Source organism: Diceros bicornis, chromosome 16, assembly GCF_020826845.1.
Source record: "Diceros bicornis minor isolate mBicDic1 chromosome 16, mDicBic1.mat.cur, whole genome shotgun sequence".
Lineage (NCBI taxonomy): Eukaryota > Metazoa > Chordata > Mammalia > Perissodactyla > Rhinocerotidae > Diceros > Diceros bicornis.
In genome coordinates, this window is record NC_080755.1 from 38812244 (window position 1) to 38884332 (window position 72089).

Below are 72089 nucleotides of genomic sequence, written 5' to 3' on the forward strand. Positions count from 1 at the left end.
AATTTTAAAAAGAAGGAGTGAATCGAATCCAAAACATCATCCTCATGTTTTCTTAAGTTTGATGGAAGGTGCTGGCAAGCAAAAACTTGCTTAAATAAAGAGAAGACCGCAAGCAGAGGACCTACCCAAGTGTGGAGCAGGGGGGTCGTGCGAGAGGAAAGGGGTCATCCCTGAGCTGAGTGAAATCTGCAACATAGAACTGGCGACATTTAGCCTCCGCACCCTCTACCATCTCTTTTGGTTTTACTCCCTTCCTTCAACCCTCAGGCTCCTCCCCTTCTCCCACTGTTGTAATCCACCCGGAGTCCCATCCCCAGGAGGGAAGAGGTAATGAGAAGACCATGTGTTTCCCCTTTCAAGGTTGCTGTCAACAGCTCAAGTGGGGCTTAGCCTAGTGAAAGGAAGCCCAGTTGTTGGTTTTTCAGGTACAGCCACTAGGGGAGGACTTTGAGACCGTGCCCTTCTAAGCTCTCCTGGAAGGTGAGGGCAGTGCCCACCGCAGAGAAAGCAGAACTTTATTATTTATCATCCTCACTGTGGGGTTCTGGGTCCTGCCCATTCCCACCCTCAACTCTATGGTAGAAGGGCTAACAGGGAGAGAAGAGAGTGTCTTTGGCCCCTGGCACCTCATATTCCAGTGTCCACTCCCTCCTGCCCCCAACCTCTCCTGTCTTGACTTCTGTTCCCATAATCCCCTCTCTGATGAGTGCCCATAAAATGGAGAGGCCCTTCCCTGGAGATTCCTGGAACCAAAAGGGTCCTTCAAGCATACCTAATCCATGGCCACAGTTTTACAGAGGAGAAAAAGGAGGTTATTTTATGGAGCCATTCTCACTGCCCCAAAAGCTCTTAAGTCACAGAAGACCAAAGCTATAACAAATGCTGGCACGGATTTTTGAGAATCAGGTCCTTCCCAGCTACTCCTAAAGCTGTGACCCCCACCCCAGTGCCCATGAAAGGGAGGAGGAGGAGGGCCCAGTTGTGCCCAATACCTCTAACCTTTCCCCATGGTCCTAGTGCCTCCTCTCACCTTCCACCCCAACTCCACTCTGCGTGACTGAATGACTTAATACAAATTGCATTTATTTGCTCATTTCTAATCATATCCTAAGATCTCATGCCCTCTTGACGGTAAATAAAAGGGAACAGATGATGCCTCCTAATGACCTAGGAAATCAAGTTCATACATTTTCCAAATCAGAATTAATTTGCTCCAAATCTAGTCAAGTCAGCATGGAGCATTAGCAGATGGTCTGCCGGCTTGGCCATTTCCCCCAGTTTCTTAAGGCAATGAGTCACTCTCAGAGGCTGGCTTAGCCCTTAGTGAGTCAGTATCTCCTATTTGTGTACATGGTCATTACTTACTCTTTGGGAAAAAAAAGCCCTTGTCTATCGTGGGCATTGCAACTTGAAAAGCACTGACAAAATTTCCCCTTCTCCAAAAGACATCACCAGCCTTATATAGTGTCTGAAAACTCACCATTTGAGATATTTCTCAGAGCAATGACTCTTTACAGAACATTTGATGAGATCAGAATAGCACATTACTACCAGACAGTCAGTACATCTCGGTGGTTAAGAATGCAATTTCTGAACTGAGTTCACCTTCTAGTGGGATGAGTAAGCTCTTACTATACCAAATTTCCTGAATATAAACTATAAACTATAAACTCTGGACCAAAACAAAACCTACCTGGAGAGTACACAAAAGTTATAGATTCTAGAGGAAAGTTGATACTGAGAAGAAGGGAATAGTATGAAGTGAGTCTCCTGTTTTTATGACTTTTAGCCTGAGGGCAAGCTACAATGTCCTGAGTTAAAACTGTTGGAAAACCCACAGTCTTTCTCGTGGAATCAGGGGACAGAGTTTGGGACAACCATAGTTGCTGGAAAGTGAGGGGGAATCCTGGAAAAGAGAGAGACAGAGAGCGGAGAGTCCCAACTTTCATGTGTAAACTCTGCCCAAATTTCTGCCTGGCCCCTAATCACCCACATACAGGACAAATTTCAAGCAGCACAGCTAGAGATAAGACAAGTGAACTGAGATTTGAAATGTCACCCAAAAAATAGAGTTTACAGTTTGAGCCCAACCAAGTTAATTATTTGCTAAAGCAAAAATTCAAAACTCTTTGAAGGAACACAGTAGATCCAGTCTCTACAGCATAACAATAACAATATCTAGGGTACAATCCAAAATCTCTTGACGTGTGGAGAAACAGGAAAATGTGACCCATTTCCAAGAGAAAAGGCAATCAACAAAAACCAAGCTCAAGATGATGCAGATGTTTAACTTAGCAGAAAATGATTTGAAAGCAGCAATTTTGACTATGCTAAATGATATCAAGGAAAATGGTGAAGTAATGATGAAAATACGGTACATCTCAGCAGATAAATAAAAACTATTTTTTAAAAAAGAATCAAATGGAAATTCTATAGCTGAAAAATAAAATATCTAAAACTAAAAAAATTAATTGGATAGGATAAATCTAAAAAGAAATCAACATACAATATCCAATCTGAAGATCAGAGACAAAAATGATAGAGCTTGTAGGATAATATCAAAAGATATGTATAATATACACCTAGTTGGGGTCCTAGAAGAATAAGAGAGATGAAATGGAGTAGAAAAAAATTATTTGAAGAAATAATGGCCAAAAAGTCCCCAAATTTGGCAAAAGACAAATTTACAGACCCAAGAAGCTCAGCAAGCTTCAAGCAGGTTAAATAAAAGGAAACCACACCTAGGTGCATTAGAGTCAAACTGCTGAAAACCAATAATAAAGAGAAAATCTGAAAGCATGCAAAGAAAAGCAACATATTACAAAGAGGACAATAACGACCCAAATGACTGCTGATTTCTCATGTCAGAAACAATGGAGGCCAAAAGACAGTGGATCAACATCTTACAAGTGCTGATAGGGGGGAAAAAACTGTCAGCCCAGAATTCTATATCCAACAAAAATATCTACCAAGTATGAAGGCAAAATAAAGATTTCTCAGATAAAAGAAAACTAAAAGAATTTGTCACCAGCAGACCTGCACTACAAGAAATGCTAAAGGAAGTTCTTTAGGCCAAAGAGAAATGATACCAGATGAAAATATGGATCTTCAGGAAGATATGAAGAGCATCCAAAATGGTAAATATCTAGTAATATAAAAGACTGTTTTTACATTTTAATTTCTTTCAAACATGACTATTCAAAGAAAAATTATAACATTGTCTTGGATTTATAACATATGTAAATGTCATATGTTATATAAAGAAAATGTCATATATCAGATGTCATATAAAGGAAACATCATGTGTCAGATGTCATATAAAGGAAAGGGGGGATAATTGTACCTATATGGTTGCAAGGTTTCTATATTTTGTGTGAAGTGGGACAATATTAACTCTAATTAGACTGGGAAAAGTTAAAAATGTGTATTATAATTCTTAGAGCAGCCACTGGGAAAAAAATGCAATGATATATAGCAAAAATACCAACATATAAATTAAAATAGAATTCTAAAAAATGTTCAAATAATAATTTTTAAAAGGCACTAAACACAACGTGGTATCTTGAGTTGGCTTCTGGAACATAAAAAGGATATTTGTGCAGAAACTAGTAAAATCCAAATAAAATCTGGCATTTAGTTAATAGTAATGTACCAATGCTGGTTTCTTAGTTTTGACAAATGTTCCAAGATAATGTAAGATGTTAATGTTAGCAGGAACTGAGTGAGGGGTATACAGGAACACTCTGTACTATCTTTGCAAATTTTCTGTAAGTCTGAAATTATTCAAAAATGAAGAGCTTATTTTTTTAAAAAAAAGACAGCAAGGAAGGAACAGAAGAATAAAAATGAGAGGGAAAAAACAAATAATAAAATGATATATCAAAAATATCTATATCAATAATTATGTTAAATGTTTATTGATAAAACACTCCAATGGAAAGGCAGATATTGCCAGAATTGGTTAAAAATAGAAGTAAGACCTAACTATATGCTGTGAATAAGAGACATGCTTTAAATATAAAGGTACAGACTAGTTGAAAGTTAATACATGCTGAAGTGTATACCAAATAAACAAACAAAATATCAGATAATTTAGAAGAAGAGTACTATCACAGATAAAAAGAGGCGTTTCATGATGCTAAAAGGGTCAGTGGGGAAATTCAATCTTAAATGTGTATGCACCTAATAACAGAACTTCAGAATACATGAAGCAAAAATGGATAGAACTAAAAGAAGAACTAGACAATTCTACAACCATAGACTACCGTAGAGTTTTGGAGGTTTTGGCACCCCTCTCTCAGCATTTGATAGAAAAACTAAGACAAAAATTCAAGAGACATAGATGATCTTAACAACATCATCAACAAGCTTTTTCATCTATAAAACAAAAATAATAATAATCCTACTGTTGGGAGTTGCTATAAGAATTAAACAAGTAAATGTTTGGCCCAGTCCAGGCACGTAGTAAATCCTCAACAGTTATTAGCTATTATTAACTACTTATCTGGGAAGGGAAAACTTATTAGTCCAATAGTGTCCCATTAGCATGGATTAATTTGCCAAATTAGCTAGTTTTGGTCTAGCAGACCCTTAAAGAGATGACTATTGAGGAAAATTTTATTTTTATCATAAAATTATTACATCCAAATGGTAGAAAAATGCAAACAGTACAGAAGGATAGAAAAATTAATATTGAAATCTTTCTCTTTCTTTCCTCTACCATCACTTCTACCTCTGTCTTAGTTATCTATTACTACATTACAAATTACACAAAACTTAATGGCTTGAATCAACAAACATTTATTTTACAGATTCTGTGGGTCAGGAATTCAGGGCAGCTTAGCAAAGTGGGTCAGGCTTAGGGTCTTCCATGAGGTTGCAGCAAAGACGTCATCCAGAGCTGCAGTCATCTGAAGGCACAACCAGGGCTGGAGGATCCACTTCCAAGTTGTTTTGCTCACATGGCTGTTGTCAGGAGTCTCAGTTCCTTACTGGCTGTTGGCAACAGGGCTCAATTCTTTGCTACATGAGCCTTTGTGTAGTGAGGCTTGAATGTTCTAAAACCAGGCCACTGGTTTCCCCCAGAGTGAGTCATCCAAAGAGAGAGCAGGGAGGAAGCCACAATAACTTTTATGATATAGTTTCAGAAGTCACACAGTATCACTTTTGCCACATTTTATTGATTAGAGTCAATGAAGTCCAGCCATAGAAGAATTAGGCTGCGTCTTTTGAAGGGAGGAGTATATTTGTGGACACATATTAAAATCATCACTATCCCCAGAAACAATCATCTTTAATTGTTTCTTCTGAGTCTTTCTAGAAATTGTATACACATACTCAAGCTTACAGCCCTTTTTCCTTTTAGCAGAGGTAAGATCTCACTACAAATACTCTCCTACACCTTGCTTTTCCATACAATAATATATCTTGAGAGTCTTCCTAAATCAGAACATACAGATCTCTCCTACTCTATAGATTCAAAGCACCCAATCTTATGAACGTCTAAAATATTTAACTGTCCCCTGCTGTTGGTCATATACATTGTTTACTATAGTAAAACAATGCTGCAAGGAAGATTCTTATATTTTTTTTTTGCCAAGTTATGTAAGAATATCTGGAAAATAAAGTCTTTGGAATAGAACTCCTGGATTAGAGGATATATACATTTGCAATCTTGATTGATTATGTCAAATTGTCTTCCAAAAAGATGACTAGTTGATACATCCACCTGTGTTACTGAAAGCTCACTTCCCCACCCTCAGTAACTTGAAGGTTTAAACTAGCTTTAATAAAACATTTGCCAATCTGAAATGTGAAACATGGTATTTTATTGTTGATTTAATTTGTTATTCTTTTTTTACTATTAAGTTTATCAGCACTTTTTATTTCTTTCTGTGAATTATCCTATATCTTATTAACATGTGAAAGAAAGGAAACTATTCTTTGTCTATCATCTGTGCTGCAAATGTTTTCTCTCCCTTTGTCATTTGCCTTTTGACCTTAATTGTTTTTCCATACAAAATTTTTTAGTAAAGTTTAACGTAAAATTTTTAAGAGATCAAATTATCAAAACTTCATTTTATAGTTTCTGGGTTTTTTCCAAACTTAGGAAGATCTCTACTTCGTGATTTATTTTAAAAGTCACTTATGTTTTCTTCTGGCATTTTTTGATTTCAATTTTTACCTTTAAGTAATTACACCATCTGGACTATAAGTTAAGAATTAAGGAAGATATCTAGTGTTATTTTTTCAAATCCAAATGACTAACTGGTTTTCCCAGCATCAATTATTAAAGAATCTATTTCTCTCCAGTGATTTGAAATGCCATTTTATTATATATGCTCTGTTCCCTCTGCTTTTCCTGTGTGAACTCTCTGCTTTGTTTCATTAATCTGCAGCTTCTCTCTGAGAAGGCAGTTTTAGAAGCATAGAGAGAAGACAGATCTGGAGTTTTTGGAGTTCAAGGCTAGGGAGAAAGCACAGCTGTGATGGGCAGGTGAGCTCTCTGAGCAGCAGGGAAGAGAGAGCAGAAGGAGAGGGGAGAATTCGGGGCGCACAGGTGTGTAGAAAAGAGATAGACGTCTAACTTACATAATGGTATCTTGAAAAACAATTGTATTGCTTCCCAAAACAACCAAAACTAATAATGACCACTTGTCCAGGTCCTCAAAGGAGCTGTTTTAATTAACAGAAGTTGGGTTTGTTAATTAGCTCACCAAATGTTGAAGTGCTTGAAAGCGTTTTGACCTCTCATCTATTTTCCACTGTTATCTTTTGTCTAACACTTGAACTCATGCTGGTTTTTTATCTGATTCTGAATCTATGTGTATTCTACACAAGTAGAATCCAAAAATAAAAAGATTATACTGCACCATTCTGAAGATTGAGTTGTTACTAGGAGCCAGGCAATGGATGTTATCCCTCATAAACCTCACCCTGATGTCCTTGCATCAACAGAATAAGGATGCTCTTATTGTCCACATTTACATAGAAAATAAGTAGTTACCCAAGTCATTAGTGACAAAGCTAGGACTTAACTGTAGCATCATCTGATGCAAAAGCTGAGCCTTGCCAGGTCCCACACTGCCTTTCTTGTGTGATCTGTAGGGTAGAGGAGGGAAAAGACACAGACAGCTGAAAATAACTGGGCTTTCCAGAGAAGAGGAAATGGAAAGACGTGGAAGGAAACTACCAGCCCCCGCTCTTCATTCAAAACTAGCATGAGAGTGACGTAAGCACCATGGCAGAGTGAGTTGATCCTTTTGTCTGTCCTTCTAAATTACAATCAAATGGACATCCATTGACCACCAAAGGACTCCCTACACAGCACAACAGGATACCTAAGAGATCCATGCATCTATACATCTGAAGGTGGGTGGACTGGACCCTTAGGAGGCAGTGGAACTTGGGGAGAAGCCCCCTCCCCCTCCCCGGAGCAGCAGCAATCCAAGGCGCAGATCCTCACACTGGCGCACACCTGAGAACAGACTACAGGGACAGAAACAACAGGTACAGTTTAGTCCTGGCACGTCCACCAGTGGATCCAGCAACTGCCTGCAAACACAAACTGCATGGACAGAAACAGTAGGCACTGCCTAGCCCTTCCTCTCCCCCAGAGGATCCAGCACATGCCTGCAAACAGAGACTGCAGGGGCAGAAGGAGCAGGCACTGCTTAGCTCCTGCCGCCCCACTCAGCACTGGCAGGCAGTGCACACTCCCCGAGAATTCAGAACACAGAGCAGAGCTGGTGGCCAGGACTCTCCCATTCCCACAGCAGTGACCCAATCTTTCCAACAGTGCAGAGAGTATACAAACTCTGATTTTTATGGCTGGGATGGGGTGACCTGACTTGCATTTTCAAAACACATCAGATAGTGCCAGAGGCCAGAGGCTGCTGGAACAAGCAGCAACAACAACCTCTCCCTTCTTAGCCCCTGCTCCCTCCAGCACTAGCAAGTGGAAGCTGTGACCAGAGGCTTCCAGAACCACAGCAGAGCCAGAGACCCAGCCCCCAATGGTGGCACCCCCAACGCCAGCTCTACCAGCAGATCAGGGGCTGCATACAAGTCCCCAGGTCACTGGGCCCTGGGCAGCAACAGTGACACCCATGAACCCAGCACCCCTGGCACCGGTGCAACCAGAATCCCCAGACAACCCAGGAGCAGCAGAGCAGTGGTACACAGAGAAGCAGCATCCAAGCCCATGGAGAGCCTACAGAGAGCCAGTAGAGAAACATGAAACCCACCAACCCCAGAAGCAGCAGAAGAGCTCACAGCCTGGTGACCGTGGTGGCAATACCTGAGACTGCAGCAACATTGTAAGCAGCAACGTCAGAGGCACAAGGAAGGCACTGACAATGCCTCTAGCAGAGGCAGTGGAGGGTAGAAAGTGCACGCTCACAAATACAACCAGAAGCAGCTCAGAACCAAAGTAACCAAAGCTATACCCAATAAGCAGTGTGGTTACTACCACAAAGGAGCCATCAGAGGATCACTTCATCAAGTACCAGGAAGAACTACAGTAACATGGCAGAAAAGAAAGAAAACAACAATGCTCCAGAAACCAAACTTGAAATCACAGAAGACATCAACCTAACTAACAGAGAATTTAAATTAACTGTCATAAAGAAACTCAACAAATCACAAGAAAACTGAGAAAGACAGTTCAATGAGCTCAGGAATAAAATTAATGAACAGAAGGAGTACTTCACCAAAGAGATTGAAACTCTAAAAAAAAAAAAAAAAAAACCAGAAATTTTGGAGGAGAAGAACACAATTAATAAGATGAAAAATAAAGTAGAAAACTTAAAAATAGAGCAGACAATATAGAAGAAAGATTTAGTGAGCTTGAAGATAGAAATCTAGAAATGATTCAAGTAGAGGAGGAGAGAGAATTAAGATTCTTTAAAAATAAAGAAATTCTATGAGAAATATCTGACTCAAATAGGAAAAGTAATATAAGGATTATAGGTATCTCAGAAGAAGAGAGGGCAAAAGGAGCAGAGAGCTTATTCAAAGAAAAAAAAGCTGAGAACTTTCCAAACCTGGGGAAGGAACTGGAAATGTGAGTACTTGAAGTTAATAGAACTCCTAATTATCTCAATGCAAAAAGACTTTCTCCAAGCATATAATATTAAACTGTCAAAAGTCAATGACAAAGAAAGAATATTAAGGGCAGCCAGAGAGAAGAAAATAACCTACAAAGGAACCCCCATTAGGCTTTCACTGGAATTCTCAGCAGAAAACTTGCAGGCTAGGAGACAGTAGAATGATATATTCAAACTACAGGAAGACAAAAACTATCAGCCAAGAATTCTCTATCTAGCAAAATTATCTTTCAGATATGAAGGAGAAATAAAAGCTTTTATAGACAAACAAAAGCTGAGAGAGTTCATCACCACTAGACCAGCCTTACAAGAAATGTTGAAAGGAGACCTCCTACCTGAAACAAAAAGGCAAAGGTTTACAAAGATTTGAGCAAGGTAGAATAGGCAGAATCAGAAAATTGCAACTCTGTATTAGAATAGGTTAGTAAACACTTATAACATAATGGATAAAGGAAAAGAAAGCATCAGAAATAACTATAATGACTTCAATTTGGTCAGAAACTCACATAACAACAAAGCATACTTTGGGGCTGGCTCAGTGGCATAGTGGTTAAGTTCACACGCTCCACTTCAGTGGCCAGGGGCTCACAGGTTCGGATGCCAGGTGAGGACCTACACACTGCTCATCAAGCCATGCTGTGGTGGCATCCCATATATAAAACAGAGGAAGATGGGGACAAATCTTAGCTCAAGACTAATTTTCCTCAGCAAAAAGAAGAGGATTGACAGTGGATGTTAGGTCAGAGCCAGTCTTCCTCACAAAAAAAAAAAAAAGAAAGAAAGAATTCTTTGTGACAACAAAACCATAGAAAGAGAAGAAGAAAAAGAAGGAAGCTGCATTGGCTAATGGAGAAAAGATTATATCAGCAGAAAAAGGACTATCATATCTATGAGATATTTTATACAAACCTCATGGTAACCACAAAACAAAAAATCATAGCAGAGTCCAAAATCAGAAATAAAGATAAAATTGAGAAGAAAATCATAGAAAACCATTAAACTGAAATGGTAGACAGAAATACAAGAAAAAAGAAATAATGGAAATATAGAACAACCAGAAAACAAAAGATAAAATGGCAGTATTAAGCCCTCATATATCAATAATCACTCTAAATGCAAATGGATTGAACTTACCAATCTAAAGACACAGAGTGGATGGATGGATTAAAAAACAAGACCTAACAATATGCTGCCTCCAGGAGACACATCTCAGCTTTAAAGACAAACATAGGGTTAGAGTGAAGGGATGGAAGATGACACTCCAAGCAAATGGCAAACAAAAGAAATGGTGTAGCCATATCTATATCAGAAAAAACAGACTTCAAGACAAAAAGGATAAGAAACAAAATGTACATTATGTAATGATAAAAGGGACACTCCACCAAAAATACATAACACTTATTTACACACATGCACCTAACATGGGAGCACCAAAGTATATAAAGCAACTATTAACAGACTTAAAGGGAGAAACTGATAGCAGCACAATAATAGTAGGGGACTTTAACATCCCATTTACATCAATGGATACATCATCCAGACAGAAAGTCAACAAGGAAACAGTGCCCTTAAATGACACACTAGACCAGATGGACTTAATAGATATACATAGAACATTCCATTCAAAAACAGCACAATACACATCCTTCTCAAGTGCATATGGAACATTCTCAAAGATAGGCCATATGTTGGGAGACAAAGCAAGCCTCAATAAGTTAAGAAGATTGAAATCATATCAAGCATCTTTTCTGACCACAATGGTAGGAAACTAGAAAACAACCACAAGAAAAAAGCTGAAAAAGTCACAAATATTTGGAGAATAAACAACATGCTACTGAACAACTTTTGGATCAATAAAAACATCAAAAAATACCTAGAGACAAATTTAAATGAATACACAACATTTCAAAACTTATGGGATGCAGCAGAAGTGGTACGAAGAGGGAAGTTTATAGCATTACAGGCATACCTCAACAAACAAGAATAATCTCAAATAAACAATCTAACACTATACCTAAAACAACTATAAAAAAGAACAAGCAAATCCACAATCAGCAGAATGAAGGAAATAAAAATCAGAGCAGAAATAAATGAAATAGAGACTAAAGAAACAGCAGAAAAGATCAGTGAAACTAAGAGCTGGTTCTTTGAGAAGATAAACAAAATTGACAAACACTCAGCCAGACTCACTAAGAAAAAAAGAGAGAAGGCTCAAATAAGTAAAATCAGAAATGAAAGATGAGAAATTACAATGAATACCACAGAAATACAAATGATGATGAGAGAATATTATGAAAAGCTGTATGCCAATGATTTGGATAACAACAAAGAAATGGATAAATTCTTAGACTCATACAACCTCCCAAAACTGAAACAGGAAAAAATATAGAATATGAATAGACCAATGACAAAAGACTGAAACAGTATTCAAAAATCCCCCAAAAAACAAAAGTCCAGAACAAGACGCTTTCTCTGGTGAGTTCTACCAAACATTCAAAGAAGATCTAATACCTATCATTCTCAATCTCTTCCAAAAATTTGAAGAGAATGAGATGCTTCTTAACTCATTTATGAAGCCAATATTACCCTGATACCAAAACCAGACAAGGACAACACAAAAATGGAAAATTACAGACCAATATTGCTATGAACACAGAGGTAAAAATCCTCTAGAAAATATTAGCAAATTGAATATAACAATACATTAAAAAGATTATACACCACAATCAAGTGGGATTTATGCCAGGGATGGTTCAACATCCACAAATCAATCAACAACAAAATGGAGAATAAAAATCACACAATCATCTCAATAGATGCAGAGAAGGCATTTGACAAGATCCAAAATCCATATGATAAAAAAACTCTGAATGAAATGAGTATAGAAGGAAAGTACCTCAACATAATAAAGGCCATATGTGACAAACCCATAGCCAACATCATACTCAATGGTGAAAAACAAAGCCATTCCTCTGAGAACAAGAACAAGGCAAGGATGCCCATTCTCAACACTCTTATTCAACATAGTGCTGGAAGTTTTAGCCAGAGCAATTAGGCAAGAAAAAGAAATAAAAGGCATCCAAATTGGAAAGGAAGAAGTACTACTATCACTATTTGTGGATGACATGATTCTATATATAGAAAACCCTAACAAATCCATGAAAAAACTCTCAGAAATAATTAACAAATACAACAAAATTAACATACAAATATCAGTTGCATTTCTTTTTTGGGTGTGTGAGGAAGATCAGCTCTGTGCTAACATCTGTCAATTTTCCTCTTTTTTTATTTATTTATTTATTTTTTTTGCTGAGGAAGACTGGCCCCTGGGCTAACATCTGTACCCATCTTCCTCCACTTTATATGGGATGCCACCACAGCATGGCTTGCCAAGCAGTGCATCGGTGCGTGCCTGGGATCCGAACCAGCGATCCCCGGGCCTCTGCAGCAGAGCGCACACACTTAACTGCTTGCGCCACCAGGCTGGCCCCCAGTTTGCATTTCTAGACACTAATAATGAACTAGCAGAAAGGGAAATCAAGTATACAGTCACATTTAAAATCTCAGGAAAAAGAATACAATATCTTGGAATAAATTTAACCAAGGAGGTGAAAGATCTATACACTGAAAACTATAAGAGATTATTGAAAGAAATTGAAGAAGACATAAAGAAATGAAAAGATATTCCATGTTCATGGATTGGATAAATAAACATAGTTAAAATGTCCATATTACCTAAAACAATTTACAGATTCAATGCAATCCCAATCAGAATCCCAATGACATTCTTCATTTAAATATAACAAAGACTCCTAAACAATAGGATGGAAAACAAAAGATCCCGAATAACCAAAGTAATCCTAAGGAAAAAAACAAAGCTGGAGGCATTACAATCCCTGACTTCAAAATACACTACAAAGCTATAGTAATCAAAACAGCATGCTACTGGCAGAAAAACAGACACACACATCAATAGAACAGAATTAAAGCCCAGAAATAAAACCATACATCTATGGACAACTAATCTTCAACAAAGGGGCCAAGAACATAACAGAGAGGGGAAAGTCTCTTCCATAAATGGTGTTGGGAAAACTGGACAACTACATTCAAAAGAAAGTAGACCATTATCTTAGACCATACACAAAAATTAGCTGAAAATGGATTAAAAACTTGAATGTAAGACCTTAAACCATATAGCTTCTAGAAGAAAACATATGCAGTACACTCTTTGACATTGGTCAGTTGTAGCAGCATCTTTTCGAATGCCATGTCTCCTCAGGCAAGAGAAACAAAAGAAATATAAACAAATGGGACTACATCAGACTAAAAACCTTCTGCACAGCAAAGGAAACCATCACAAAAACAAAAAGACACCCCACCAACTGAAAGAAAATATTTGCAAATCATAGATGAGACAAGGGATTCATTTCCAAAATACATGAAGAACTTGTACAACTTAACAACAACAACAAAAACAAAAAATAACCCAACTAAAAAATGGACAGAGGATATGAACAAACATTTTTTCAAAGAGGATATACAGACAGTCAACAGGCACATGAAAAGATGTTCAACATCACTAATTATTAGGGAAACGCAAATCAAAACTACAATGAGATATCACCTCACACCCATAAAAAAAAGTCTATAATTAACAAGACAAGAAATAATAAGTGTCGGAGAGGATGTGCAGAAAAGAAAACCCTCATACACTATTAGCGGGAATGCAAACTGGTGCAGCCACTATGGAAAACAGTATGTGGAGTTCTCAAAAAATTAAAAATTGAAATACCATATGATCCAGCTATCCCACTACTGAGTATTCATGCAAAGAACAGGAAATCAACAAAGCAAAAAGACTTATGCGTTGCTGACAATAATGTTTCATCACAGCATTATTCACAATAGCCAAGGCGTGGAAGTAACCCAGGTGTCCATCAACAGATGAATGGATTAAAAAGATGTGGTATATATTTATATATATACATTGTGTGTGTGTATATATATATATATATATACATTGTGTGTGTGTGTGTGTATATATATATATATATACACATTGTGTATATATATGGAATAGTACTCAGCCATAAAAAGTGCAATTGTGACAACGTGGATTGACCCTGAGGGTATTATGCTAAGTGAAATAAGCCAGACAGAGAAAGACAAACACCATATGATTTCACTCAGATTTGGAAGATAAACAAACACATGGATAAGGACAACAGATCAGTGGTTACCAGAGGGGAAGGAGTGGAGGGACGGAGAAAGGTGTAAAGTGGCACATATGTGTGGACCAATAAGAACTAGACTATTGGTGATGAACATGATGCAGTCTATACAGAAACCAATGCAAAATAAAGTACACCCAAAATTACACAATGCTATAAGCTAATATGACCTCAATAAAACAATTAAATTTTTAAAAAAGATAGATGGAGGGAAAAAGAAAAAAATACCTAGGAATAAATCTAACCATGGAGGTGAAAGATTTATACACTGAAAACTATGAGAGAGGTTATTGAAAGAAATGGAAGAAGACATAAAGAAATGGAAAGATATTCATTGCTCATGGATTGAAAGAATAAACATAGTTAAAATGTCCACATTACCTAATGCAATCTGCACATTCAGTGCAATCCCAATCAGTACCCCAATGACATTCTTCACAGAAATAGAACAAAGAATCCTCAAATGTATATGAAACAACAAAGGCTCCAAATAGCCAAGCAATCCTAAGAAAAAAGAACAAAGCTGGAGGTATCATACTCCCTGATTTCAAAATATACTACAAAGCTATAGTAATCAAAACAGCATGGTACTGGCACAAAAACAGACATGCAGATCAATGGAACAGAATTGAAAGCCAAGAGATAAAACCACACATCTATGGACAGCTAATCTTCAACAAAGGAGCCAAGAACATATAATAGAGAAGGGAAAGTCTCTTCAATAAATGGTGTTGGGAAAACAGGACAACCACAATCAAATGAATGAAAGTAGACCATTATCTTACACCATACACAAAAATTAACTCAAAATGGATTAAAGACTTGAATGTAAGACCTGAAACCATAAAACTCCTGGAAGAAAATGTAGGCAGCACACTCTTTGACACTAGTCTTAGCAGCATCTTTTTGAATACCATGTCTCCTCAGGCAAAGGAAACAAAAGAAAAAATAAAGAAATGGGACTACATCAGACTAAAAAGCTTTCGCACGGCAAAGGAAATCATCTAAAAAACAAAAAGACAAAATCCATCAACTGAGAGAAAATATTTGCAAATCATAGATCTGACAAGGGATTAATTTAAAATATATAAAGAACTCATACAACTTAACAACAAAAAGAAACAAATAACCCGATCAAAAAATGGGCAGAGGATATGAACAGACATTTTTCCAAAGAGGATGTACAGATGGCCAACATGCACAGAAAAAGATGTTCAACATCACTAATTATTAGGGAAATGCAAATTAAAACTACAGCGAGACATCACCTCACTCCCATCAGAATGGCTGTGATTAACAAGAAATAACAACCATTGGAAAGGATGTGGAGAAAAGGGAACCTTCATTCACTGCTGGTGGGAATGCAAACTGGTGTAGCCACTGTGGAAAACAGTATGGAGAGTTCTCAAAAAATTAAAAATAGAAATACCATATGATCCAGCTATCCCACTACTGGGTATTTATCCAAAGAGCACGAAATCGACAATTCAAAGAGATTTATGCATCCATAATAATAACATTCATTACAGCACTATTCACAATAGCCAAGATGTGAAACAACCCAAGTGCCTATTAACTGATGAATGTATAAAAATGATTTGGTATATATATACAATAGAATACAACTCAGCCATTTAAAAAGGCAAAATTGAGCCACTTGCAACTACATTGTTGGACCTTGAGGGTATTATGCTCAGCAAAATAAGTCAGACAGAAAAAGACAAATGCTGTATGATTTCACTCACATGTGGAAAATAAACAAACAAACACATAGATGAGGAGAACAGATTAGTGGTTACCAGAGGGGAACGGAGAAAGGAGTAAAGGGGCACATACATATGATGACGGGTAAAAACTAGGCTATTGGTGGTGAACACGATGCAGTCTATACAGAAGCTGAAATATAATAATGCATACTTGTATTTGCATAAGCCAATGTGACCCCAGTAAAATAATTTAAAAAGAAAAAGAATTAGCAAGAGGACATGGCCTCATTTAATCTGACTGAATGACTTAGGAAAACTGAGATTTCCATCCCTCTTCCCAGCCTAAAGGGGGCATGAGCTGATGACCCACTGGCCCACAGCCACGCTCAAGCTCCTCATGTCCTGTCGTAGGGAATGACCTCCTCTCTGGAAGCCTCTGGGCAGAGATCTGATTTAACCTCCCTGGCTTCCTGGCCACCCGAGCCTTGCAGCCGGCCCTGTCTCTGGGGACCTCTGAATTGGGGCATCACCTTACCCAGTTGGGGTAGTGATGGAATCAGCAGGTGCTAAGGAATGAGAAATTCATATCAGCCTGTAACCCTGTACCCTACAACTGGAAATTCCCACAGCTTCCTTCTGTCATTCCTCCTCGAGGCTACATTTACACCCTCCGCCACTCCGGAGGTTTATACCATGCTTCCACTGAGGTAGGCCAGCTGAGGGTTCACTTTCACTAGATTAAACCTGATTAAGAGTGTCAGGTGGCAGAGAGGGACCCTAAAGCTCCCCAGAAACAATCCTGGTTTCCTGTTCCAACACTTCCTTACCTTCCCCCCGGGCGTTCAAATGGGGTGACTGCATGCAGTTCTGCAGGTTGTATACTGCACAACCTTACAGAGCATATAAAGCACAATGGTCCCTGATTCATATATCCTCACTGTTTCCTAAACATTGACTAACAGCTCACCCTCAGAGACCTGTGCACACACAGCCCAATCCCCTCAGATGGTGACTCCCTGGAAAACTGAGGCAAAGGAACTCAGAAGGAAAGGGCAAAATTCTATCTTCGATAACTGGGAATACCACGGCCTTCCCCCACCCTCCACTCCCACCCCTCCTCCAGTATTCATATATAGATCCATTGGCATTTGGTATTGTCGTTTTGTTTATTTTAACCATTCTAATAGATGTATAGTGGTATCTCATTGCAAATTTAACTTGTATTTCCCTAGTGACTAATAATGTTGAGCATGTTTTCATGTGCTTATTGGCCATCTGTATATCTTCTTTGCTGAAGGATCTATTCAAATCTCCTGATGTTTTATTATTATTCTTTTCTTATTGCTGATCTTTGACAGTTCTTTGTATATTCTGGATATAGATCCTCTGTCATAGATGTGATTTACACATATTTTCTCCTAGTCTATGGCTTATCTGTTATTCTCTTAACAGTATCTTTTGGAGAGTAAACATTTTTAATTTTAACAAAGTCCAATTTACCAATTTTTTAATGGATCATCCTTTTGGTAACATACCTAAGTACTGTTTGCCTAACCCAAGCCTACAAAGATTTTTTTCCTATGTTTTCTCCTAGAAGTTTTATAGTTTTACGTTTGCATTTAGGTCTCTGATATATTTTGAAATAATTTTATATAAATTGTCAGTTATGAGTTAAGTTTCTTTTTTTACTTTATTTTATTTATTTATATTTGATTGTTTTGGTTTGGTTTTGGTATATGGACAGCCAATTGTTCCAACCCCATTTCTTGAAAAACTATCCTTTCTCCATTGAATTATCTTTGCCCCTTTGTCAAAAATCAGTTAACTGTGTTTGTGTATTTCTGGACTCTATTCCGTTTCATTGATCCTTTTGCCTATCATCTCAGCAACCTCACGTTACCTTAGTTTCCGCAGCTTTATAATAGGTCTTGAAATCAGATAACGATAGCCCTTCCGACTTATTCTTCTTTTTCAAAAAAAAATTTTGGCTATTCCAGTTCCTTTGTCTTTTCATACAAATTTTAGAATCTGCTTGTAGATTCTACTGATATTTTGATTGAGATTGTGTTGAATTTACAGATCAATTTGGGGAGAATTGACACCTTAACAATAATGAATCTTTTGATCCGTGAATACAGTATATTTCTCCACTTATTTAAGTCTTATTTGAAATGCATTCATCAGAGTTTCAGAGTTTTCAGCATGCAGATCTGGCACATGTATGTTTAGACTTGTATATAAGTACCGGTTTGGTTATGTTATTGTAAATGGTTCTGGGATTTCTTAATTTAAAATTCCAATTATTCATTGTTAGTATATAAAAATACAACTGATTTCACTACTTTGACCTTTTTTTCAGTGACCTTTCTAAATTCACTTATTAGTTCTGGTAGCTTTTTGTCAGGTTTTTTGGGGGGATTTTCTATGTAAATAATCATCTCATTTGCTAAAAGAGACAATTTTCTTTCTTCCTTTCCAATTTGTATATCTTGTATTTCTTTTCCTTGTCTTATTGCACTGTCTAGCACTTAATGTTGAGTAGGAATGGTTAGAGTGGAAAAACTTGCCTTCTTCTGAATCTCAGGGGAAAGCATTCACTCTTTTACTACTAAGTGTGATGTTAGCTATAATTTTTTTTTTTTTTGGTAGATACCCTTTATCTGGTTAAGGAAATTCCCTTCCAATTCTGGTTTGCTGAAAGTTGTTATTATAACTCAATGTTGAATTTTGTCAAAATCTTTTTCTGCATTTATTGAGATAATCATAAGATTTTTCTTTAATCTGTGAGTACAGTGAATTACATTGATTGATTTTTCAAGGTTGAATCAGTCTTGCATTCCTAGGATACCACACTTGATTGTGATATATTATCCCTTTTATATATTGCTGGGTTCAATTTGCTAACATTTTGTTGATAATTTTTCAACCTGTTCTTGAGGGATATTGATCTGAATTTTTGGTTTCTTGTAGTTTCTTTGTCTGGTTTTGGCATTAGAGTAATGCTTGCCTCATAAAATGAGTTGGGAAATGTGTCCTTCCCTTCTATTTTTCTGAAAGAGATTATGAAATGGCATTATATCTTCGTTAAATATTTGGTAAAATTCATCAGTCAAAACATCTGTGCCTAGGGGCCGGCCTGGTGGTGCAGCGGTTAAGTGCGTGTGCTCTGCTTTGGTGGCCCAGGGTTCACAGGTTAGGATCCCAGGTGTGCACTGATGCACCACTTGTCAAGCCACGCTGTGGCAGCATCCCATATAAAGTAGAGGGAGGTGGGCATGGATGTTATCCCAGGGCCAATCTTCCTCAGCCAAAAAAGAGGAGGATTGGCATTGGATGTTAGCTCAGGGCTGCTCTTCCTCACCAAAAAAAATCTGTGCCTAGAGGTTTCTTTGTTGGAAAATTTTAAACTATGAAGTCAGTTTGTTTGAAACAGTACTATTAAGATTACATATTTCTTCTAGAATGAGTGTTAGTATTTTGTATATTTCAAAGAATTGGTCCATTTCATCTAAGTTGTTGAATTCAGGGGCATAGAAATGTTCATAATGTTTCCTTATTTTCCTTTTAATGTCTGTGGGGTAGGTAGTATTTCCCCTCTTTAATTCCTGAATTAACCAAACTGTACTTTAAACAGCTCAAATTCAAATAATACTGAACTTGTATCATGTTACAGGTACTATGCTAGACGCTGCACCAGATATATAAAAGAACAGCCTTCAGGAAGGGTTTATGGTCTAATTGTGTGTCCTGAGTATTTACATCTTAGCTCTCAGCCCCAAGCCCACCTATATATACTCTGCTGTAGATGCTGTGGCTGGGACTCTGCAAACCATATTTCTCAGACACACTTGCTGGTCAATGGAAGACACTAGAGAGAGATTGAGGGGGGGCAGAAGGGTTTTTAGTTCATGTGAGCATTGCTCCAGCAGCAGATGAAAGTTCTAGGTCCAACCTCTAGCTTTTCTGGCAATCCCAGCCTGCTGAATTCCCTCAGAGGCACAGCATCAGCCAGTCATGTGTCTCCCCCTCCCCATCCCATCGTCTGAGCATTAGTCACCCAGTACCCGCTTCATAGATCTGACCACCAGCCATGCAGGGGCCATTTCTCTGAGCTTCTAGGCCTCAGTAACCTTACCTCTTCCCTTCTACGCCCCCTAGCCCTAGGAGGGGTAGCTTCTTTCTATAGTTACTAATATCTGGGCTATTTCAGAATCTCCTGCTTTCTTTTTCATCCTTCAATTATCTGTGTAACCAGTTACCTATAGCCAATCCCCTCTGCTTGAAACACTTTATAGGATTTTAATTTTTCTGACTGGATCCTTACATTAAGGAAAGTAGAGGTACACAGGAAGTGACAATAAGCCGTGCAAGAGGAAATGTATTGGGTGCTCAGAAGATAGTTTAGATAATAAGAGAGGGAGGTAGAGGAGAAACCCCCACAAAGAACCTGTTTCCTGCAGGAGCCTCTCATTTCAATCCTTGCTACTATCAACATGCCTTGCCTCTTTTTAAAACCCTGGTGTAAGCATGGACAAGCCTCTTTTCTATGGTTCCTCTTTTTCCCCTCTGAAAAGCCTTTTTCTTATTGAGAATATATTTTTAAAAAAAAACAGCTAAAAAACTATATTTCTTCAATTCTATGACGCACATTTCTTTCACATTTTAACATTTCTGAAATGAAGACACACATTACAGTCAATGACATCTTACAACTATAAAAAGTTAGAAATTCTTTTCTATCCTAGTAGAATATAAAATAAGGGTGCATCTTTTAATGATAACTTGCACTTTATGAAACAGATTATTCTCCAAAGTTTCGTTTTCTGGAGTTACAACAAACATCTGCGGCAAAAACAGGTAACTATCCATCAACATATTATCCCTTCCCCCATGGTAATAAAATTTTAACTTGGCCATATAGTTACCTTGCTAATGACCATGCTTCCAATCCATCTTTGGAGCAAGGTGGTTGTATGACTAAGTTTGAGCCAATGGAACGTGAGTAGACGTGATACATGAAACTTTTGGATCACCAAAAATCAAGAAGACAAGCCAATTTAACAAGAGTTTCTATCTTTTCCCTTCACAGAAGCTAGAACTTGAACAAGTCTGATGCCAGGTTTAAGTCTTGAAAGCATTAGTTAGCAATGTCCTTGGGGCAGTGGAGGTGGCAGAGTAATAGGATGAGGGGACCGGGATCCAAGAATGACCAGGAGAAGCAAGGCCACCTGCCAACATACACACCTCACCTCAGGACCAATATATTATAGAGAAACCACTTTTTATTTTTTTAATCCACTATATTTGGAAGTCACACTCTCTCTCTCTATTTCTTTTTTTGCAACAGATTAACCTGGTCCTAGCTAAAAACCTCTCTCTACCCAAGCATTGGCTCATCCTTTCCAGCCCCTTGCCTGGCTGATTTTCTGTCTAGCTTTCTGACTATGTCCTTGCAATAGATATGCTGAGATTCTACCCCTGTAGCAGATATTTCAATCTTGTATTTTGATATTCCGAGCATTTTGACATGCTGGTCTGCATTGATGTTTTCATAATTTTACTATTTCACATTTATGCTGCTTAGTAATGTAACCATTCTCAATGATGACTACATTTTGGAGACGATTGTACTTCCAGCAATAATAACCACTTGAAACTCTGTATGGCCACAGTAAGATAGCTTCATCAGAATGACTCCATTTAAATAGCTTGCTCCCATATGTGCTTCATGTTGGGTTCCCTGGAAGGAGACACTGAGAAAAGGACTTGAGTACAAGTAGTTTATTTGGGAGGTGATCCCTAGAAACAAGAGTAAAGGAGTGGAAGCAGAACCAGTGACCCAGCCCCAGGTGGCAGCACCCTTGATACCAGCTCCACCAGCAGTGGGGGCTGCATACAAGTCTGTAGGTCTCTGGGCCCCCAGCAGGGACAGTGACACTCATGAACATAGCACCCCTGGCTACAGTGCAGCCAGCACCCACAGACAAGCAGCTGCCAGACAACCTGGGAGCACCACAGGTGGTGCATGGGACAGCAGCATCTGAGCCCATGGAGAACCTGCAGAGAGCTAGTGGGGGAACACGAGACTTAGGTGACCCCAGAAGCAGCAGAAGTGCTTGCAGCCTGGTGGTCCCAGTGGTGACATCTGAGACTGCAGCGACATGATAAGTAGCAAGGCAACAGCAACCTCAGATGCACAAGCAGCACATGGAGGGCACTGACAATGCCTCTAGCAGAGGCACTAGAGAGTGGAAAGTGAAGCCTCTCAAATACAACCAGAAGCAGCTCAGAACCTAAGTAACCAAACATTACCCACACAAGAAAGCTGGTTACTACCACAAATGAGCCAGCAGAGGATCAACTCATCAAGCACCATGATGAAGAACTACAGTTGCATGGCAGAACAGAAAGAAAATGACAGCCTTCCAGAAACCAAACTTGAAGTCAAAGATTACAATCTAACTGACAGAGAATTCAAAATAGCTATCATGAAGTAACTGAACAAGTTACAAGAGCACTCAGAAGGACAGGAATGAGCTCAGGAATAAAATTAATGAACAGAAGGACTACTTCAGCAAAGAGATTGAAACTCTAAAAAGAAACCAAACATAAATTCTGGAGACGAAGAACACAATTAATGAGATGAAAAATAAAGGAGAAAGTATTAAAAATGGAGCAGACCATATAGAAGAGAGAATTGGTGAGCTTGAAGATAGTAATCTAGAAATGATTCAAGTGGAAAAGGAGAGAGAACTAAGATTTTTTTAAAATGAAGAAATTCTATGAGAAATATCCAACTCAATTAGGACAATTAATATAAGGATAATATGTATCCCAGAAAGAAAGAGAGGGAAAAGGAACAGAGAGCTTATTCAAAGAAATAAGAGCTGAGAACTTCCCAAACCTGTGGAAGGAACTGGATATACAAGTACTTGAAGCTAATAGAACTTCTAATTATCTCAATGCAAAAAGACTTTCTCCAAGGCATATAATATTAAACTGTCAAAAGTCAATGACAAAGAAAGAAAATTAAAGGCAGCCAGAGAGAAGAAAATAACCTACAAAGGAACCCCCATCAGGCTTTCAGCGGATGTCTCACCAGAAATCTTACAGGCTAGGAGAGAGTGGAATGATACATTCAAGCTACTGAAAGACAAAAACTATCAGCCAAGAATATTCTATCCAGCAAAATTATCTTTCAGATATGAAGGAGAAAAAAAAGCTTTTATAGACAAGCAAAAGCTGAGGGAATTCACCTCTGCTAGATTTGCCTTAGAAGAAATGTTGAAAGGAGCCCTCCTACCTGAAACAAAAAGGCAAAGGTTTACAAAGCTTTGAGAAAGGGGATAAATAGACAGAATCAGAAAATTTCAGCTCTATATCAGAATAGGATGGTAAACAATTATAACATAAAGTGTAAAGGGAAAGAGAGCATCAAAAATAACCATAACAACTTAAATTTGCTCACAAACTCATAAAAAAAGAATAATTTGTGACCCAAAAAACATAGAAAGGAAAGAGGAAAAGGACAAAATCTGCATTGGCTAATGGCGATAAGATGCTATCAACAGAATAAGGACTATCTCATCTACAAGATCTTTTATACAAACCTCATGGTAACCAAAAACAAAAAATCAGAGCGGAATCAAAAATCATAAATAAAGAGAAAACTGAGAAAAATATCACAGAAAACCACCAAACTGAAATGGCGGAAAGAAATACAAGGAAAAATAAGCAATGAAAATATAGAAGAACCAGAAAACAGAAGATAAAACTGCTGGATTAAGCCTTCATATATCAATAATCACTCTAAATGCAATGGACTGAAGTCACATGTCAAAAGACACAGTGGCTGGATGGATTAAACAACAAGACCCAACAATATGCTGCCTCCAGGAGACACATCTCAGCTCTAAAGACAAATGTAGGCTCAGAGTGAAGAGATGGAAGATGATACTCCAAGAAAATGGCAAGCAAAAGAAAGTGGTGTGGCCATACTTACATCAGAGAAAACAGACTTCAAGAGAAAACAGATAAGAAACAAAATAGGCAGTACATAATGATAAAAGAGACATTCCACCAAAAAGACATGTTAATATATATGCACCTAACACAGGAGCACCGAAATATATAAAGCAACTATTAACATACCTAAAGGGGGACATTGACAGCAAAACAATAATAGAAGGGGACTTTAACACCCTACTTACACCCCAGTGTCTCTCTGGATAGATCATCCAGACAGAAATTCAACAAGGAAAGAGTGGCCTTAAAGGAAATACTAGATCAGATGGACTTAATAAATATATATAGAACATTCCATCCAAACACAGCAGAGTATACATTCTTCTCAAGTGCACATGGGAAATTCCCAAAGATAGACCTTATGTTAGGAAACAAAGCCAAACTTAACAAATATAAGAAGACTGAAATCAAGTCTAGCATCTTTTCCAACTACAACGGTATGAAACTAGAAATCAACTACAAGACAAAACCTGAAAAAGTCACAAATATGTAGAAACTAAACAACATGCCTCTGAACAACCATTGGATAAATGGAAAAATAAAAAAATGCCTGGAGACAAATGAAAATGAAAACACAACATATCAAAACTTATGGGATGCAACAAAAGTGGTACAAAGAGGGAAGTTTATAGCATTACAGGCCTACCTCAACAAACAAAAATAATCTCAACTAAACAATCATATGCTATACATAAAAGAACCAGAAAAACAAGAACAAACAAAGCCCCAATTCAGTAGAAGGAAGTAAATAATAAAAATCAGAGCAGAAATAAGTGAAATACAGACTAAAGAAACAGTAGAAAGGATCAATGAAACTAAGAGCTGGTTCTCTGACAAGATAAACAAAATTTACAAATGCTTAGTCAGACTTACTAGGAAAAAAAAGAAAGAAGGCTCAAATAAATAAAATCAGAAATTAAGGAGGAGAAATTGCAATGGATACCACTGAAATAGAAAGGACTATAAGAGAATACTATGAAAAGCTATACACGAACAAATTGGATAACCTAGAAGAAATGGATAAATTCTTAGAATCATACAACCTCCCAAAACTGAATCAAGAAGAAATAGAGAACAAACACATTGGGACAGAGATTGGATTGGTGGTTACCAGAGGGGAAGGGGGGAGGCAGGAGGGTGAAAGGGATAATTCGGTACATGTGTGTGGTGATGGGTTGTAATTAGTATTTTGGTGGTGAACATGATGTAATCTATGCAGAAATAGAAGTACAATGATGTACACCTGAAATTTTTACAATGCCATAAACCAATGTTACTGCAATAAACAAAAAATTAAAAAAAAAGAAGAAATAGAGAATCTGAATAGACCAAACACAAGTAAAGATATTGAAACAGTAATCAAAAACCTCCAAAAAACAAAAATTCAGGACCAGATAGTTTCTTTACTGAATTCTACCAAACATTCAAAGAAGGCTTAATGCCTAACCATCTCAAAACCTTCCAACACATTGAGAAAGACAGGATGCTTCCTAACTCATTTTACAAGGCCAACATTACCCTGATACCAAAACCAGACAAGGACAACACAAAAAAGGAAAATTATAGGCCAATATTGCTGATGAACACAGATGCAAAAATCCTCAACAAAACATTAGCAAATTGAATACAACAATACATTAAAAGGATCATACACCACAATCAAGTGAGATTTATTCCAGGGATGCAGGAATGGTTCAACATCCACAAATCAATCAGTGTGATACACCACATTAACAAAATGGAGAATAAATATCACGTGATCATCTCAATAGATACAGAGAAAGTATTTGATGAGATCCAACATCTATTTATGATAAAAACTGTCAATAAAATGGGTATTGAAGGAAAGTACCTCAACATAATAAGGGTCATATATGACAAACCCATAGCCAACATTATACCTAATGGTGAAAAACTGAAAACCATCCATCTGAGAACAGTAGTAAGACAAGGTTGCCCACTCTTGCCACTCCTATTCAACATAGTACTGGTGATTTTGGCAAGACCAACTAGGCAAGAAAAACAAATAAAAAGTATCCAAATAAGAAAGGAAGAAATAAAACTATTGCCATTTGTGGACAACGTGATTCTATATATAGAGAACCCTAAAGAATCCACCAGAAAACTATTAGAAATAATCAAAAACTACAGCAAAGTTGCAGGGTAAATAATCAACCTACAAAAATCAGTTGCATTTCTATACACTAATAACTAACTAGCTGAAGAGAAGTCAAGAATACAATCCCATTTACAATGGCAATAAAAGAACAAACCATCTAGGAATAAACTTAACCCAGGAGGTGAAAGATCTAAACACTAAAACAATGAGATATTATGGAAATAAATCAAAGAAGACATAAAGAAATGGAAAGATATTCCATGCTCATGGATTGGAAGAATTAACATAGTTAAAATGTCCATACTGCCTAAAGTAATCTACAGATTCAATGCAATCCCAGTCAAAATCCCAGTGACTTTCTTCACAGAAATAGAGCAAAGAATCCTAAAATTTATATGGAACAACAAAAGACTCCAAATAGCCAAAGCAATCCTTAGAAAAAAGAACAAAGCTGGAGGCATCACACTCCCTGAATTCAAAATACACCACAAAGCTATGGTAATCAAAAGAGCATGGTACTGGCACAAAAACAGACACACAGATCAATGAATCAGAATTGAAAGCCCAGAAATAAAACCACACATGTATGGAGAGCTAATATTCGACAAAGGAGCAAAGAACATACAATGGACAAAGGAAAGTCTCTTCAATAAAAGGTGTTGGCAAAACTGTACAACCACATCCAAAAGAATAAATGTGACCATTATCTTACACCATACACAAAAATTAACTTGAAATGGATTAAAGACTTGAATGTAAAACCTGAAACCATAAAACTCCTAGAAGAAAACATAGGCAGTATGTTCTCTGACATCAGCTGTAGCAGTATCTTTTTGAATACAATGTTTCCTCAGGAAAGAAAATCAAATCAGACTACATCAGACTGAAAAGGTTCTGCAAGGCAAAGGAAACCATTGACAAAACAAAAAGACAATCCGTTAACTGGAAGAAAATATTTGCAAATCATACATCTGACAAGAGATTAATTTCCAAAATATATAAAGAACTCATACAACTTAACAACAACAACAACAAAAATAACCAGAACAAAAAATGGACAGAGGATATGAACAGACATCTCTCTAAAGAAGACGTACAGATGGCCAACAGACACATGAAAAGATGTTCCACTTCACTAATTATTAAGGAAAGGCAAATTAAAACTACAATGAGATCACTGCACACTCATCAGAATGGCTGTAATCAACAAGACAAGAAATAACAAGTGTTTGAGAGGATGTGAAGAAAAAGGAACCCTCGTACACTGCTAGTGGGAATGCAAATGGGAGCAGCCACTATGGAAAACAGTATGGAGAGTTCTCAAAATATTAAAAATAGAAACACCATATGATCAAGCTATCCCACTACTGAGTTTTTATTCAAAGAACATGAAATCAACAATTCAAAGAGATTTGTGCATTCCTAATAATAATGTTCATCACAGCATTATTCACAATAGCCACAACTTGGAAGCAACCCAAAGGCCCAACAACAGATAAATGGATAAAAAAGATATGGTAGGGGCTGGCCTGGTGGTGCAAGCGGTTAAGTGCGTGTGCTCCACTGCAGTGGCCCGGGGTTCACCGGTTTGGATCCCAGGCACGCACTGATGCACTGCTTGTCAAGCCATGCTGTGGCAGCATCCCATATAAAGTAGAGGAACATGGGCACAGATGTTAGCTCAGGGCCAATCTTCCTCAGCAAAAAGAGGAGGATTGGCATCAGATGTTAGCTCAGTGCTGATCTTTCTCACAAAAAAAAAAAAAATGTAGTATATATACACAATGGAATCCTACTCAGCCATAAAAAGTGCCAGTTGTGACAACGTGAATGGACCTTAAGGGTATTATGCAAAGCGAAATAAACCAGACAGAGAAAGACAAACACCGTATGATTTCACTCACATTTGTAAGATAAACAAACACAAGAAAGGAGAACAGATTAATGGTTACTAGAGAGGAAGGGGTGTAGGGGAAGGTGAAAGTGGTAAATGGTCATATGTATAAGTTGACTGATAAGAACTAGACAACTGGTGGTGAACATGATGCAGTCTATACCGAAACCAATACACAATGGAGTACACCTGAAATTACACAATAAGATAAGCCAATATGACCACAATAAAACAATTAAATTTAAAAAAGATAGATGGAAGAAAAAAGAATAAAATACCTAGGAATAAATGTAACCAAGCGTGTGCAAGACCTATACACTGAAAACTATAAGAGACTATTGAAAGAAATAAGAAGACATAAAGAAATGGAGTTATTCCAGGCTCAAGATTTGGAAGAATAAACATAGTTAAAATGGCCATATTACCTAAAGCAATCTACAGATTCAATGCAATCTCAATCAGAATCCCAATGAATTTCTTCACAGAAATAGAGCGAAGAATCCTAAAATTTATATGGAACAACAAAAGACTCCAAATAGCCAAGTAATCCTGAGAAAAAAGAACAAAGCTGGAGGTATGACACTCCCTGAATTCAAAATATACTACAAAGCTATAGTAATCAAAAGAGCATGGTACTGGCACAAAAACAGACACACAGATCAACAGAATACAATGGAGAACTCAGACATAAAACCACACATCTATGGACAGCTAATCTTCGACAAAGGAGCCAAGAAAATACAATGGAGAAAGGAAAGTCTCTTCAATAAATGGGATTGGGAGAACTGGACAGCCACATCCAAAAGAATGAAAGTAGACCATTACATTACACCATACACAAAAATTAACTCAAAATGGATCATAGACTTGAATGTAACACCTGAAAACATAAAACTCCTAGAAGAAAACATAGGCAGTATGCTCTTTGACATCAGTCATAGCAGTATCTTTTTGAATACGCTGTCTCCTCAGGCAAGGGAAACAAAAGAAAAAATAAACAAATCAGACTACATCAGACTGAAAAGCTTCTGCAAGACAAAGGAAACCATTGACAAAACAAAAAGATAATCCCTCAACTGGAAGAAAATATTTGCAAATCATAGATCTGACAAGAGGTTAATTTCCAAAATACATAAAGAACTCATAAAACTTAACAACAACAACAAAAAAAAAATAACCTGATTAAAAAATGGGCAGAGGATACGAAGAGACGTTTTTCAAAAGATATACAGATGGCCAACAGGCACATGAAAGATGTTCAACATCACTAATTATTAGAGAAACGCAAATCAAAACTATAATGAGAAATCACCTCACACCCATCAAAATGGTTGTAATTAACAAGACAAGAAATAAAAAGTATTGGAGAGGATATGGAGAAAAGGGACCCTCATATACTGCCGGTGGGAAAGCAAACAGGCACAGCCACTATGGAAAACAGTATGGAGAGTTCTCGAAAAGTTAAAAATAGAAATACCATATGATCCATTTATCCCACGACTGGGAATTTATCCAAAGAGCATGAAATTGACAATTCAAAGAGATGTTACATCCCTAATAATGATGTTCATTACAGCATTATTGACAATAGCCAAGATGTGGAAGCAACCCAAGTGCCCATCAAGTGATGAATGGATAAAGAAGATGTGGTGTATATATACAATGGAATGTTACTCAGTCATTAAAAAGACAAAATTGTGCCATTTTCAATCACATCGATGGACCTTAAGGGTATTATGGTAAGCGAAATATATCAGACAGAGAAAGACAAATACTGTATGATTTCACTCATATGTGGAAGATAAACAAACACATGGATAAGGAGAACAGATTGGTGGTTACCAGAGAGGAAGAGGGTGGGGTGAGGGCGTAATGGGTAAAGGGGCACATATGTATGGTGGTGGATTAAAACTAGACTGTTGAGGGTGAACACAACACAATCTCTACGGAAACTGAAATATAATAATGTACACCTGAAATTTACACAATGTTATACGCCAATGTGACCCCAATAAAATAATTAAAAAAAAAAAAAAGAACTAGCAGGAGGACATGGCCTCATTTAACCTGACAGAATGACTTAGGAAAACCAGGCTTTCTGTCCCTCTTCCCAGCCTAAAAGTGAGGTGAGCTGATGTCCCACCGGCCCACACCCAGGCTCAAGCTTCTCATGTCCTGTCCCAAGGAATGCCCTCCTCTCTGGAAGCGTACATATTTATAGATGCATATATGTATATGTTATTTTTATATATATGTATGCATATGAATAACATATATATGTGTGTGTGTGTATCCACACACATATATAGCTACCATTTGTTGAGTATTACACTCTTCACCCTGCCAGCCTCTGCACTAAGAGTTCCAGGCTCTGTATCTACCTGTGTATATATTTTAAAACCATGATTTCATGTGAGACTTTTGATTCCAACCCAATGAATGAATCCAATCACATGGTTCATTCTACCCTTTCCCCTTTTTTTAATTCTAACTTTTTTCTCCAGCAGAGAGAAATCTGGCTCTGATTATCTGCGTCATATCTATTTATTTGTTCAATCCTCGTGTTCATATAAGTAGTTTCAGAATCTCTAACTCATATCCTTATGAGAAACAAATTTACTAACTAGAGTACAGTACTGAGGTACAGTTGTTGTCTGTAGCCTGCGTATACAGTCAAAATGCTGTTTTCCAACTTAACTTAGGCTAGTTCTGTATTCTTTCCAGTGGGTGAGCTTATTCACTTCTAATACATTTAGATGTTTTGTTACCATCTGTATTCCATTTGGGGTTCCCCTCACATCCTGGTTGATTTTTTTTAATTACATACAGTAAAATTCATTCTTTGCAGTATATAATTCTATGCATTTTGACAAATGTATAGACTCACATGTTCACCACCACAGTCATGATACAAAACAGTTCCATCATCCCCAAATTCCCTCAGGCTGCTGCATTGTAGTCAACCCTTTCCCAAACCCCTACCCTTGGCAACACTGATTTGTTTTCGATACCTATAGTTTTGCCTATTGAGAGTGTCATATAAATGGAATCATACATGTCCCCTTTTGTGTCTGTCTTCTTTCATTTAACAAATTGCCTTGAATTCACCCGTGCTGCTGTGTGAATCAGGAGTTTGTTCCTTGTCATCACTCAGTGGCACTCTGTTGCATGTCTGTACAATAGTTTATCATCCACTGGTTGAAGGACATCTGTTGTTTCTAGTTTAAGGTGAGTATGAATACACATGTTATGAACATTCTCACTCAGACTTTTTATGTCCCTTGGGTAAATACCTAGGAGTGGGATTCCTAGGGTGTATGGTGAGAACTTTTTAACTTCTCTAACTTTTTAAGAAACTGACAGACTGTTTGCCAAAGTGCAAAGTACCATTTTGCATTCCCACCTGCAATGTATGAGAGCTTCAGTTGTTCTGCTGCTTGTCAACATTTCGTATTGTCAGTTTTGTTTATTTTAACCATTCTAATAGGTGTAGAGTGGTATCTTATTGTAAATTTAATTTGCATTTCCCTAATGACTAATAATGTCAAGCATGTTTTCATGTGCTTATTGGCTATCTGTATATATTCTTTGGTGAAAGGTCTGTTCAAATCTGCTGATTTTTTTATTATTATTATTCTTTGCTCATTGTTGGTCTTTGAGAGTTCTTCGTATATTCTGGATATAGATCCTCTGTCAGAGATGTGATTTACAAATATTTTCTCCCAGTCTGTGGCTTATCTTTTCATTCTCTTAATTCTCTCTCTCTTCAACTCTCTTAAAGAGTAAACGTTTTTAATTTTAACAAAATCCGATCTACCAATTTTTTAATGGATCATTCTTTTGGAGTCCTACCTAAGTACTCTGCCTAACCCAAGCTTACGAAGATTTTTTTCCTATGTTTTCTCCTAGAAGTTTTATAGTTGTACATTTTAATTTAGACCTGTGATATAGTTTCAGTGAATTTTTGTATAAAGAGTAAGTTATGGGTCAAATTTCTTTTTTACTTTATTTATTTTTAATCGTTGTATTTTTGTTTTGTCATATGGACATCTAAATGTCCAACATGATTTGTTGAAAAAACTATCCTCTCTCCATTGAATTACCTTTGCACCTTTGTCAAAAATAAATTGACTGTCCTTGTGTATTTCTGGACTTTATTCTGTTTCATTGGTCCTTGTGCCTGTCATCTCACCAACATCACATTTCCTCAGTCTCTGCAGCTTTATAGTAGGTCTTGAAATCAGATAATGATAGCCCTCCCAATGTATTCTTCTTTTTCAAAAAACAAATTTGGCTATTTTAGCTCCTTTGTCTTTCCATATAAATTTTAGAATCGGCTTGTAGAGCTCTATTTAAGAAAAAGCCTATTGATATTTTGATTGAGATTGTGTTGAATTTGTAGATTAATTTGGGGAGAATTGACACCTTAACAATAATGAATCTTTTGATCCATGAACACAGTGTATCTATCCACTTATTTAAGTCTTATTTGAGACACATCAGAGTTTCACAGTTTTTCACGTGCAAATCTGGGGCATGTTTTTTACATTTATATGTAAGTATTTGCTGGGTTTCTTCTGTTATTGTAAATTGTTCTGAGATTTCTTAATTTAAAATTCCAATTATTCGTTGTTAGTATATAGAAATACAATTGATTTCGGTATATTGACCTTTTATTCTGTGACCTTTGTAAACTCACTTATTAGTTCTGGGAGGTTTTTTGTTTTGGGCATTTTCTATAGTAGTAATCATTTTATTTGCTAAAGGAGAGAATTTTGTTTCTTCCTTTCCAATTAGTATATCTTTTATTTCTTTTCTTTGTCCTATTGCACTGTCTATCACTTAATGTTGAGTAGGGATGGTTAAAGTAGACAAACTTGCCTTCTTCCCAATCTCAGGGGAAAACAGTCACTCTTTCACTATTAAGTATGATGTTAGCTATAGTTTTTTGCTTTTGTTTTTTTTTTTTGTTTTTTTTTTTTTTTTGGTAGATACCCTTTTTCTGGTTAAGCAAGTTTCCTTCCAATCCTGGTTTGCTGAAAGGTGTTATTGTGAATCAATGTTTAATTTTGTCAAAAGATTTTTCTGCATTCATTGAGATAATCAAAAGGTTTTTCTTTAGTCTGTTAGTACAGTGAATTACATTTTTCAAAGTTGAACCAGTCTTGCATTCTTAAGATAAACTACACTTCATCATGATGTGTTACCCCTTTTATATATTGCTGAGTTCAATTTGCAAAAATTTTGTTGAGAATTTTTTAACTTTGTTTGTGAGGAATATTAATCTCTAGTTTTTGTTTCTTGTAGTGTCTTTGTCTGGTTTTGGCATTAGAGTAATGCTGGACTCATAAAGTCAGTTGGGAAATGTGTCCTCCTCTTCTATATTCTGAAAAAGATTATGAATTGGGGTTATGCTTTTGTTAAATTTTTGGTAGAATTACTCAGTCAAAACATCTGTGGCTAGAATTTTCTTTGTTGGAAAATTTTAAACTGTGAATTCAATTTGTTTGACATAGTACTATTCAGATATTCTATTTCATCTAGAATGAGTTTTGATAGTTTGTAAATTTCAAAGAATTGGTCCATTTCATCTAAGTTGTTGAATTTATGGGCATAGAAGTATTCATAATATTTCCTTATTGTCTGTGGGGTCTGTAGTATTATCCCCTTTTCATTCCTGAATTAACCAAACACTACTTTAAACAGCTCAAACTCAAATAATTCTGAACTTGTATCATATTCCAGGTACTAAACTAAACATTGCCCAAGATATATAGAAGAACAGCCTCCAGGAAGGGTTTGTGGTCTAATTGAGCATGCTGGGTATTTATGTCTTGGCTGTCAGCCCCAAGCCCACCTTTCTATACTTTGCTGTAGAAGCTGAGGCTGGGACTCTGCAAACCATATTTCTCAGATACACTTGCTGGTCAATGGAAGGCACTAGAGAGAGATTGGAAGGTGGGAGAAGGGCTTCCAGTGCATGTTAACATTGCTCCAGCAGCAGATGAAAGCTCTAGGTCCAGCCTTTAGCCTCTTCTGGCAATCCAAGTCTGCTGAATTCCCTCAGAGGCATAGCATCAGCCAGTCATGTGTCTCTGCCTCCCCATCCCATCATCTGAGCATTAGTCACACAGGGCCCCATCCATAGATCTGACCATCAGCCAGGTAGGGACTCTTCCTCTGAGCTCCTAGGCCTCAGTAACCTTACATCTTCCCTTCTTTCCCTGCCTAGTTGTGGGAATGGTAGCTGCTTTCTATAGTTACTAATATCTGAGCTATTTCAGAACCTCCCATTTTCTTTTTCATCCTTCAATTTTCTGTGTAACCAGTTACCTATATCCAATTCCCTCTGTTTAAAACACTTTGTAAGGTTTTAATTTTTCTGACCGGATCCTTACGTTAAGGAAACTAGAGGTACATAGGAAGTGACAAGAAGCCATGCAAGGGGAATCAGAAGAGAGTCAAGAGAATAAGAGATCAAGGCAGAGGAGAGACCCCCACAAAAGACCTACTCCCCACAGAAGCCTCTCATTTCAATCTCTGCTACTGTCAACATTTCTTGCCTCTTTTTAAAACTCTGGCATATCATGGACATGCCTCTTTTCTATGGTTCGTCTTAGCATAGGGAAGACAGACTGGCCCCTCCGAAAAGCCTTTCCTTATTGAGAATATATTAACAAAAATAATGAACAGCTAAAAAACTATATTTTATCAATTGTATGATGTAAATTTTTTTCACCTTTTAACATGTCTGAAATCAGGATACACATTACAGTCAATGGCATCTTGCAATTATAAAAAGATAGAAATTTTTTTCTTTCTTAGCAGTATATAAAATAAGGGTGCATCTTTCAATGACATCTTAGACTTTATGGAATAGATTATTCTCCTAAGTTTCATTTTCTGGAGTTACTGCAAACATCTGTGGCAAAGACAGGTAACTATCCATCAACATCTTTTTCCTTCTCCCATGGTAATAAAATTTTAACTTGACTATATAGTTACCTTGCTAATGACCATGCTTCCAATCCATCTTTGGAGTTGGGTGGTTGTATGACTAAGTTTGAGCCAATGGGATGCAAATAGACGTGATGCATAAAATTTTTGGATCATCAAAAAACAAAAAGACAATCCAATTGACCAAGAGTTTTTATCTTTCTCCATCATACAAGCTAGAACTTGCACAAGCCTGATACCAAGCTTCAGCCTTGAAGGCATTAGTTAGCAATGCCTTGGGGGCAGTAGGGGTGGCAGAATAACAGGATGAAGGAACCTGGATCCCAGAATGACCAGGAGAAGCAAGGCCACCTGCCAATACAAACAGCTCACCTCAGGACCACTATATTACAGAGAAATCACTTTCCATTTTTTTTAATCCACTGTATTTTTGAGTCTCTCTCTCTCTCTCTCTCTCTCTCTCTCTCTCTCTCTCTCTCTCTCTCTCTCTCTCTTTCTTTTTGCAACAGATTAGCCTTTATCCTAGCTAAAAACCTCTCTCTACCCAAGCATTGGCTCATCCTTGCTAGACCATTGCCTGGCCACTTTTCTGCCCAGCCTTCTGACTGTCTCCTTGGAATAGATACTGAGATTCCACTGCTGCAGCAGGATATTTCATTCTGGATCTTTGATGTTCTGAGCATTTTGACATGCTTGTCTGGGTGGATTAGCTTAATAATTCTACTATTTCCCATTTATGCTGCTTAGTACTATAACTATTGTCAATGATGACTACCTTTTGGAGACAATTGTTCTTTCATCAACAATCACCACTTGAAAATCTGTACAGCCACAGTAAAATAGCCTCCTCAGAATGATCTCATTTAAATAGCTTGTTCCCATATGTGCTTCATGTTGAGTTCCCTGGAAGTATACCCTGAGGGAAGGACTTGAGTATAGGGAGTTTATTAGGGAGGTTATCCCTGGAAGCAAGAGTAAAGAGTGGGAGCAGAACCAGTGACCCAGCCCCTAGTGGTGACACCCCCAAGACTGGCTCTATTAGCAGTGGGGGCTGCATACAAGCCCCCAGTGCCCAGGCCCCAGCAGTGACAGCAACACCCAGAAACCCAGCACTCTCGCAGTGATGCAATCAGCACCACCAGACAACCTGGGAGCAGCAGTGAAGGTGGGGCATGGAGCAGCAGTATTTGAGCCCCTGGAGACCCAGTGGGAGAATATGAGACCCAGGCAACCCCGGAAGCAGCAGAAGCACTTGAATCTTGGTGACACTGGTGGTGACACCTGAGATTGCAGTGACATCGTAAGGAGCACAGCACCAGAAACTTCAGAGGCACAAACAGCACAAGGAGAGCATTGATGATGCCTCTAGCAGAGGCAGTGGAAGGTAGAAAGTACAGGCTCTCAAATACAACCAGAAGCAGCTCAGAACCAAAGTAACCAAAGCCTTACCCAAATAAGAAAGGTGGTTACTACCACAAATGTGCTGGCAGAGGATCAATTCATCAAGTACCACGAAGAACTACAGTAACACAGCAGGACAGAAAGAAAATGACAACTCTCCAGAAACCAAACGTGAAGTCACAGAAGTGACTGACAGAGAATTCAATCTAACTGATAGAGAATTCAAAATATCTGTCATGAAAAAACCAAGTTACAAGAAAAAATGGAAAGACAGCTCAATGAGCTCAAGAATAAAATTAATGGACAGAAGGAATACTTCACCAAAGAGATTAAAACTCTAAAAAGAAAAAACAGAAATTCTAGAGATGAAGAATACAATTAATGGGATGAAAAATAATGTATAAAGGATTAAAAATAGAGTAGACCATATGGAAGAGAGAATTAGTGAGCCTGAAGATAGAAACCTAGAAACAATTCAGGTGAAAGAGGAGAGATTTTTTAAAAATGAGGAAATTTTGGACATCAGCATCATGACAGAGTGAGCTGTTCCTTTAGTCTCTTCCCCCTAAGTTACAACCAAATAGACATTCATTAACCAACATAGGATTCCCTACAAAGCACAATAGGACATCTGAGAGATCTACGCAGCCATACATCTGAAGGTAGGCGTACCGGATTCCTGGGAAGCAGTGGAAGGAGGTGAGTGGATCCCCTCCCCTTCCCCAATGGCAGCAATCTGGGCCACCAGCCCTCACACAGCAGCTGACGTGTGACTGTAGGAGTAGGAGAAGGAGCAGGCAGGCCTGCGAGCAAATGCCTTTGCTTTTGGAGTTGCAGCCCCGCTTACAGGAAAACTCCATACCAAGTGGCGTGCCTCCGCCACTGCATGGGTGCCCCACTGAGCACAACAGCCCAGGCAGACCTCCTATGAGCACAGAGCAGGTCCATGCACATGAAAGAAAGCACCCCACTCCTCCCCTCCCACCCACCACCCCAGCTCTGCTGGATCCCTGACAAGGCCACAGTTCTGCACCAGAGTGCCTGTGCCTGTGTGTGTGTCCCACCAAGCAGCTGTGGACCAGCAGGCAAATGCAGAGAAGCCCTATTGGCACGACATCCGGAAGATGTGGTGTGTTCAGAAAACATAGCTGCTGCCCTCTCCCCCTAGAGGTGGCAGGTGGAATCCATGACCTGATACTACCACTATGAGCTGGCAAAGGATCGCTTAATAAAATACTTTGGAGAACTACATTAACACACCAGAGCAGAAGGAAAATGACAAGTCTTCAGAAACCAATCCTGAACTCACAGAGATTTACAATCTATATGACAGAGAATTCAAAATAGTTGCCATAAAGAAACTCAAAAAGTTACAAGAAAATTCAGAAAGACAGTTCAATGAACACAGGAATAAATCACTGAGCAGAAGGAATTCTTCATCAAAGAGATTGAAACTCTAAAAAAAAAAAATAGAAACTCTGGAGATGAAGAGCACAATGAATGAGATAAAAAAAAAATCTAGACCCTTAAAAAACAGAGCTGATGTTATGGAGGACAGAATTAACAATTTAGAGGACAGAAATACAGAAATGCTTCAGGTGGAGGAGGAGAAAGAACTAAGACTTTAAAAAAATGAAGAAATTCTTCAAGAAATAACTGACTCAATTAGGAAATGCAACATAAAGGTTATAGGTATTCCAGAAGGAGAAGAGAGAGGAGCAGAGAGCTTATTCAAAGAAATAATAGCTGAGAACTTCCCAAACCTGGGGAAGGAACTGGACTTACAAGTATAGGAAGCCAATAGAACTCCTGCTTACATCAATGCCAAAAGACCTTCTCCAAGGCATATAATAGTAAAACTGGCAAAAGTCAATGACAAAGAAAAATATTAAGAGCAGCAAAGCAAAAGAGAATAATCTACAAAGGAACCCCTACCAGGCTATCAGCAGATTTCTTAGCAGAAAACCTTACAGGCTAGGAGAGATTGGAATGATACATTCAAAATACTGAAAGACAAAAATTTTAAGCCAAGAATACTCTATCCAGCAAAACTATCCTTCAGATACGATGGAGAAATAAAAGTGTTCCCAGATACACAAAAGCTGAGGGAGTTCATTGCCACTAGACCTCCCTTACAAGAAATGATCAAGGATGCCCTCATACTCGAAAGAAAAAGGCAAAGGTTTACAAAGCCTTGAGCAAGGAGATAAATAGACAGATAAAATCAAAAAATTGCAGCTCTCTCTCAGAACAGGATAACAAACAATTAAAACATAAAAGATAAAGGGAAGGAAAGCATCAAAAATAACTATAAACACTTCATTTTAATCACAAACTCACAACTCAAAATAGAATAATTTCTGACAGCAACAACTTAGCAGGGGAAGAGGAAAGGGATGGAACCTGCTTAGCCCAATGATGACAAGAGGCTATCAGAAAATGGACTATCTCATCTATGAGATCTTTTATACAAACCTCCTGGGAACCACTATATAAAAAATCACAGCAGAGAAACAAATCATAAATAAAGAAAAAACTGATAAAATCATCACAGAAAACCAGCAAACTGAAATGGTAGTCAGAAATACAAGAGAAAAGAAACAAAGGAAATATAGAACAACTGGAAAACAAGAGATAAAATGGCAATATTAAGCCCTTGTATATCAATAATCACTCTAAAAGTAAATAGATTGAATTCTGCAATCAAAGACACAGAGTGAGGCCAGCTCAGTGGTGTAGTGGTTAAGTTCACGCACTCCACTTCAGTAGCCCAGGGTTTGCAGGTTCAGATCCCAGGCACAGACCTAGGCACCAGTTATCAAGCCATGCTGTGGCAGGCATCCCACATATAAAAAAAGTAGAGGAAAATGGGCACAGATGTAAGCCCCAGAGCCAATCTTCCTCAGAAAAAAGAGGGGGATTGGCAATGGATGTTAGCTCAGGGCTGATCTTCCTCACCAAAGTAAATAAATAAGACACAGAGTGGCTGGATGGATTAAAAAACAAGACCCAACAATATGCTGCCTCCAGGAAACACATCTCATCTCTAAGGACAAACACAGGCTCACAGTGAAGAGATGGAAAACGATACTCTAAGCAAATGGCAAGCAAAAGAAAGCAGGTGCTGCCCTACCTACATCAGACAAAGCAGACTTCAAGATAAAAAAGGCAATGAGAGACAAAGAGGGGCAGTATATAACAATAAAAGGGACATCCCACCAAGAGGACATAACACTTATGAAAATATATGCACCTAACACAAGAGCACCAAAGTATATAAAGCAACTATTAACAGACCTAAAGGGAAAGATTAACATCAACACAATAATAGTAAGGGACTTCAAAACCCCACTTACATCAATGGATAGATCATCCAGAAAGAAAATCAATGAGGAAATATTGGATTCAAATGAAACACTTGATCAGATGGAATTAATAGTTATGTATAGAACATTCTACCCAAAAACAGCAGAATACAAATTCATTTGAAGTGCACATGGAACATTCTCAAAGATAGAACGTATTTTTGGAAACAAGGTAAACCTCAATAAATGTAAAAAGATTGAAATATCAAGCATCTCTTCCAACCACAATGCTATGAAACTAGAAACCAACTACAAGAAAAAGCTTGGAAAGTCACCAATATGTGGAGACTAAACAACATGCTACTGAGCAACAATTGGATCAATGAAAATATCAAGAGACATAAAAAAAATACCAGGAGACAAATGAAAATGAAAATACATCATACCAACTCTTATGGAATGCAGCAAAGTGATTCTAAGAGGGAAATTCATAGCAATACAGGCCCACCTCAGCAGACAAGAAAAATCTCAATTAAGTAATCTTAAACTACACCTAACAGAACTAGAAAAAGAAGAACAAATGAAGCCCAAAGTCAGGAGAAGGAGGGAAATAACAAAAATAAGAGCAGAAATAAATAAAATAGAGAAAAAAAAACAGCAGAAAGGATCAATGAAACTAAGAACTAGTTCTTTAAGAAGATGAACAAAATTGACAAACTCTTAGCCAGAATCACTAAGAAAAAAAGAGAGAATGTTCAAATGAAAAAAAAACTAGAAATGGAAGAGGATAAATTACAATGGATGCCACAGAAACAAGAGGATTATAACAGAATACTGTGAAAAACTACATGCCAACAAATTGGATAACCCAGAAGAAATGGATAAATTCTTAGAATCACACAACCTCCCAAAGCTGAATCAAGAAAAAATAGAGAATCTGAATAGATCAATCACGAGTAAAGAGATTGAAACAGTAATCAAAAACTTCCCAAAACATAAAAGTCCAGGACCAGATGGTTTCTCTGGAGAATTCTACCAAATATTCAAAAAAGATTTAATACCTATACTTCTGAAACTATTTCAAAAAATTGAAGAAGATGGAACACTTCCTAACTCATTCTATGGGGCCAACATCACCTTGGCACCAAAACCACACAAGGACAATACAAAGAAGGAAAATTAAAGGCCAATATCACTGATGAACATAGATGAAAAGATCCTCAACAAAATATTGGCAAACTGAATACAGCAATACAATAAAAGAATCATACACCACGAACAAGTGGGGTTTATAGCAGGGATGCGGGGATGGTTCAACATCTACAAATCAATCAATGTGATATACCACATTAACAAAATGAGGATTAAAAGTCACATTATTATCTCAATAGATGCAGAGATTGACAAGATCGAATATCCATTTATAAGAAATCTCAATAAAATGGATATAGAAGGAAAATACCTCAACATAATAAAGGCCATATATGACAAACCCACAGCCAACATCATACCTAATGTTGAAAAACTGAGAGCCATCCATCTGACAAAGGTAGTAACCACCATTGCCCATTCTTGCCACTCCTATTCAATATAGCACTGGAGGTGTTGGCCAGAGCAATTAGGCAAGAAAAAGAAATAAAAGGTATCCAAATTGGAAAGGAAGAAGTGCAACTCTTGCTGTTTGTGGATGACATGATCCTATATACAGAAAACCCTAAGGAATCCACCAGAAAACTTTTAGAAATAATCAACTGCAGCAAAGTTTCAGGGTACAAAATCAACTTACAAAAATCAGTTGCATATCTATACATTAATAGCAAACTAGCAGAAAGAGAAGTCAAGAATACAATCCCATTTACAATTGCAACAGAAAGAATAATATATCTAGGAATAAATTTAACCAAGGAGGTTAAAGATCTATATACTGAAAACTATAAGACAATATTGAGATAAATTGAAGAAGACATAAAGAAATGGAAAGATAGTCCATGATCATGGATTGGAAGAATAAACATAGTTAAAATGTCCATATTACCTAAAGCAATCTACAGATTCAATGCAATTCCAATCAGAATCCCAAGGACATTCTTCCTGGAAATAAAACAAAGAATCCTAAAATTTATATGGAACAACAAAAGACCCCCAAATAGCCAAGCAATCTTGAGAAAAAAGAACAAAGCTGGAGGCATCACAATCCCTGATTTCAAAATAAACTACAAAGCTATAATAATCAAAACAGCATAATACTGGCAGAAAAAAACCACACACAGATCAATGGAACAGAACTGAAAGCCCAGAAATAAAACCACACATCTACGGACAGCTAATCTTTGACAAAGGAGCCAAGAGCATACAACAGAGAAAGGAAAGTCTCTTCAATAAACGGTGCTGGGAAAACTGGACAGCAACATGCAAAAGAATGGAAGTAGACCATTACCTTGCACCATACACAAATTTTAACTCAAAATGGATGATAGACTTGAATGTAAGACCTGAAACATAAAACTCCTGGAAGAAAATACAGGCAGTACACTCTTTGACATCAGTCCTAGTAGCATCTTTTTGAATACCATGTCTACTCAGGCATGAGAAGAAAAAGAAAAAATAAACAAATAGGACTACATCAGACTAAAGAGTTTCTGCAAGGCAAAGGAAACCATGAACAAAACGAACAGAAAATCTGCCACCTGGGAGAAAATATTTGCAAATCATACATCTGACAAGGGGTTAATTTCCAAAATATATAAAGAACCCATACAACTCAACAACAAAGAGACAAACAACCTGATCAAAAAATGGACAGAGGATATGAACAGACATATTTTCAAAGAAGATATACAGATGGCCAACAGGCACATGAAAAGATGTTCAACATCACTAATTATTAGGGAAATGCAAGTCAAAACTACAATGAGATATCACCTCATGCCCGTCAGAACGGCTATAATTAACAAGACAAGAAATAACAAGTGTTGGAGAGGATGTGGAGAAAAGGGAACCATCATACACTGCTGGTGGGAATGTAAACTGGTGCAGCCACTATGGAAAACAGTATGGAGAGTTCTCAAAAAATTAAAAATAGAAATACCATATGGTCAAGCTATCCCACTACTGGGTATTTATCCAAGAACTTGAAATCAACTATTCAAAGAGTCTTATGCACCCCTATGTTCATTGCAGCATTATTCACAATAGCCAAGATGTGGAAGCAACCCAAGTGTCCTTCAACTGATGAATGGATAAAGAAGACGTGGTACCCAGATACAATGGAATACTACTCAGCCATAAAAAAGACAAAATCAGGGGCCAGCCCAGTGGCATAGTGGTTAAATGCATGCACTCCGCTTCGGTGGCCCAGGGTTTGCAGGTTCGCATCCCGGGCACGCACTGATGTACCACTTGTCAAGCCATGCTGTGGCAGCATCCCATATAAAGTAGAGGAAGATAGGCACGGATGTTAGCCCAGGGCTAGTCTTCCTCAGAAAAAAGAGGAGGATTGGCATCAGATGTTAGCTCAGAGCTAATCCTCCTCACCAAAAAAAAAAAAAAAAGACAAAATCATTCCATTTGCAAAAACATGGATGGACTTTGAGGGTACTATATTAAGGAAAATAAGCAAGAGAAAGACAAATACCACATGATTTCACTCATATGTGGAAGATAAACAAACACATGGATAAAGAGAACAGAGTAGTGGTTACCAGAGGGGAGGGGATTGGGGGGTTGGGTGAAAGGAGTAAATAGGCACATACATACGGCAACAGATGAAAATTAGACTATTGGTGGTGAGCACGATGCAGTCTATATAGAAACTGATAACTAATAATGTACACTGGAAATTACACAATGTTATAGACCATTATGGCCTCAATAAAATAATTTTTTAAAAAATGAAGAAATTCTATGAGAAATATCCAACTTGATTAGGAAAAGTAACATAACAATAATAGGTATCCCAGAAGGAGAAGAGAGGGAGCAAGGAACAGAGAGCTTATTCAGAGAAATAATGGCTCAGAGCTTCCCAAACCTGGGGAAGGAACTGGATATACAAGTACCTGAAGTTAATAGAACTCCTAATTATCTTAATGCAAAAAGACCTTTTCGAAGGCATATAATATTAAAACTGTCAAAATTCAATGATCAAGAAAGAATATTAAGGGCAGCCAAGGAGAAGAAAATAACCTACAAGTGAATGACCATCAAGCTTTCAGTGGATTTGTCAGCAGAAATCCTATAGGATAGGAGAGAGTAGAATAATAGATTCAAAATACTGAAAGAAAAAAACTATCAGCCAAGATAGTTGAAAAAAACTATCAGCCAAGTCTATCCAGCAAAATTATCCTTCAGATACAAAGGAGCAATAAAAACTTTCCCAGACAAACAAAAGCTGTTGGGAGCTCATCCCCACTAGACCTGCCTATATGTTGAAAAGAGACCTCCTACCTGAAAGAAAAAGGCAAAAGTTTACAAAGCTTTAAGCAAGGTGATAAATAGACAGACAGAATCAGGACATGGCAGCTCTGTATCAGAATAGGTTAGTAAATGCTTAATTATAAAAAAAAAAAAAAAAGGATAAAGAGAAAGAAAGCATCAAAAATAACTATAACCGCTTCAATTTGGTCACAAAGTCACAATACATAAAAGAATAATTTGTGACAACAAAAACATAAAAAGGGAAGAAGAAAAGGATGGAACCTGCATTGGCTAATGGAGATAAGATGCCGTCAGCAGAAAAAATGCTATCTCATCTATGAAATCTTTTATGCAAACTTCATGGTAACCACTAAACAAAAAATCAGAGCAGAGTCACTAATGATAAATAAAGAGAAAATTCAGAAAAACATCATAGAAAGACACCAAAGGGAAATGGTAGACGGAAATGGTAGACAGAAATACAGGGAAAAAGAAACAATGGAAATATAGAACTACCAGAAAACAAAAGATAAAATAGCAGTATTAAGCCTTCATATATCAATAATCACTCTAAATGCAAATGGATTGAATTCACGTGTCAAAAGGCGAAGTGGCTGGAAGGATTAAAAAACAAGACGCAACAATATGCTGTCTCCAGGAGACACATCTCAGCTCTAAACACAAACGTAGGCTCAGAGCGAAGAGATGGAAGATGATACTCCAAGAAAATGGCAAGCAAAAGAAAGCGGTCTGGCCATACTTATATTGGACAAAACAGACTTCATGACAAAAAAGATAAGAAACAAAATGGACACTATATAATGATAAAAGGGACATTCTACCAAAAAGACAAACAGTTATTAATACATAAGCACCTAACACAGGAGCACCAAAGTATATAAAGCAACTATTAACAGATCTAAAGGGAGACATTGACAGCAACACAATAATACTAGGGGACTTTAACACCTCACTTACATCAACGGATACATCATCCTGACAGAAAGTCAACAAGGAAACAGTGACCTTAAAGGAAATACTAGACCAGATGGACTTAATAGATATATATAGAACATTCCATCCCAAAACAGCAGAATATACATTCTTCTCAAGTGCACATGGAACATTCCCAAAGATAGACCATATGTTAGGAAACAAAGCCAAACTTAATAAAAATAAGACCGAAATCATATCAAGCATCTTTTCCAACCACAATTTCTAATGTATAGAAATCAATACAAGAAAAAAACCGGAAAAGCCACAAATATGTGGAAACTAAATAACATGTTTCTGAACAACTATTGGATCAATGAAGAAATCAAAGGAGAAATCAAAAAATACCTGGGGACAAATGAAAATAAAAACACAACATACAAAACTTATGGGATATAGCAAAAGTGGTACTGATAGGGAAGTTTATAGCATTACATGTCCACCTCAAAAAAACAAGAAAAATCTCAAACAATTGAACACTATTCCTAAAAGAACTAGAAAAAGAAGAACAAAAAAGCCTGAAGTGAGTAGAAGGAAGGAAATAATAAAAATAAGAGCAAATACAGACTAAAGAATTAGTAGAAAAGATCAATGAAACTAAGAGCTAGTTCTTTGAGAAGATAAACAAAATTGACAAACTCTTAGCCAGACTCACCAAAAAAAAAAAGAGAGAGAGAGATGGCTCAAATAAATAAAATTATAAATGAAAGAAGAGAAATTACAATGGATACCACAGAAATACAAAGGATTAATAAGAAAATACTATGAAAAGCTAAAACCCAACAAATTGGATAACCTAGAAGAAATGGATAAATTCTTAGAATCATACAACCTCCCAAAACTGAATCAACAAGAAACAGAAAATCTGGATACACCAATCACAGGTAAAGAGACTGAAACAGTAATCAAAAATCTCCCAAAAAACAGAAAACAAAAGTCCAAGTTGGTTCTTTGAGAAGATAAACAAAATTGACAAACCCTTAGCCAAGCTTACTAAGAAAAAAAGAGAAAAGGCTCAAGTAAATAAAATTAGAAATGAAAGAGGAGAAATTACAACGGATACCACGGAAATACAGAGGATTATAAGAGAATACTATGAGAAATTATATGCCAACAAATTGGACAATCTAGAAGAAATGGATAAATTCTTAGACTCATACAACCTCCCAAAACTGAACCAAGAAGAAATGGAGAATCTGAATAGACCAATCACAAGTAAAGAGATTGAAATAGTAATCAAAAACCTCCCAAAAAATAAAAGTCCAGGACCAGATGGCTTCTCCGGTGAATTTTACCAAACTTTCAAAGAAGATTTAATATCCATCCTTCTCAAACTATTCCAAAAAATAGAGGAAGATGGAACACTTCCTAAATCATTCTATGAGGCCAATATCACCCTGATACCAAAGCCAGACAAAGACAATACAAAGAAAGAAAATTACAGGCCAATATCGCTGATGAACATAGATGCAAAAATCCTCAACAAAATATTGGCAAACCAAATACAGCAATACATTAAAAAGATCATACACCATGATCAAGTGGGATTTATACCAGGGACGCAGGGATGGTTCAACATCCGCAAATCAATCAACATGATACATCACATCAACAAAACAAAGAATAAAAACCACATGGTCATCTCAATAGACACAGAGAAGGCATTTGACAAGACACAACATCCATTTATGATAAAAACTCTCAACAAAATGGGAATAGAAGGAAAGTACCTCAACATAATAAAGGCTATTTATGACAAACCCACAGCCAACATCATACTCCACGGGGAAAGACTGAAAGCCATTCCTCTGAGAACAGGAATGAGGCAGGGCTGCCCACTCCCACCACTCCTGTTCAACATAGTACTGGAGGTTTTGGCCAGAGCAATTAGGCAAGAAAAAGGAATAAAAGGAATCCAAATAAGTAATGAAGAAGTGAAACTCTCACTATTTGCAGATGACATGATTTTATATATAGAAAACCCTAAAGAATCTGTTGGAAAACTATTAGAAATAATCAACAACTACAGCAAAGTTGCAGGGTACAAAATCAATCTACAAAAATCAGTTGCATTTCTGTATGCTAATAATGAACTAACAGAAAGAGAGCTCAAAAAGATAATACCATTTACAATTGCATCAAAAAGCATAAAATACCTAGGAATAAATCTTACCAAGGAGTTGAAGGACCTATACAATGAGAACTACAAGACATTATTGAAAGAAATCCATGATGACATAAAGAAATGGAAAGATATCCCATGCATGTGGATTGGAAGAATAAACATAGTAAAAATGTCTATATTACCTAAAGCAATCTGCAGATTCAATGCAATCCCAATCAGAATCCCAATGACATTCTTCACAGAAATAGAAAAAAGAATACTAAAATTTATACGGGGCAACAAAAGACCCCGAATAGCTAAAGCAATCCTAAGAAAAAAGAACAAAGCAGGAGGTATCACAATCCCTGAGTTCAAAACATACTACAAAACAATAGTAATCAAAACAGCATGGTACTGGTACAAAAACAGACACACAGATCAATGGAACAGAATTGAAAGCACAGAAATAAAACCACACATATACGGACAGCTAATTTTTGACAAAGGTGCTAATAACAACATACAATGGAGAAACGAAAGTCTCTTCAATAAATGGTGTTGAGAAAACTGGACAACCACATGCAAAAGAATGAAAATGGACCATCTGCTATCGCCATTTACAAAAATTACCTCAAAATGGATCAAAGACCTGAAAGTGAGACCTGAAACTATAAAACTTATAGAAGAAAATATAGGCAACACACTATTTGACATTGGTCATAAAGGAATCTTTTCGGATGACATGCCTACCCAGACTAGAGAAACTGAAGAAAAAATAAACAAGTGGGACTTTATCAGATTAAAGAGCTTCTATAAGACAAAACTAGAATCAAGGTGAACAGACAACTCACCAGCTGGGAGAGAATATTTGCAAAACATACATTTGACAATGGGTTGATCTCCATAATATATAAAGAACTCACACAACTGAACAACAAAAAAACAAACAACCCCATCAAAAAATGGGTAGAGGAAATGAACAGACGCTTCTCCAAAGAAGATATACAGATGGCCAATAGGCACATGAAAAGATGTTCAACATCACTAATCATCACGGAAATGCAAATCAAAACAACACTAGGATATCACCTCACGCCCATTAGAATGGCTATAATCACCAAGACAAAAAACAACAAGTGTTGGAGAGGATGTGGAGAAACCAGAACCCTCATACACAGCTGGTGGGAATGCAAACTGGTGCAGCCTCTATGGAAAATGTTATGGAGATTCCTCAAAGAATTAAAAATAGAGATACCCTATGACCCAGCCATCCCACTACTGGGAATCTATCCAACGAACCTGAAATCAACAATCCAAAGAGGCTTATGCACCCCTATGTTCATTGCAGCATTATTCACCATAGCCAAGAAGTGGAAGCAACCTAAGTGTCCCTCGACTGACGATTGGATTAAAAAAATGTGGTATATATATACAATGGAATACTACTCAGCCATAAAAAAAGACAAAATCGTCCCATTTGCAACAACATGGATGGGCCTGGAGCATATTATGTTAAGTAATATAAGCCAGAAAGAGAAAGACAAACACTGTATGATCTCACTCATATGTGAAATATAAACTAACACATGGACGGGGAAAACTGTACTGTTATCAGGGGCAGTGGGGGTGGGGGGATGGCACAAGGGGTGAAGGGAGTCATATATATGGTGATGGACAAACGAAAATGTACAACCCAAAATTTCACAATGTTAAAAACCATTAAAACATCAATAAAAAAAAATGTGAAAAAAAAAAAAAGTCCAGGACAAGATGGATTCTCTGGAGAATTCTACCAAACATTCAAAGAAGATTTGATACCTATCCTTCTCAAATGCTTCCAAAAAATTGAAGAGGATGAGACGCTTCCTAATTTCCTTATTTATGATGCAAACATTACCCTGATACCAAAGCCAGACAAGGACAACACAAAAAAAGGAAAATTACAGGCCAATATTGCCAATGAACACAGATGCAAAAATTCTCAACAAAATATTAGCAACTCGAATACAACAATACATTAAAAGGATCATACACCACAATCAAGTGGGACTGATTCCAGGGATGTAGGGATGTTTCAACATCCACAAATCAATCAATGTGATACACCACATTAACAAAATGAAGAATAAAAATCACACGATCATCTCACTAGTTGCAGAGAAAGCATTTGACCAGATCCAACATCCATTTATGATCAAAACTCAATAAAATGGATATAGAAGGAAAGTATCTCAACATAATAAAGGCCCTATATGACAAACCTACAGCTAACATCACAATGGTGAAAAACAAAGCCATCCCTCTGAGAACAGGAACAAGACAAGCATGCCCACTGTCACCACTCTTATTCAATATAATATTGGAAGTTTTAACCAGAGCTATGAGACAAGAAAAAGAAGAAAAAGCACCCAAATTGGAAAGGAAAAAGTAAAACTGTCGCTATTTGGAGATAACATGATTCTATATATAGAACACCCTAAGAATCCACAAAAAAAAAAAAAAAAACTATCAGAAATAATTAACAAATACAGTAAAGTTTCAGGGTACAAAATCAACATATAAAAATCATTTGCATTTCTATACACAAATTAGCAGAAAGAAAATCAAGAATACAATCTCATTTACAATTGCAACAAGAAGAATAAAATACCTAGGAATAAATTTAATGAAGGATATGAAAGACCTATACACTAAAAACTATAAGACATTATTGAAAGAAATTGAAGAAGATATAAAGAAATGGAAAGATATTCCGTGCTCATGGATTGGAAGAATAAATATAGTTAAAACGTCCATATTACCTAAAGCAATCTACAGAGTCAGTGCAATCCCAATCAGAATCCCAATAACATTCTTCATGGCGATAGAACAAAGAATCCTAAAATTTATATGGAACAAGAAGAGACCCTGAATAGCCAAAGCAATCCTGAGAAAAATGAACAAAGCTGGAGGTATCATATTCCCTGAATTCAAAGTATACTACAAAGCTGTAGTAATCAAAACAGTACAGTACCGGCAAAAAAACAGACACACAGATCAATAGAACAGAACTGAAAGCCCAGAAATGAAACCACACATCTATGGACAGCTAATCTTTGACAAAGGTGCAAACACACAATGGAGAAAAGAAGATATACAGATGGCCAACTGGCACATTTGGGAAGGACCTGATGCGGTTCAGGGCAGGCTGCCCCAAGATGTGCCACTCTGGTAGGCAGATTATTTAGAGCTGAAGACAATAAAGGCTCAGAAGACTACGAAATCAACTTTGACCTCCCACACACACACACTAATTGCCTAAAAGGATTTAAGATAGAAGGCTTGTCCCCAGGACAGGCCATCACCACAGAACACAATGGGTATCAATAGCCTGGGAGAGTCCTTGCTAAGCCCATTCTTGTCAAAGTTCTGTTTACCAAACATATACCTTTGTAAGGGAAATCTCCATTTGTAAAGATATCTCCCTGTCTGTACTGGGAAAAAGGGAGGATGACCTCATCTCTAGAAACTTAACAATGCAGGAGGTGAAGCCTTAAATCTGCATAATAACCTTACTCTTGTTTACTGTGCTTTTTCGGGTAATCTCCCATAACTGACCTTCCCCCAACCCCAACATCCTCCTTTGTCTTGACCTGAATCTATTTAAGAAGAGAACCTCTGCCCATTTTGTCGAGTTACCCGGTTTTCCCAGGTTTCTCCCATGTATACGTTATAAAGTTTTGTTTGATTTTCTCCTACTATTCAGTCTCATGACAATTTAATTTTCAGCACAGCCAGAAAGGACTCAGAGTGGGTAGAGGATAGTCTTCCTCCCCTTCAGACCCATCCACTGAATCATGGAAACTAGAAGTTGGTGCACAAGAGGAGGCAGAGGGAGTGTGATGACAGGCTTTATGGACACGTTGAGGCAGAGAAGTCCTTAAGTAGCTGAATAAATCTGTCTGGCTCTTGAAAATGGAAACTGATAGCTGAGATGGAGATAAGAATTCAGGGGCTATGAGGTCCCTGAGTGCTTGGGATGGGAAGGACAGAAGGGCAATAGAGCAGGTAGGTGGCTAACAGGGGTGTCAGGTCACCATTGAAGGGAGAAATTAGGCAAGAAGCTGCTCCACAGTTGGGTCAACTGTTCAAAGAACAAACATCTGCCTATGTGCCCTCTACATCTTTGACCTGGCATTGGAGACCCAACCCAAGCTTTGGGAACAGAAGTTCCCTGATGATCTGCTAGCCTGCCAGGTAAGCCTTCTACTCCATTTATTTATCCTCCCTCAAGACTGGTTGTTATAAACCAGAGCCTCCGTGCTTGCCCTCTGAGCTTCCTGACCCCACCAAGTGCCGTCACCAGTTCCAGGGCCTGGGAGGGAGGTTTCCTTTTGACAAATACTTAGTTAGGATGTATTATGATAAGAGAAGCCCTGAAGGCTGGAGCAGGCAATTCCTGAGACAGACAGACAGACAGACAGACAGACAGACAGAGCATGCACACAGTTGTAAAGCCCTAGGGGCACAAGGTTTTGTTACTGCCCAAGGGGGGTAATCTGCCCACTGCAAGACATGCCAATAGTCAAGAGGCAAGGTGGTAGGAGAGAAAGGGTTTTATTACAGCTTGCTAGCAAGGAGGAAGACAGCTGACTAACATCCGAAAGAACCATCTTACAGAACAAAGACTACAGGCCAGTTATATAGAGGGCTTGTCTCTGGGTGGAGGAGGCAGCCAGGCTCTGGGTGGGGCAGACACCTGGTCTTAGTTCCTGATAATCTTTTGTTCTACTGGACATGCATCAGAGACCGGAGCAATGCCCAACCCTCAGATCTTTCAGTTGTCATTGATGATGGCTCTCAGCATAATCTCTCTGCCCAGGGGTCATCACATTCCTAAGGAAATCAAAAGAACAAAATTATCAACTTATCGAAACTGGGAGGGGCCATAAAATCTACAGAGCATGTATATCTCCTGGAGGGTGCATATCCAGCTGGGGTAGTTAACCAGAGGTCATTCAAAGTTACAATATGGTTTCTTTTCTACAATATGGCTTCCCTTATGTCAACCTTGTGGTGAGCTGGTATCAGTCTTCTATCCCTCTCTCCACCCCAGGCCTGAAGCAATGTCCCAAGCTGGCCTTCCAAACCAACTCTGCAGATTTCCCAATGCTCAACTCCCTTGGAACTCAGATTTGGAGCAAGAATCTATGCACTGAAGGTCACCTCATGGATGGACAATGCAAATGAGGCACAGAGAGGAGCAACTTGGCCAAGTCACACACTTAGAGTCAGTGCCAAGAAGGCTCTAGTCTCCTGGCTCCTACGAATAAACTTCGGGAAACAGGGGCTCCCATTTGCTGTTGGAGAAACTGTAAACCACCATTCCTGCAATCTCTTAGGAGCCTAATATAATATAATTAAAATGAAAATATATGCATAATAATTAAAATACAAAATATGCATACCCTATGACCCAGAAATCCCACTTCTGAGAATTATCTGATGAAAATACAACTACTAGTATATAAAGACAGACGAAATGGATTTCTCTGGCAGCTTTGCTTATAATTTCAACATCTGTTAACAGGGAATAGTTAAATAACTTATGCTACATAAAAAATATGCTGTGGGATACTATGGAGCTATTTGAAAGAATGGGAAAGGATGTCCCTGAGTCACTGCTTAGAGGAAAGAAGCAAACTGAAGCCAAGTGTGTGCACTGTAATGGATCCTGTTTCCGCAGCGAGGCGCTGAGGAAGGCACTCCAGGCAGGCGGAGCTGGGCTGGGACCCAGCTCTGAGGGAGTTGGGGAGGTGCTCTGGCCAAGAACAGAAGACCCTTCCTCAGTCTCTGAGGATTCTGGGACCCAGGATTTGACCCTCTTCTCCTCCAACATGGCCAGGCCACCAGAGAGAGCCCACCTTGTGGGGGGTGCCAGGCAGGGCAGGGATTCCTGAGTGGGGTGGGGTTGGCTCTCCCACCTCTGAAAGGCTGAGAGCTTACAAGGGGAGGAGCCAGTGATGGGCAAGAAGCAAACTGGCTTGGCGGACAGCATTTCCTCTGCCTCCTTGCTAGGAAGAGCGTCTTTGCTAATGTAAACTCTGTGCTGGGTGAAGGGGCATGAGTCCACTTCTTTTCTTTTTCTTTTCTTTTCTAACAGAAAAGAAATCTTACAGTCCAAATCCAATCCAGTCTAGAAGACGGAGTAAAGGGCTCTCTAGTCCCCACGGAGTCCCACTATCAGTCCCCAAATAGTCTACCAAATAAGCTTCCAGGAGTCACTCCTCTCCTCCCCCAGTGTCCTGACTTCTGCCTGGTATTCCACCCAGTGGTCCCTGGAAGGGAGAGGGGAGAGTCATAGCTGTTGCTTCTAGAAGTGTGGCTCATGGACCAGCAGCAGCAGCATCCCGTAGGACTGATTAGCCTCAGAATCTGCATTTTAACAAGGTCTCCAAGGGATTCTTAGGACCATCAAAATCTGAGAGCGCAGTTCTAGGACCCAGGCCCTCTGAAGGGGACTCTGGTTATGAAAGTGAATTGTCTGTAGAAAGTCTTTTTCTTGCAAGTATTGACAACTTTCCACGGCCTCACTTCAGTGAGTTAGTATGTCGGCAGGCTCCTCCTCTCAGTCTCCTTCTCAGTCTTGCTAAAACCCCTTTCCAGAAGAGGGTGGGGAAGGCGAGAAAAGAAGAGAGTGGAGGGAAAGAAAACCCACGCTGGCACACTAAAAAAGGTAGGAAGGGAAAGAGGGAGGGAAGGAAAGAAAGGAGGGAGGGAGACAGGCAGGCAGCATAAGAACAGCAGTTCTTTCAAAGGGACCTGTGGCCACAAGGAAGGGTCCTGCATCTTCCCCATCCACTTCTCTGTTTCTCGTCCTGGAAAGTCATCCAAGTGGTTCCTCTCTTAGTTTTCCACATGACTAAACCCCACGGGTCTCATCTAATCATACCGCGGGCCGCGTGGCTGCCTCTCTCCTGTTCCTCCAGTGCCCGCAGATCCCGGCCAAGGTGTAGACCTGAGCACACTGCCCACCCCCTCCCACCCTCCTTCCCCCACACCAACGCCAAGGAGGGTTCTCACCAGTGGCCTGGCCGAGTGTGGGGGCTGGCCTGGGGTCTCCAGACGCTCACAACATGGAAGGGTCCATCCGACTCCTGGCCTGCTTGGTGTGCATTGTCCCGATGGGTGAGTTTCCCATTTTTCTCTCTGGCCCATGCTCAGAACAGAATAGATGCTTACAAAATCCTAGGTACAGTCTTCTCTCCTTGAACTTGGGGCAGCTGAGTTTACCCAGAGCCTCCAGGCCTGTGGAGGAGGATGAGGAGGTGGGGTTTGGGAGGCTGTGGTGACAGAAGCCAGATGAACTTCTGGCTTTGCCTTGGGTTCTCAGTGACTTGAGGCAGTCCCCTAGCTTCTCTGGGCCTCAGGAGCCCCTCCTGTAGAAAGGCCACCTGACACACCCATTGCTGTGAGGATCCAGAAGGATAATGCGCAAGCTTTGGGGAGGACAGTACAGACTCTGAACAGACTTTGCTGTCACCCAAGTGCTTTATGTCATTATGGGCACAGCCCAAGGAGAGGGGAGGAGAGCACACAGTTGTTTGGGTAAGGGTGGGATGATTTCACATGGGGAATAGGACAAGTGACAGAGGGCACCCTGAGTGCCCAGCAGGAACCTCAAGGGGTGAGTGGGAATTTTTCGTGGCAGGCTTAAGTAACAGTGTCCTCAGTCACTTAGTTCAGTGAATTAGTGTCCCTGGGAACAGTGTTTCTCCAAGGATGGTCAGAGACCATCTGCATCAGAACCCCAGGGGAGGGGACATGTGGTTAAATGCAGATACTTTGGCTCCATCCCAGACCTGCAGAATCAGAATATCAGGCAGCAGAGCCCAGGAATCTGCATTTTAAACCATCTTCTTGTATGATTCTGATGCACAATGCAGTTGAGAGCAACAGGGATAAGTGACAAAGGCCGTCCTTGTGAGCCCTCTGTCCAGGCCCCAGTCTTTTCCTTGACCCCAGGCTGAGACGTCCACCCCAGGCTGTGACTGTGCTCCTGGACTCAGGGTCCATGCCTCTGTGTGCACAGCCACTGGCCGTCACGTGTCCCATGGTGACATCGCTGACATCATAGTGTTCTGAGCTGTTAGTCAATATTCCTCGTATGGAGTTCTGTCTCCACCAATGGACTGCAAACTCCCACTCCTTGGGCTCCTTTTCCTTCCTCTCTAGCATTCAATACGGAGCGGAGTCCAGTTCGAGTCTGGTTTGGATAGTAACAGCAATGCCTACGTTGCTTTTACGAAGTGCTGGGCACTTTAATTAGTAACTCACGAAAGCCTCATAACCCTATGAGAAAGGAACTATTATATTCTTTTTTCACAGATGAGAAAACTGAGGCACAGAAAGGTTCAGAGAATGGTGTGAGGTGGAGCTGGGGTTTGAACCCAGGTGTTTGTGGCCCTAGACTGGACCACCCCACCCCCCCACCTCGTGCTGCCTGTTGTCCTGTGCACAGAGCTCTGTGGTGGAGGCTGATAGGGAAGCGGCTTTCTTTTCCCAAGTTGACCTAACTCAGCAGTCTTTCTGGGATGATTTCAGGTTGGGTCTCACTTAGAGGGTGGAGGCTGGAGGATGTGACCCTGCCCAGACCTGAGGCAGATAGAAGAGCTGTTCAGGACGTGAGTGTTGATGTCAGAAATGGCTTTGAACCCTGGTTCTGTATCTACTAGCTAGGTGGCCCTGGGTGGGTTGCCTAACTTCTCTGAGCCTCGGTAAAGTGGGGTCCCTGCCACCTCATGGAGGGGTTGCAAAAGATAATCAGATCACGGATGAATGGCCCCAGCACAGCAGTGAAACATTACTGAAATAACAACTTCAAGAAAGGCTAGGTTTTGGGGGGTTTTTTGTTTTGGTTTAGTTTTTTTTCTTCTACTGAGTGTCAGCTGCTATGAATCAGTTAAAGACAAAAGGATTTAGAGGAAGCATGAGCAGTCACATGTTCAAGAACAAAACCTAAACCACACAAATGCTCCAGCTGTGTGTCGAGATTACCCAGGGAGGCCAAGCCACATGCATGAGCCATCTCGGTGAGGAGACCCTTTTTCTTTTCACACTGGCAGCTGCTTCACTGCTAAAACCACAAGGTCTGTGAACTAGAGTGAGCAGGGCCCCAGTTTCTGAAACCCCTCTGGTGTAGTTCACCTGTGAGCTTCTCCATGTGGCAGTGGGCCTGGGCAAGGGGCTGGAGGACCAGGCTAGGCTCAGCTGCGATGTGAGATCCCAAGGGGGCTCGTGCTAATGTGGGCCCACAGGTCATAGTCATGTCCCTGTCCACATCTCTGAGTGTGGGGGCAAGGGTAGGCCCTTGGCAAAAGCAAAGTGGGAAGAATTTGTCCTGAGAAGCCCCCTCCCCTTCCCATGCCCTTCTTCCTCATACCAGTGCCACCCACCCCCAGCACCCACTGCCCTGGGCAGCCTCTAATCTCCTAGGGAGTCTCCACACACTCTCCCCCCAGATCTGCTTTTAGAAAGCTGGAGATGCCAGGGAACATGGGGGGATGGGAAGAACAATGGTCTGGGAGCTCTGTCTGCTTGGGTGACCTTGGACAAGACCTCACTTGGTCCATAAATCTCTGATAAACAGGAGTAGCAATCACAGTAGCTGTCATCCTCAAGGACTTCTGTGCCAGGCCTTTGACTAGTAGCTCATGTACTCTTCACCACAACCCTGCAGTGTGAGGACCCTTGTCCCTACTTTAGGAAGGTCGGGTGACTTTTCTGGAGTATCACAGTCTAAAGGTGAACTGGAGTCCTCCAAGGGCAAACCCACCCTTTACACCGCCTGCATGCAGCGGTGCTGAGCCTGGGGGGCAAAGCTTGGCGCTCAGAGGAATTTACTTTACTAGCTCTGAATCTCTGCAGACAAACAAACCGAAAAGGCAAGACAAACGACAGCCGTCACCCAAGGAGGTGGAGGCACTTGTTTGGGACACAGTGAAAGGTCAGGGAGGAGCTGGGCTGCTCTGAGGGCTCCAGGAGGAAATGGGAGGGTTTAAGGAGCCAGGACGCTTCTGATCCCAGTGGCTACTTTAGCCAGTGGCTTTGACTGAGGAGTCCTACCCCTGGGAGGAGGGGGAGTGAAGGGGAGCAGGGCCCTGGAGGAGGCCAGGGAAGCACAGCAGGGACAGACTAAATGGGAACTCTGAAGAGCAGCGCCCTGTGGCAGAAACTGGCCCTGGGAGGGGTCAGCTCAGGCGAGCAGGTCTACATCCACAACCAGGCGGCCAGAGAGATAAGGGTTAAGGGGGATCCGGGGTATCCCAGAGGCAGGAGAACAGCCAGGCCTCTCCTCACAGGTCCCTGTACCTCACGGCTTCCCTAGAACCTTCCAGGTCTGGGTCACACCAAAGGATGGAATCCCTGTTTCATCTCTCTCCTTTCCCTTCTGGTCTCTACCCCTTTCTCACCTTTTCTCCACTTATAACCTATCTGGACAATGTGCAGGCCCAGAAAGAAGAACTGCTGCGAGCAAACTGAGTGGCAGGAGGGAAATGGATGAAAGGCCGTGTGTCCCAGCTCAACCCGCACTGACCTGTGAGGTTTGGTGGCCAAGATGAACATCTCTCCTTGCCCCCTAAAATGTCCTCTCCTGACCCGCCAGGTGACACAATGCCTGAGAGGCCACCAATGGAGTCACTCTCTGAGAACACCCCTGTTAACATGCCAAGATGTCCCCAAGGAGGGTAGCCCCCTTGTGGATAGTTGAACTCATCAGATTGGCTGCCTGTCAACTGGTAATATCAGCCATCATGGGGGTGAGAGAGGGACAGCAGCACAGCGGATCTCAGAGGGACACCAGCTCTGAGTGCCACAAAGCTATCTCTCCGGAAGGCATAGTCTGTCTGTGGGGATTGCCCACCTGGTGTCATCCTCCCCCTCCTCAAAGTCCATAACTTGTTTCCTCCAGAAAACTGTCACATAAAGCCCAGCCCAGCAGACTTAATTCTTGTTCTGTGAGGGCACTCTCACTGGCCATTGTCCTACCAAGACCACCTCCAGGCTCACTTTCCTGTCTGTGATCCATGGACGGCAACTGACCCACACTCTGTGATAAAATTGATAAGCAGTTTTCTCTACAGTTTACATAAGTGTGATTCACAGAACACGCTGCAAATGACCTACAGAGAGGCTGCCATGCACATTCCTGCTTCCCTCCTCACCAAGGAACTGGTGGAAATCCTTGGTCAGCTGTGGCCAAAACCAAGGTTTCTATTTCTGCCAATCCAGTTTCTGCAGATATGTTTCCATCTCCCACAAGTTCTCATCCCACCCTGGCACCACTGGCACAGGGCTTTGGAAGAATGGGTCCAGGGTGAATCAACTACCCTTGAGCTGAGTCACGATTATGATTACGTGGGAGCTGGTGCCCAATGCTGCAGCCCCAGCACCTCCCCACTGAGCACTGGTCACCAAGAGGATTTGTAGGGGAGTCCTGTGCAGAGTTTAGTAAATGGCTGCGTGAGACCATCAAGGCTGGGATGCATCTTTCCAAGTAGCTAAGTTTTCTGGACAGCTAATGGCTTATTTTTAAGTACCTAAAAGTCTTTTAATTTGTTTTAGATAGACATATTTCTAAAATGCTTTATGGGCATCCTTGTCATTTTTATCCAAATATCATTTTCAGATATAGACTTTTTTTTTTCTTTTTGGATGATGAAGATTGGCCCTGAGCTAACATCCGTTGCCGATCTTCCTATTTTTGCTTGAGGAAGATTGTCTCTGAGCTACCATTTGTGCCAATCCTCCTCTATTTGATATGTGGAGAGTGAGCGAACTTAACCACTACACTACCAGGCCGGCCCAGACATAGACTTTTAAACTTAAAAGTCACCTTAGGGGCTGGCCCGGTGGCATAGTGCTTAAGTTCGTGTGCTCTGCTTCCGCGGCGTGGGGTTCATGGGTTTGGATCTTGGGCATGGACCTACGCACTGCTTATCAAAGCATGCTGTGGCAGGCATCCCACATCCAAAGTAAAGGAAGATGGGCATGGATGTTAGCCGAGGGCCAATCTTCCTCAGCAAAAAGAAGAGGATTGGCAACAGATATTAGCTCAGGGCTAATCTTCCTCACCAAAAAAAAAAAAAGTCACCTTAGTAAACATCTAGAGACATCATTTCACGGATTAGCCCATTGAGGCCAGAGAGCTATGCGGACTTGCCTAAGGTCACAAAGTCAGGGTCAGTCTAACCAGGGCTAGAGCCCCAGACAGACTCCTGATCCTCCATCTGAGGGGCACGCCTCTCATGGCAATGAACCCATTCAAGGTGACTCAGGTCATCACCGTGAGCGTCTGTTATACCAGCCTGCTGCAGTGTCATGATGCTTCAGAGGCCCCTGGTCTGACCTCTCTAAATGATCCCTTTTGTGCTGTACTTTTATTATTTCTGTCCTAAGTCGTCTTTTCGTTATTTTACTGAACCGTTCCTCCCTGACTAAATGCCAGTTGTCATTTCTTGCTACTTTTAATTGGCCTATAAACAGAAACCACTCTCCAGCTTTTCTGTTTGTATTTCCCTAGGCTGGGAAGCTAATTAAACAAACTCGTTACAAGTGTGTATAAAATGTTTATAAAAACAGCGGCTGAGCAATGGCCAGACTATAAACTTACTGAGAAGGGCCACCAATTGTCGCTGTAATTGTATTCCCAACACCCAGCAGTGTCTAGCACACAGCAGACCTTCCATAAACATCTACTGAGTGAATGAATATATGAATAAATGACTAGCTTTCAGGTGAGTTAAGGGCAAGGACTGCGCTGTGGTAGTTCAAGTGGTCTAAGATGCCAAATTGAGCTACAAATGGTGTAACATCAGGGTGTCAGTGTTTTAACCTCCTACTGTGTCACCTTAAGTTATATGTCCAGGGCACTTTCTGACCACTGGTTAGCATGCCCCACCCTACTCCCTTCTATTCCCACTCCATTTGAAAGAAGAGAACTACCATGCATTGGGCATTTGCCGTGTGTCAGCACTGTCTGGGTGATCCACATAAGTGACTTCATTCAATCCTCAATCCTATAAGGAAAGTATTATGGTTCCCATTTTGCAGCAGAAGAACCTCAGACCTGGGACATTAAATAACTTGCCCAAAGACCTCCTGGTAAGTGAATGAACCTAGAACAGGGTCAGGTGCAGGTTGGGCACTCAATACAAGTCTGATGAAGGAATGACCACAAGTGAGATTGTCACCCAGGTCCAGCTGTGCCAAAGCTGGAATGCTCTCCACCATTGGCCCTGTGGCCCACCATTGAGGGGAGGTATTTTGGACAACGGGAAGAATGTGGGGCTCCTGTTGACCCCAGAAGGTTGACAGACACAAGGCAGGGAAATTAGAGACCCTACAATAAGACACCAGGGTTCCAGTTGAGGAGGTCGTAAGAGGTCATGCATGAGCTGCCAGGGGAAATGGTAAATGACACAGGATGATGGGGAGCTTGGATTTCTGCCAAAGCAAATGTATTTGTTCCCTGGGCAAATCCTGCTGGGCCTTCCCACCCTCACCTTGATTCCCCTGGGTGGATTCATCCAAAGGTCTCTGTGTGAGAGTGAGTCCAGGTGTCCGCCTCTTGGAACACCATCCAGCAGGTAAACAGAAAACACAAATCTCTCCCTAATGGGAGCCAAGATCATAAGACTTGGTGAAAGGGCCTCTGTGTGCCCTCTCTGCTCCTAGAACAACCCCCCTACCCCTGAGATAGAGGGACCCTGGCCTGCCATCTGTATCATACTTTAGGATGTTTCCAAACTAGACTGTCATCCTTGAGCAACTTAGCATACAGGACGAGGTAAGAACATGAACCATCAAGGGTATACCCTTGGCTGTGCTCCTGGTTGGTCAAATAACCTTGCCAAGTCATTTGGGCTCTCTGAACCTCAGTTCCGCCTTCTCTAATAGGGAGCTACTGACAGCACCTCATGGGGTTGTTGTGCATATGAAATGAGATGAGAAACGTCTCCCAGTGAGGCTCCAGGCACTTTATACTCTGGCCTCCTTGTCCTGTCATGCCCTGCAACCTGTCTGCTGATGTCCATACCTCCTTGGTCTTGCCTTCCTATCCCTTTGCCCAGAACGCCTTCAATCCACCTCAAGGCTTAGTAGAATCCCACTCCTTTCTCAAGGCTCTGCTGAAACAATAGCTCCTCTCGCTTGGGTCCTCCAGGCAATCACTGCCTGCCTAATATCTGCACGCCTCTGCCCCCCACCCGCACCCACCGTCTCCTACTAGCTTCATCATCCTCCTTCTGCTCTTTCACAGCAATTCGATTCATCATTACTTACTATGTGGCAGGCACTGTCCTGGGCATTCACAGCACAAATAGAACCACATGCACATGGTCCCTGCCCTCCCAGAGTCTCTGGGTACCTGGGTGAGACACACAGTTAACAGGCAATGTGCCTACTGAGGAAGTACCTCTGTCAGCCCTGGGGCACAGGGGAGGGGTCCCAGACCCAGACTCGGAGCTCAAGGAAGGCATCCTACTGTAGCAGAGACCTGGGGATGTCTAGGAGGGAGCTGGTGAATGCAATGGGCCAGGAACCATGTTCAGACAGAGGGCGCATTGTTCGTGTCCATCATTAGAGCACCTGGCAGGCTGTAGTGCAATTATGTGTTCACAGATCTGTCTCCCTTTCTGAGCTGTGAGCTCCAGCTGGCTGATAAGTTATTCTGTTGATCTTTGTAACCCCAGCTCATATCCCAGTGCGGGGCTTAGAGTGGGGACGTGTCCAATAAATGTTTGCTAATTGATGAATGCACAGTAGCAAATAATACCTGGGGAATCAGTGCCTGGCTCAGTGATGCTTGAGAGATGCAGGAGGTCAGAGGACACTGAGGCTATAGAAGGTGGGAAGTACAGGGACACTGAGGCAGGGGCTGAACCTCAAGATCAGGGAGATGCTCTCTGCCGCTGGAAGTACTGACTGAACCAGCAAAAATCTTCAGAAAGGATTTCTTAGATTTAGAAGTAGGTCTTGGCTGCCTAAGAGGAGCGCGTGCACTTAAACGCTGCGCCACCAGGCCAGCCCCTGGCTTGATTATTTTTAAGAATGAAACTCTCAGAAAGAAACTTTGACCTTCCTCCTAACTGCCTAAACAAATTTAAGATAGAAGGCCTGTTTCAGGAAGGAACTAATGCCATAGATAACTATAGTATAATATAAACTAAGTGTGTTAGACAGGGAGGAACCTAGCAAAGCCTATTTGATCAAAGTCCTCTCCATGTCTCATTGTGATTGCATGGCAATGGCATACATTTGTTTACCAAACATTCATTTTTCCGTCTCCATGTGAATTGCCTTCCTCCCCTTTGAAATCCCAAACCATTACCTGCAACATCCTCCTTTGTCTTTAGCTGAAGATGGTGTTTAAGGTGGTGGCTTCAGCCATTTTGGTGCATTACTCAGTTTTCCTGGATTTCTCCCATGTATGCATGTTATTAAATTTGTTTGATTTTCTCCTGTTATTCTATATCATGTCAATTTAATTCTTAGACCAGCCAGAAGAGCCTAGAGGGTAGAGGAATAGTTCTTCTTCCCCTACAGTTGGCAATGAGGATGGGATAAAACTTAACTGGCTGGACACTGCTTGCTCTGGGACTACTGCAGCTGAGAGATCCTGGACCTCTGACAAGAGCTGGCAGGACGTAAGAGATCTTACCACGCCAGTCTCTTGGATCTCTGCCTGCAGGGTCCAGTGGAAGTGAGAGTGGTGAGTTTTTTCTTTTTCTAAATTTAGATTAGCAGGAGAAAATATTTGTGAAGCTAGTTTCTCAGACTCAGTGACTCTGGGAAATTTGGTCTGAGTACTCTTTGGTTTATGGATCCTTCTCCTCCCAGAGATGGTTACTCTTTTTCCTTGTCTCTGTTTTTTGTGTCGTTTGTTACAAAAGGGAAAACCATGAGGTAGGTCTTATAAGCCTGTTGCCCAGCCCCGCCTAACAGTCTAGTGCTGGGTTAATATGCACATGACGTAAAAGCTATTGCTAAGGGACATCTTGGAAGCCAAAAGGCCACAAAACTGGTGTGCACAGGTCAAGCACTTAGAGCCATTAGAGTGTTTGACAGAAGACTCTCATGATAGGATGAAAGGGGGTAGATGACACAGGTCACCTGCAAACCTTGGAAATTTCCATGCAATGAGGTACTCTGTAAAACAACACACAATCCCCAACCCCATGGCACATCCCTCTTAGGTATTAGTTTGGCTCCAAGAGACCCAAGGCTTAGCTAAACCTGTTAACGTGCATATAAGGTGAGGTGTTTGTTTGTTTGTTTGTTTGTTTGTTTGTCTTGTTCATGTTTTGAGAGCTTGGCTTTGTGACCTCTCTGGTCTCTGCCAAATGGGGGATGCACGTACCAAAGTGCATCTTGGCAGCCAGTCAAGTAGTCTGGGGTTCTGAGATGCAATCTCTTTGTCCAGCTGTGTCAGCTCTCAGGGGAGTTTGTCATGAGGGGTTCAGTCCATAAGGGGCCTTCGTCATCTCAACCTCCCTTGCTTGTTAGTGCTGGAAAAATTCCATTCCGATAGTGCCTGCCTGGTGTCACAGATTAGCAGGTTTGTGACTGGAGGCATCCCACATTCCTGTGGGAAACCAGAGACACCATTTTCACTACGCCATCCTTACCGCCTGTGCAACAAAGGCCTTTGCTTTCTTAGACTATTTTTGGGAGTGAACTTTCTGGATTTTGTGAGGGCTGCTTCTTTTGTAGTCTTTTGGGGGTGCCTCTTATGTCCATCATTAAGCCATAAAAGGCTTATTGGTTTGACTCACTATTAAGATCCTACTCATCAATTGCTAGATGATGGATCCTTTAAATTGGAAAAACTTCTAAATTGGAAAAATTTTTAGAGAGTTCTCATCATAAACAGCTATTTTATTGGTACCTATGGAAGGACAAAATCAGAAGAAATACAAAGAAATAACAACTAGCCTTAAGAACTTAATCTTATTTGGGGTCTCATCTTCCTCTCATGGTCCTACAGATGCTAAATCATTAAGTTAATTAACAAGAGAATAAAAAGAAACTAAGAGGAATATCAAGGGACTCTTCTCAACAAGGTGGAAATTTTTAAAGGGATTATTAGCAAGTAAGGTAAATAAAGCAAATATTGAAAGGGGGAAAACAAAAAGGAATCAGAAAGGGAAGAGTTACAAGACTCATCCCAGCTGGATGGAAATCTTTAGCTGATTTGTGTGTATGTGTGTGTGTGAGGAAAACTGGTTAACTAAGCTAACATCCATTGGCAAACCTCCTCTTTTTGCTGAGGAAGATTAGCTCTGAGCTAACATCTGTGCCCATCTTCTTCTATTTTGTATATGGGATGCCGCTGCAGCATAGCTTGATGAGCAGTGCATAGGTCCACGCCTGGGATCCAAACCTGTGAACACCAGGCTGCCAAAGCAGAGTTCATGAACTTAACCACTGCGCCACCAGGCCAGCCCCTTTAGCTGATTATTTTTAAAAATGGGATGAATAAGATGAACACTGATGGAGTTAAAGCTTTCAATACAGTGCTACTTAAGATTGGGCGAGTCACAGGGATCCCCTACTGCCCCCCCCAACATTAAAAGGCCCCAAAAAGTCTGCTCTATTTACCCCAGCTTGGAGAAATTTTAAAATCCAGAAGAGAGAGATCACAATGAGAATCCTGACCAACAATTGCTTGGGGCAACAGTGAGGCTAGTAAATCAAGTTAAAGATTGACAAAAGGCCCAGGGTCCCTGAGCTCCATCTTTTGCTGGGGACTCAAAACCTTTTGCACAGGAATCGATAAAATGACTGGAAGATGGAGAGGAAATTTTAGGGACTTCTTGATGTGGGAACCTCATGAACTATGGTACCAAAGTTCATTGGTGGGACCCTGACTCAGGCTACAATTAGATTGAGAAAATGTAAAAGTGCAAGCAATGATAGAATTACAAAGGATGGAAGGTTTGAGCTAATATTATAAGAAAAGGTTATGTCCACTTTGCCTGAGTGTTTTATGGGAATGGATGTTATGTCTGGCCAGGAATGCTTCCCCTACCTAGTATTATAAGACCAAGACTTGTTGATGAAGTCCTAATAGAAGCTATGGTTAGAGGTATAAGAGTTGATGGAATTAAGACGATATTCTGTAGAAGAATTGGTGTATTTGAATGGGCTTTGTGTAAAGTGATTGCATCTCTTTTTGCCTGGTTGTATTATGGGTTGTATTATGGGGATGGACATTGTGTCTCACTGAGGACTGTTTCCCCAGCCTGATAAACAGAGGACATATAAATCCACCCTTCAGGCAAAGTTAATTAAACATGCTAAAAGGAGTCAATAGGTTTTCCTGAGCACACACAGTGTGAGATGGAAACTGGAGGCTGATATGTGGGGCTAATAGAAAAGACAATAGAAGCCCCCACCCCCACCCAGGGTAAATTGGTCTAGGTTGAATTGTGTACTCAGAAACAGGACTTTTGTTAAACACTTTCTGCAGACTTTTTAAAAGTGTGGTACATTGTCCCAAAGTTTTAGAACATAAAAATCTTTTGACTTACTTTTTAGTTAAAAATCCTCCTGATATAAAAAAGCAAACTAAAGAGAATGTAGTTGGATGAGCATATCAGGCTTTTGATATCATCCAGGCTACAACCCAAGTGTTCGAAAAATTAAAAGGAACTATGTTTGTCTTGCAAATCTCTACAAAATCATAAATGTAAACACAGTCCGCAATCACCTGAGACTGATCCTGGTTAGCTTAATTGATACAACTTAAAAAAAAAGAGAGGAAATATTTGGAAATTTGGCAAATAAAAAAAAACCTTAAATGTCCTCCTCACAGTATTAATAAAAAGATTTATCAGATGAACTTAACTCTTTCCATCTGCTAAAATAAAATTTGGATCCAACTATTCTTTTATAAACTAGTGAGTTTTGTACTGTACCTGATTCATAGCAAAAATTTAACGGAAGCTATAGGGTCTCTGTGTCTGTATTTATGTATGTCTATATATATATGTGTATATATATATATACATATATATATATGTGTGTGTGTGTGGTAAATGTGAGATATTTTCCTACCTATGGATGGTATGGCCAAAATTAAGAGCTCTATTTAATAGGCTTGAAGTAAGTGCTTATATAAATTATTTCTAAATGTAACAGGAATTAACCCAAATGTTTTTCAAGTTAACATGATATAAAATAATCTTTGGTAAATAAAAGCTTATTTAAGTTTGTTGGTTTGATTGAAATAGGCATGTCCTCAGAGGTATCGGCATTGGATATGATGCAGACATATAGCCTTTATTCTACTTGGGTTTATTAGTCAAATAAGCTCATGCTATCTCTGTCATAAATTTGTCAGCAAAAATAATAACTCAGAGAGATAGCTAGTTTTGTCTAACGTCTCATAAAGTTTTAGTGGGTAATCTAAACATAATTGTTGGTAGCAAATGTTTTAGATAGATGTAAGTGAGATAAGTATTTATAGGTAAACTTTTAGCAACAATTATATTTTATGGCATATGTACTTAAAATAGCTTCCAAAATTTCTTTGGTAACTTGGAACTTTGAAGTTTTATTAGGTTACATTAAATGATGGAAAACTCATTGAATATCTAGGTCATTTTCAAACAGGATAAAATATTCAAACATTAATTGCTAAACAAGTTTAAGTTTACCTACTTTAGTCTTCTTATTACAAAGAAACTAAAGATGTTCAGGCCTATTTGTAAACATGCCTTGTGCTTTATTGAAAGATTGTAGTGTGAAGTAGCATATGTTTCTAGAAATTATGAAAATATTTGTAAATTTGCCAAGCCACACAATGCTAACGTAAAAGACAGTTCATAATTGCTTACTTCTTAGTTTTCACTAAAAATTAAGGTTTCTAAGGGTTGAGTTATAATTAATATATGTGATTAAAGCTACTAAAAATTAATAAGGTAGACATCTTTGTATACCAGAAAAGTAAAATATATGTTTTCAGTAAAGAAGGTTTAAGGAATGGAGATATTTTTGTTTGCTTGTTTGTTAATAAATTTGTCCTAAAGTAAATCAGGTTATGGGAAAGAGAAAAGTAATTTTTTGTCCTAAGAAGAAGCAAGGAAAGAAAAAAGGCACAGGACAAATTCTGAATCTAAAAAAGAAAGTTATAAAAATTTTGCAGAAGAGAAACTCTTAGAAAAGAATTTTGTGCATACTCAAGTTGGCTAAGATTAAAATGAGTCTAATTAAGTAAATGAGTTTTAATATCAAAAGTAAGCTGGTGCAAAATTATAATTTGATTTTATCTCTCTTAAAAGGATAATTTTTTCAGACTTTTAGTCTGTGTTTGATAAAAAGATTATAAAAGATTTTTGTTTACCTTTGAGTAAGTCTACTTAAAAGAGAAATTCTATGTTTTGTCAAAATAATTTCCTATGTTCAGAAAGCTGAGGTCTCTCTATTAAGAGAGCTAAGGGTTTTTTTTTTAACCATATATCTCTCTATGTAGGCCTTTAACACCTTCTGTTGTAACTTTGGTTAAATTAATAACTAAGCATTGTTTCACAGTGACCTACGATCCTATCTGACCAAGTGTTTTAAAACTTTTTGATATCTTTATCAAATCTATCTATATCTTTATGGGAAATTTGATATCTTTAATTTCCCAAAAATTCAAATCCTAAATCAAGTCTTTTTTTTTCCTTTTGCCTGAAAATAACTTTGAGAATTTCCAGTGGGCCCTTGGGACGTCTCAAAGAATTTGTTCTCTCTTCCTATAAAGAGGGAGATATTAAACTAATTAGGCTTGTTTGGTATGTTAAAATACATGGGAAGCATTGTCAAATAAGTGATGCTAAACCTCCCTTATGGATATCCTTGTATGCATACATTATTAATATAAATGTTCTAGAAATTTTATGAAATTTTTTCTCACATGTCCTGGAATAATGTTATCAGTCTAATTACTATCTTAAAATGGGTGTTACAGAAATAACCAAATTTCCTTACCAATTGCAATTAAAGATCTGTAATCAGATCTTTAACCATGCCATTTTAAGTCTTTTGCCATGTGCAGTTATTGTTTTACTCTGATGCTTTTGCAAATATGTTTCATCTTCAGAGAGATTCATTGAAAGAACTCTGACACTCTAGAATACAGGTTTCTGATAAACTTTCAGATCATAAAACTGAACTGGGTGAGAAGTTATGGAACTCTAATGGAGAAACTGATGGCTTCATAAAACTGCTAACAAAAGATCAAGATCAAGAATTGATTACCTGGACTGATGAGGATGATTATAATATTATGACTTTTTGTTTGAAATCTTGCAGTTTTTTAATGTTTTATTTTTCCAGATTTAAGGAAAACATTTTCTCTTTTCTCTTAAGCTAACTATGACTTATAACAATTTGGTAAATTATACCTTTATAAGCAGAACTAAAACATTTATCTTTTTCTCCCTACTTGATCCCTCGAGAATTTGGAAACACTTGATGAGTATTTTTATTTTCAAGGCAATATAGTTATTTGCATAAGTTCAATAAGAATCTGTTCTCCGTGTAACAGGACACAACTAGAAAAATTGGTTATTACCAAGGCTTTAGCTGGAATGTCATATTTGAGAGAGACTTGCATAGACTCAGATATGACCAGACAGCTTTAAGGAACAAAGGCTGACTTTATGGAACAAATAAAACCCCTTGGAAATATTTGTCTGGTACCTTGTTTACAGAGTTCCCAGCAACCTTACCAGCTAAATAAAGTCACTTCCTGGCAGGTGCAAGAACCTCAGGATATTTTGAGGACCTTGAGAAGAGATGAATTCACCCAAATCTATAGGTATTGCAGGCACAGTCTGATGACAAGCCCTTGGTTTGGTTTTCCTGGCCTCGAAGAGGCCTTTAAAAGTTCAATCTGAGGGCCCAGCCCGGTGGTACAGTGGTTAAGTTCACGCTGTCCACTTTGGTGGCCTGGGGTTCGTGGGTTGGGATCCCGGGCAAGGACCTATACACTGCTCATCAAGCCATGCTGTGGCTGCATCCCACATACAAAATAGAGGGAGATTGGCACAGATGTTAGTTCAGGGACAATCTTCCTCAAGCCAAAACAGGAAGATTAGCAACAGATGTTAGCTCAGGGCCAATCTTCCTCACCAAAAGAAAAAAAGTTCAGTCTGAGATTCTTTATGAAAAGTTCCAGCAAAGCACATTTTAAAAAGCCTATATGATCAATTGTTATTCTTGCTGTACTTATGTAAATAATAAGGCCAATTTTATTGAAACTATACTTATTTTGTATACCAGTTAGTTTTAATTTGGCTCTCTTTGGTAAAAATGAGGTGGATTTTAGAGAGAAAAATTATGTTTCAATAGAAACTATAATACACACTTGTGGATATTAGGTTCTAGTTTTGTTAATTGTCTTTGAGGTTTTCATTTTCTACCTGTAAACTGGACTGGATCCTGAATTCTAGTTTCCTCAAATATCTGGCTACAAATCTCCAAATTAGGGCCGGCCCCATGGCTTAGCGTTTAAGTGCGCACGCTCCGCTACTGGTGGCCCAGGTTCTGATCCCGGGCACGCACCAACGTACCACTTCTCCAGCCATGCTGAGGCCACGTCCCACATACAGCAACTAGAAGGATATGCAACTATGACATACAACTATCTACTGGGGCTTTGGGGAAAAAAATAAAATAAATAAATAAAATTATAAAATAAAAAATATCCAAATTAAAGTTTTCAATTTTTTCCATCCTTTTCAATTGGAATCATTGAGAACTGAAATCACTCTTTTTCCTGAAGCCCTGCAAACTGAAGCTTAACAATCTGATATAAACCTAAGAGATATCACCACAATAGACCATGTTTAGACAATCATCATGCCTGTTGCTGTGTAAGCCACTCAAAAAGATACCTGAACACCCAACAACATCATCAGAGACATTTCAAACATTGCAAAAGATGCTTTGACCCTAACGTCTAGAAATCTTCCTGACTGGCTGTCCCCTGGGCTCAGAAATTGGTTTATAATTTGCTCCAACCATTAACCTTGGTTTTCTTTTTGTTTGCATAGAAATGCTTCTTATTAAATACCTGATCGCTTGCTTACACATTATAGGCCTAACTTGGAACCCACCTGCATCACTGCCTCCTGAAATGAATTTAACTGGACTGACCTATTGTTAGGACTAAGAGACTTGTTCAATGAGATGGAACAATCTACCAACTCAGCTTCTGGACTGTGAAACTTGAAGTTTCAAAGGCAGGAATGTGGGGGATCAGAATCTGCCACCCCAAAATGTATCTCTTTGGCTTGATTATTTTTGAGAATGAAAGACTCAGAAAGAAACTTTGACTTTCCCCCTAACTGCCTAAACAAATTTAAGATAGAAGGCCTGTTTCAGGAAAGAGCTAATACCATATAGATAACTATAGTATAATACAAACTAGGTGTGTTAGACAGGGAGGAACCAATTTGATCAAAGTTCTCTCCATGTCTTATTGTGATTGTAAAGCATGGCACACATTTGTTTACAAAACATTCGCTTTTCCGTTTCCATGTGAATTGCCTTCCTCCCCTTTGAAGTCCCAAACCACTACTGGCAACATCCTCCTTTGTCTTTAGCTGAAGATGGTGTTTAAGGTGGTGGCTTCAGCCATTTTGGTGCATTACTCAGTTTTCCTGGGTTTCTCCCATGTATACATATTATCAAATTTGTTCCATTGTCACCTGTTATTCTATCTCATGTCAATTTAATTCCTAGACTAGCCAAAAGAATCTAGAAGGTAGAGGAATAATTCTTCCTCCCTACACTTCAAAACCTACCATCCCCACCTGAGGTTTCAGTTTCCCCTCTGTAAATAGGAGCGCTGGTCTCCTCGGATGCGCCCCAACGTTCCATGTCCTTAGTGCACTAGAGTGCTGGTGTAGAGTCAGGCAGTCCTGAGTCTGAATGCTGGCTTTGCTTCATCCTAGCTGTGTGACCTCTGTGCCTCAGTTTATTAACATGTAACCAGGGGATAACTATGCTTACCTCTAGGATCATTTGTGAGAACTAAGAGAGATACTACTGGGAACCTGCTCAACACAGAGGTGCACAGTAAGTGCTTTTATTATTATCACCATCTTGGGGGGCTTGGGACTCTATGGTAACCACGGGATCCCAGGGCTTTTCGACAGCAGGGCGGGTTTTGATGAGGCAGAGGATTGGCTCACTGGGTCAGTAGGTGAGGTGGAACCCCCTGAGCGAGGCAAACAGTGCCGGGGAACAGGCGGGAGGGTCCAGGCACCTTGAAAGTCATAGAAGTCAAGGTCCCGGGAGATGCCTCTCAAGTCACAGGGTGGGTTTCCAGGCCCCCGGGAGGGGGATGCTTCCTGAGTCCTGGGGTTTCCAGGCCCTCCAGGGGGACTCTCCGGAGTCCCGGGGGTGGGGACCCGCGGCACGGCCTCTGCGCGGGCAGGGCTGACGCGTCCCCGTCCGCCCGCAGGTGCCCCGACGCAGCGCTGGTCCATGCAGGTGCCGGCCGAGGTGAGCGCGGCGGCGGGCGAGGCGGCCGTGCTGCCCTGCACCTTCACGCACCCGCACCGCCACTACGACGGGCCGCTCACGGCCATCTGGCGCGCGGGCGAGCCCTACGCCGGCCCGCAGGTGTTCCGGTGCGCGGCGGCGCGGGGCAGCGAGCTCTGCCAGACGGCGCTGAGCCTGCACGGCCGCTTCCGGCTGCTGGGCAACCCGCGCCGCAACGACCTCTCGCTGCGCATCGAGCGCCTCGCCCTGGCGGATGACGGCCGCTACTTCTGCCGCGTTGAGTTCGCCGGCGAC

At 39.6% G+C, this 72089-nt stretch overlaps 1 protein-coding gene across 1 annotated transcript in view; it reads left to right on the forward strand.

The window, feature by feature from the left end:
* Window positions 1–71302: 71302 nt before the first annotated feature.
* Window positions 71303–72089, forward strand: part of SIGLEC15 (sialic acid binding Ig like lectin 15) — a gene marked incomplete at its 5' end in the record, with an annotated part of 5889 nt that continues 5102 nt past the window's right edge. The window contains 2 exons of the mRNA XM_058556569.1: window positions 71303–71366; window positions 71755–72089. The exon at window positions 71755–72089 is cut by the window's right edge and continues 49 nt beyond it. Coding sequence (XP_058412552.1) covers window positions 71303–71366; window positions 71755–72089 — 399 coding nt within the window. The remainder of the gene's footprint in view (window positions 71367–71754) is intronic.